At 39.5% G+C, this 72,089-nt stretch overlaps 1 protein-coding gene and 1 pseudogene across 1 annotated transcript; one reads left to right on the top strand and one right to left on the bottom strand.

Annotated features, from left to right (window-relative positions):
* Positions 1–9,939: 9,939 nt before the first annotated feature.
* Positions 9,940–41,965, bottom strand: LOC149157559 (zinc finger CCCH domain protein). The gene is made up of 2 exons (XM_089437640.1): positions 41,703–41,965; positions 9,940–10,363 (listed from the first exon to the last, which is right to left on the bottom strand). Exons 1-2 carry the CDS (start codon positions 41,814–41,816, stop codon positions 10,223–10,225), a joined length of 255 nt encoding a protein of 84 aa, XP_089293766.1. The 5' UTR covers positions 41,817–41,965; the 3' UTR covers positions 9,940–10,222.
* Positions 11,963–12,925, top strand: LOC149157560 (CAAX prenyl protease 1 homolog pseudogene; annotated as a pseudogene).
* Positions 41,966–72,089: the final 30,124 nt, after the last annotated feature.

Genomic DNA, 72,089 nt, shown 5'->3' on the forward strand with positions numbered 1-72,089 from the left:
AATTAAGTGTTAATTGCTAAGAAATATTGATATCTCCAAGTTTTTGGTGATGCCTGATTGGTAATCAATTGGGTGATTGAAGAGTTCATATTCAAAACATAGAATTACTTGATGTTGTTGAATGCTAAAGAGATTGCTAGAGCTTTCCAAGATATCAAATTCTCACACATCTTCCAAGAACATAATCAAGTGGCAAATATTCTATCAAAGGAAGGTTTGGAGCTCATAGAGGACCAACTTGTGCTTTATGAATTCCATTAAGGTCATTGTGTTGTGAGCACACAGCGTAATCTTGAACACTTTGGGATAAGGCCATTGTGTTGTTAGCAAACAATGTAATCTTGAATACTTTGGGATAAGGCCATTGTGTTATTAGCAAACAGTGTAATGTTGAATACTTTTGGATATATATATATATATATATTGGTTAAGTCTATAATAAATTAGTTGGACCTATCAATGATAATCTTCTATATTTTTTTCAAGCAATTGTTCGCTTTATTTTTTGTAGCTTCTAATTCCCTGTTGTCAAGGCATTATGGTATTTTCTTGGAGCACCTTATGATTGTATTTACTCTTCTAATCGAATACAAAATACATTTGTTTTTTTAATAAAAATTATCTTACTATTAATTAAACTTTAAACTATAGACATAATATTAGTGTCTTTATCTTTCCTTCTACATAATGCATTTGAAATAATAAACAAAACATGAAAATATACTACAAATTGTATAGAATACTTTATTAATTTTCAAATCATTTATTTTTTTTTCCGAAGAAAGAGAATTCATAATTTCTATTAAAAGAAATTACATGTTGTTGATGCCATTGGCATATGCTGTAGTGTGGTTTTCACCACTGTTCAAAAAACAAAATTACATATAAGTACCCACAGAGATACGATGGTTCTGTATCCCGCAGAGAAGTGCATTGTCTCAAAACAATAAACAGATCTGTAAAGTATATCCGCTATACAGGTGCAATAAAAACATCTGAGCTGTAACTGTTATATACAATAAATATCATAGAAGAGCAAAAAATTAGATGGGGGCATCGCCACCCTGAGGGAGGCCATCAATATATGGACGATGGAAGAATCTGTGCATCCCATCTGGTTTGTGTTCCTCGATCAGCCAATCTCCTAGAGGACGATCCGCCGCTTCTTTCGAGAGCCGGTCAGCAGTTGAATTTCTTTCCCTGTAAATGTGAGAAACAGTGATCTGGTCAAAATGTGTTTTGAAAAAAACAATTTCTTCCAAGATATGTTTCAATGAATATGCATGACAGATGGATTTGTTGTTAACCCAATCAATCACAATCTTTGAGTCCCCAAAAATTTGTAGTTGTCGACAGTTTTTGGACAAAGCAAAGTAAAGGAGATGTCTCAGTGTAATTAGTTCAGCATGGTTGTTTGTACCCGGACCGAGTCCCAATCTCAGATGAAAGTAGTGTGAGTCTGATAGATGAAATAGTATGCCCCCCCACAGCCTTGTCTCGGAGCTACCCCATCAAAATATGCCCACGGCATATCCTTGTTTATGATTTCTGGAATAATGTTCTTGGGGGTATTCTGTTTGTTTTCAAAGGGAATCTCCATATATGTCTCACATATGGAAGGTGGGAGAAGGTTCCAATTTGCAATGCAATCCTCAAAGATGATTGCATTCCGCCTATTCCAGATATACCAGGACACCAAAAGTGGTAAGTTCCTGGACTTTTCTGATGCCACTGCGATCCACCACTGTTCCCAGGCCGAAGGTATATCTTCCCCCTGCCAAGCTGTATTTATATTAAGAGCCTGGGTGACCTGATTCCATAGATCCTTTGTGACCTCACAGGTAAGAAATAGATGTAGGGATGTTTCTTCCTCTTTTCTGCAAAGAACACACCATGTTGGTCCAGCAAAAGCCCTTTTCCTGAGGTTGGAACCAGTAGGTAATTTATCTGCAAGAATGTTCCACATGAGAAGTCTAGTTCTTGGTTGAGCTTGAAGGTGCCAGAGAGCTGACCACCAGCTTTTATGAGAGTCTGGATTCTTTGCCTCAATCAGCTTGTAGTATCCGATCTTCGGCGCATAATGACCAGATTTGGCAACAGCCCAGATTAGCTCATCCTCATCCTCTTTTAGTCTGATGTGCGATTCTGTTAATGCCTGTATGTAATCTTTCCAGTTAGAATTCCATTCATCTGTCAGTTGCCACTGTCGGTCTGTTATCCATGCTTGTGAGAAAATGGAGGAATGTTGCTGATCTCCTATCTGCGCAAGGTATTTAATGCCCCTGTTGTTAAGATATCGAACCAGCCCTTCCGGCAGTATGTGCGCATTCCCAGAGCCTGGCCATGGATCTAAGCCAATGCGGACTTGAGAGCCATTACCAATACGCCATAAAAGATTGTCTCTAATAAGAGGCATAGCATTTAGAGTGGCCTTCCAGATCGCAGATATGCCCTGTCGGTTCCAATGGGGCCTTCGGATCCAGTCGATGATGTTTGAGGGCCAAATATACTTCTGGTGTATAACTTCCGCCCAAAGACTGTTCTGTTTGAGTAGTGACCAGCCCTGCTTGGCTGTCAACGCTTGTGCAAATTCCGGAAGAGCTTTAAGGCCCCACCCTCCCCATCTCTTTGGTGTAGTGACCAAGGACCATCTCGTCCAGGCAAAAATCTTCCCTTTTTTGTTTCCATTCCAAAGGAATCTGTTGCATATTTGTTGAATTTTTTGGAGAATGCCCTTTGGGATCCATGTGAGGGACATCCAGTATACTGGAGTAGCCTCAAGAACAGATTTAATCAGCAGAAGTCTACCTGCTTTAGATAGGAGACGATGATGCCAGCAATTGATCCTTTTTTCTATTTTGTTGATGAGCCAAGACCAGTGCTCTATTTTGTAACCATCTGGCTTTAGTCTAAAGCCAAGATATTTGATGCCATCCAGCAAATTGATTTCCAAGAAGGGGAAATGCTGAGTCGCCAGCTGTGATTCCTGATATGTGCACCCCGCCGTGGACCTGGTTGATTTCTCTCTATTGATCACCATTCCCGTAGCCTTACAGAATAGTTGAAGTATATCATTTAGGGCAATGGAGTCCCGGACACTTCCATTCAAGAAGATTAGGATGTCATCAACAAACAGTAGATGAGTGAGGTAGTACTGCTCAGTGATTTTGAGTCCACTGAAGTCGCCATTCCTTTTTGCAGTTGCAATGAGCCTACTAAGCCCTTCCATAACAATAAGAAAGAGGAGTGGGGAAAGAGGGCAGCCTTGTCTGATTCCTCTGTTGATGTTGAAGCGAGCAGAGGCCGAGCCATTGATGAGGATAGCGAAGGAGACAGAAGATATGCAACCCATTATCCAGTTTATAAGAATGTGGGGGAAGCCCAAATGTGTGAGAATCATCTTCAAATAGAGCCAGTTAACCTTGTCAAATGCCTTTGCAAGGTCGATCTTAAGAGATATGCCTTTGAGGTTCTTATGCTTTATGGAATGTAAGGCTTCCTGGGCAGTGCCAATAGCCTCTTGGATGTGGCGATTTTGGAGGAAGGCAAACTGTTCAGCAGAAATATGTGAGGACAAAATAGGTTTTATGCGGTTTGCAATGATTTTAGAAATAATTTTGTAGAGGCAATTGCATAATGAAATAGGACGGAAGTCATTGAAGGATGTAGGGTCATCTGTTTTGGGTATCAGGGCAATGAAGGTGTAGTTCATAGGGGGATGGATGTGCCCTGTGGTCCGGCTCTCTTCAATGACCTCCAATAAGTCCTCGCCCAGAAGATCATAGAAAGCTAGATAGAACTCCACTGGCCATCCGTCCGGCCCCGGACTCTTATCTTTCTTGAACCATTTGAGGGTGCTTTCCAACTCCTGTTTGGTAACAGGTTGTATGAGGTCTTCAATATCCTCCTGACCCACAAAGCTAGGGAAATGGCCTGCAAGATTGATGATGTCAGGAAGATTGATGTCATTCGGAGCAGTGAATTGTCGCTTGAAATGTAAAACCCCCAATTTGGCAAGTTGCTGGTGCGTGGAAGCCCAACCATCTGGTTCACTTGGAAATTTCCAAATAGTGTTTGATGCCTTTCTGCCATTCGCAAGGTTATGGAAATATTTGGTATTACTGTCTCCAGCTTTGAGCCAAATGGCTCTGCTTTTAAGCCTCCACAGCTCCTCCTTTTCTTGTAGGATCTTTGATTTTTGCCCAATCAGCTGGTTCAGTAATGATTTCGATGCTTCAGTTAGGTAGCCAGTCCCTTTTTCGTCTGTCAATTGAGCTATCTGTGCTTCAGTATCAATAAGCAGCTGTTCATCGCTGAGACGCTTTCTCCTCGCCCAGGTCTCAGTCAATTTCTTTAGCTCATTTAGTCTATCGCAAAAATCCACCGCTTTCCGCTGCTCTCTCAGAGGAGGTTGCGATCCCCAGTATTCCGAGACCATATTAATGTAATCCGGATCTTTGAGGAATCCAGCAAAAAATTTGAATGGGGAACGGGGCTTGATTTTTGCATCGCTGACCTGAAGTAGTATCGGGTGATGATCAGAAAGACCACCTGTGCTGACCCATTGTCTATATAGGGGAAAAAAAGGAATCAGATCCTCATGCATCATAAATCTGTCCAAACGCCGCCCCAGAGCTGCCTCCCCGGTTCGCTGATTGTGCCAAGTTGGGAGCTTCTTATTCATAGGAATATCCACAAGTCTATGCGCATCAATTAGCATATTCATCTGATCCGCGATAGGATCAATCTGAGCATGATGTCCCCAGGATTCTCCAACCCCCAGGGAGAAATTGAAATCGCCCCCCAGCACTGTATTCTGTGTAATGTGATTGCCATTCAGAAAGTTTTGCCAGAAAGATAGCCTATTCAGGTTAGGTCCATAAATGTTAATAATCCTGATAGGGAAACCCAGTTCTCCCATGAAAATGTCCATGCCGAGGAAACCTCTGCCCCCCCATGTGGAGAGAGGCCTGCTTTTTCTTGGATTTATGCCAATGGCCAGACCACCTGATCGGCCACTTGCATCCATACCATGGAATATCCAGCCTGGGTGAAGAGCCTGTAGGGTTCGCACCGCCACCTCTGATGTGCATAAGGTTTCCTGAAGGAATATTATATCACATCTGGATTCATGCATAAGTCTTTTCAGAGCCAAACGTTTTTTGGGGTTGGCTAATCCCCTGCAATTGTAGGAGAGCCAGATCATGGGGAACCACAAGTCAGGGGCTCAATTGCTCTAAGTGCCCGTTCAATGGTGTATTGTCGCCCCTGGGCGACATCAGCAACAGCGTTTTGTATGGCCGAGTTGATTTTAGATGGTCGACCCCTCTTTGGCTTGCGGTATCGTCCAGGGGATGAACCCAGACCAAGCAATCTGGATCGGGCCCGGGGTCTGAGATGGTAGGGGTGTGATCCGGAGCCGACCGGGGAGGATGAGGGATCGGGGAGGCCCAGCTCCAATTTGTGAGAGGAGGGTGTGGTGGAGAAGGTGGGTGGAGGGGGAGCAATAGTGCAGGGGATGGAGGGAAAAGGTGCCTGATCATTTTGAGGGGACCGCATAGAGGAGTGCATAACAGAATGCAAAACTTCAGAAAAATTATGAGAACTGATGGGAATAGATACATTACCCGGATGAGATGAAACAGTCTCCGCGGTCTTGGATCGGGTGCGCGGCGGGGCAGGCGTAGATGTAGCCTTTCTTCTGGTGTTCTTCTTGGCGCCTTCAGTGGCCACCTTTGTTGGAGTCTCATTTTGAGTCGGCTCCCCTTCCATAGGAATATTTACTCCTATGTTTTGATCCACTGTAGGCTGCTGTCTGGGGCCTTTGGTATCCTCGGATGTCACCCCCGAAATCAGAGGGCAGTCCTTGTAGAGATGACCAATTTTATGGCATCTTCGACATCGAAATGGTACACCTTCGTAGTCCAGCAGCTGCTTGCGCGAGAAATGTCTGTGATGCAGTGTGATTTTCTCCTCCAGTCCCGGCCTGGTGTCAAGATGAACGAGGATGCGAGCCATTGTCATGATTCCAGTTTTCTCATAGGATTTGTCATGCTCCAGGTAAGTGCCCAGAGTGTCGCCAATTCTCTTGAAGACTTGCGGGGTCCAAAATTGCATGGGCAATCCAGGAAGACGAACCCAGATAGGTCCAGCCCCCAATTGTTCACGCTCCGGGTCGAAAAGAGGATCCCAGCGCTTTAGCAGGACTGGTGCCAGCTCAATATGCCAATATTGGGAGAGTATCCATTGGGTGTATTCAGGCCTGTGGAAGTGCAATGCGAACCAGCCCCTCGCGAGGACCCTGATCTCAGGGAGTTCTTTTAGAAGAGTGCCCCATATCTCCTCCGTCCATAGCTTGAGTCTTTCCACCGAGTAGGTACGACCCCTTACCCTACCGACCAGGACTTTACGGGCAGTTTCCAAAGCATCCGCCATCTGAGCGTCTTCGCCAAATGTGATGTTGATATCAGAATCTATAGCGCGAAGGCACTTGCCTTTTTTCAGTTTCTCTGAGCGCTTTCCAAATGGGAGATCCTTTAGAAGTTTGCGGCACGGATCAGATGAGCTGTGCTGTGCGGATCCCGCAGAACGAACTGGGAGCAACGGAGTGTTAAAACAGCCCGAGCGGATGGGGGAGCGAGGGCCAATACTGCTTGTGCCCGGGAGCAGTGAACGGGGGGGACGCAATGTATCCAGTGGGTTCTGCGGCATTAATGAGACGGAGGGAGGATGTGAGGACGGTGGAGGCGGAGGGGGAGTCGGTAAGGAGGGTTGAGAAGGGTTCTGTAGCGGTGAATCAAATGAAGGCGAGGTCTGCAAACAGGAACCCAATAGATGGAGCGTTGCTGGTGAAAGGGGCGGGCATTCGAGGGCCGGAAGGTCGGCCAGATTAAATTCCGAGGGTTTCTTCTTCCCTGAGTGCGACAGTTGTGGGTGTAAGGATGAGGCAGCTGTCTCAGAAGCAAGCTCAATACTCCGGGGCTTCATGGAAGGCCGTTTATTATATGCCCAGATGTCCTGGTGAGGCATGGGGTCCGCCTCGTAGTCCACGAGGTCCTCATCACCCATACTGCCTGTCAATACAGAGATGCCCCAAAAAACCGACCAGGGGACCGCCCGACGGAAAGTAAGGAAAACCTGTGCGCTGGGATGACGGATGGAAGGGGACCGCAAAGTAACCCAGGTGCCAAGAAACCCGTGAAATGGTTGTCGCGTAGCTGCCAGTCAATGGTCCGTGATTCCTGCACTCAGACCGATCATCGCCATGGAGAAAAACGAGCCAGTATCGATGCTAGGGTTAGGGTTCCGCCATTTTCGCCTGCTCCTCCTAGAAGAATTCCAAGTTGACGTCTTCCTTCAAATCATTTATTATTACACATGTAAATTTATTTTGTTTTAAAAATTGCTAGAAATATTACATTGAAACCATTTATGCTCACAAAACCAAATTTATTGATTAATAATATAATATTATCAATCCGCAACCGCTATAATCATTCCATATCAATGAAAAAACTAAAATTTCATAGAAAAAATTGTGATGTGATTTCTCACATCAACCAATGTATGAGATTGAGATAGTATCAACCATGTTATTGACCATGTCAATCATTTTCTAGCAATTATTCTAATAATAATAAATTTTCTTTCACATATTAAAATATCAAGTGATCCATATTTTATATGAAATTTTGATTATTACTCGCCTTATTACTAATCATTGTGTAATCTATTTGTCAAGATCATTTAAACCTAGAACGAGATTGGACATGGTGATGCATTGAAGGGTACATTCATTAAATGATAGATCGATCCACGTGATCTACACGGATCATGACCCTAAGTCAGGTTTGATTTTGCTAACATTTTTCACATGGATTGATAGCATGGATGAAATGGAAAATCTGTGGATTGACATCATGTCAATCATAAAACCAACACATATCCAACAACACGATTTTAATGTAAATGGCATAAGTCAAACGGTATCATTTTAATGTTAACCTTTCGTAATTTACATTTCATTGGTTTGGAGTTACATATCATGCATTTTATGTTGATTGACATTATATTGATCAACATATCTTTGACAATTTTGGAGGGGCAAATCACATCTGTGTTTTCTAATAAGAGTTTTAAGTTGGCTTGTCTGCAACCTACATCTTTTGGGTGCACAAAATTTTGCTTCCATTATCTTTTCTTCTTTAATGTTTTTTAGCAAATGCTTTATCAAATTTGCTCTAGTAAGATCCACTCCTGCATTGTTTTTCTTATAATAACAAATAACCAAGCTCATTAAGTCCATTGTATCTTAATTGTTATGAGTTGGTTGCATGAATAGAAAAATCTAGGTATGAATCTCATAATGTAGTACAGATTTTACTTGCATTTTAAATATTATTAATTTGGGAAATTATATGTCATGCAGAGCTATCATGCACAATAGTGTACAAGATGAGCAAAGAAGACACAAATAACCATTAGTGCCGCATATGAAGAATTATGTCGAGGATGAGGCAGAGTGCATAAAACATGAAGTAACTAAGAGCACACATGATATTATGGAGAACAAGTAGTAGGAGCTAATATAGACACGAAGCAAAAAAGCATAGAGTCAAGGAGCATAGGGCAAGTAACATAACATGCATCACAAACAAAGTAATGAATGGGAAGTTAAATAGATGGTTTTGAAGAATCGAAAAAGATGTTGTTACTCCATAATTGTAAATCAATTACAAAGCAAGTTATAAACAAGGTTGTATAGCTAGCATTCCTTGTAGCTTAGTTTAATAAAATATTTTAATGCCATGATGTTGTATATACACCAAACACTAATAAAATTGTAAAATGAGTTGTATGAATATTTGTTTAACATTTGTTATTAATTTTTTTAATATAACTAAATTTTTTTTGGTAAATAAAGGTTATATATATAACGTTGAAGAGAATGATAACAAGTTAATAATTATTTATTTAATATTGAATGATGGCAATTTTTTTATATAATGCTCATATTATAGTACACATGTCATGTCATTAGAGTATAGATTGATATAATGAGAGTTGTACAAATTGTACACATGTTATTTTTACATATTTTTTTCAAATTTATATTTTTTAAATTATTATTTTTTTTAATTAAAAAATAAAATCCATAAAAATTGTCTATTCAATACTTTATACCAATGAGAAAATGGAATTTTTGAATTTAATTACAAATCATTTGTGTTTATGGTACATAGTAATTAATATATAATGTTATTTTTCAAATTATTTATATTTATTGTACATAGTAATTAGTGATATAATACATAGTAATTAATAATAGAGTACACAAAAGTCAATTTTTGTCATCATTACACAATAAGAGGGGAGACATTTCAACCAATCATATTTGAGATAAATAGAAATAAATTTTATTTAAAAATAATACATTTAATTTCATAAGGTTAAACTTTGGATAGATTTTAAATTTTTTTAGTCAAAGGAAAACTAATAACAAGTCAATGAAAAACTAAATACATTATATCTTGCCAATGGCAAGTATAATAAAAGACCCTATAAGAAATTGAGTTGGTTGCTAAATGCTCATTAAGTGGGTGATCAAAGGCACAACCACGTGGAGGCCAGAAGCACTACAAAATTCCAATTGGACAAGAATGAGCCAAGCAAGAGTAAGAGATCTAAAAAGCAAAATAATACTTAAAAGCAAAAAAACCAAAGCACCAAGATGTTATGATTGTAAATATTGATGAATGATAATGAGAATGAGTAGCCCAATGCTAGAAGCTTCCCGATCCACTATATTGGTGTTTCATTCTTTCCTCCCAGCAATAGATGCACTCTGAAGTCGATAATCAGTTGCGACAAACTACAAAAATAAATATTTAACCCCATCACCTAATTTTTCTGAATCATTGTCAAAAATGGCAGCTAAAGTATAGTTAATAGATATTAAACCTTTTATATAACTAAAGAAAAATCCACTGTCAATAGGTTTTCACACCATCCAAAAGTTATCCTTTTAGATGTGGAATTCCTGATTAGCTTATAGTTTTACAACCACTATCGTATGATCTTGCATGGTATCTATTGGAGCACCGACCCATTATCAAAATAAAGCTACCATAATATTACCGTTTGGATCAATATTGAAAGCAGTAAAAAATGTTACGAGTCCGTTAATTGGGAAGAACGCCAATGCAAACAATAAAGACCTTACTCAAGAATCAAAACGGCTATCGTCAAATACCCATGGCTCACGTTCAAAAAGCTCACGACCGTTCAGTTGTACTCGGCCTGCTTCTATATCCTCTGCGCGTTTCCGAGCAGCTTCTGCTGCTTTGGTAGCTGCTAGTGCATCCTGCAAGCTGTCATTTTAGTCTAGTCCCTTACATTTGACTGAACATTTGAATGTTTAGCACAATCTCAAACTATAAGCATAGAAAATTCATGAAACAAAATGCTGTTTTCTTCATATTTGGTTCCATCAATTGATTAATAGAAACATATGTTAGCTAAATATGGATGTGCAGGGCGTTTTTGACCACACTCTGTAAATGATTAACATTACTGCACTTAGATATGGTCTTGCCTTGGACAAAGCAATTACATCATGCAGCCACTCTGTTATCACCGAAGAAAAATGTTTTAAATCCTGAACATTCATTTTTAAAAAAATTTCTCAAAGGGTTCTTGTGGATGGAAGTCCCGTGTTTCTTCTCTATCAGAGCTGGATTGAGATTAAAAACACAGTGCATACTTCTGTCATAGGAGACCGAACGCACTCTCAAACAAAGGATATCTATGCAATATTAGAGAAGTTGTCTAGGGATGCAGGATATGTGCCTATAAAGGACACTCTGTTGTATGATGTGGAGGACTATAATGGATTCTTGTGGATGTGCTCAACAGCCAACTTTTGGAGAGGTCATTGATGCTATTCAAGTTGATGGAACAACTCCTTCATTGACAATCCCATAGTAATCGTTGCATTCAGGTTACCTCCAAGAGATCCTAAAGGTCCTTTCAGGATGCCATTAATAGATAGATTCAAGGATATGGGAATTGTGGTTATGGGAAAAACAGAGTCAGGCACTGTAAGGCAAGGAGACAGCTTAACTATAACGCCAAATAAGGTTCACGAGAAAGTTGTAGCTGTTTATCGTGAAAGTGATGAAATAAAGTATGCAAGGCCTGGAGAAAATGTTAGGGTGAAATTATCTGGTGTTGAAGAAGATGACATCTCTACAGGCTTTGTTTTGTCTTCCATTTCAAATCCAATTCAAGCAGTGCTGGAGTTTGAGGCTCAGTTACAGATATTAGAACTACTGGAACATAAAGCAATATTTACTGCTGGTTATAAAGCTGTACTGCATATTCATTCTGTTGTTGAGGAATGTGAGATAATGGAGCTGTTAGAGCAGATGGATCCAAGGATGAAAAAGCCAATGAAAAAGAAATGTCTTTTTGTTAAGACTGGAGCAGTTGTGTTGTGTCGCATTCAGGTAAATGACACTATCTGTGTTGAGAAGTTCTCTGATTTTCCTCGACTTGGAAGGTTCACACTTCGGGATGAAGGTAAAACAGTCGCAATTGGAGAAGTTGTGAAGCTCCTGAATAACATGAATAACTGACGGAAATTCACTGAGACTATCCCTCGGCAATTATTCCATATGCACTAATAGAATGAGTGGGGCCTCGAGGGATTCTTTAATTCATCTTTCTGCACAGATTATGTGAGGCAACCCGTGAAATCGTTTCGATTTTTAGATGCAAGGTGAACATGATGTCAGTAATCTTTATGACCAGAACTGTCTTCAAATGAAGAATAATGCAAGGAAGAAATTGCCCTTTTTATGAACTAATGGAGGAATTGCATCATGCCTTTATATTGACCCCCGTATTACCTTAGTATCGCGGCTTCCCCGGCACTCAACTCAACTGGAGATCAGGTCTACTGCATCCCATTCTTTTACTAGTTGGCCCTTTATTCGCTACAGGCGAGGCGAGGCTTGTCTTGGATTGGTCTAAAAAATGGCGTTTCCCTATTTGGAAGCTGTTGTTGGTTTCATGATCTTCATGTACTTCATTGAGACATACCTTGACTTGAGGCAACATACGTCACTTAAGCTTCCTTATCTGCCTAAGCCTTTAAAAGGAGTGGTGAGTCAGGATAAGTTTGAAAAATCTCGAGCTTACAGCATTGATAAAAGCCGCTTCCACTTTGTTCACGCAGCAGTGACCATCATAGGAGATTCAGCAATTTTACTTCTTCGAGCATTACCATTCCTTTGGCAGAAATCAGAAGTTGTAGTTGCAAACTTGGGCTTAGATCCTCATAATGAAATCATTCATACACTCATATGTTTAGCAGCTGTTACTTTTTGGTCTCAGTTGATAGATCTGCCTTTTTCACTGTATTCAACTTTTGTCATTGAGGCTCGGCATGGATTCAATAAACAAACGATTTGGCTTTTTCTCAGAGATATGGTTGTGGGTCTGGGCTTTTCAGTTTTACTTGGGCCACCAATTGTTTCAGCAATAATCATAATTGTGCGGAAAGGAGGTCAATATTTAGCAATATACCCTTTGGGCCTTCATGCTTATACTGTCACTAGTGATGATGTCTTTATATTCTATTCTTATAGCTCCTCTCTTCAACAAGTTCACTCCTCTTCCGGAAGGGGAACTTAGGTTGAATATTGAAAGGCTAGCATCATCTCTAAAGTTTCCGTTGAAGAAGCTATTTGTGATTGATGGTTCAACAAGATCGACACACAGCAACGCATACATGTATGGATTTTACAAGAACAAGCGTATAGTGATATATGACACCTGGATTCAGCAGTGCAAAAATGAGGAGGAAATGTTCTCCAGATTGCCCGCCGGCTCCTTATTTTCCACCTGATCAACCCAGACAATTTCAAAGTTTTGGGTTGAAACTGTGTTTTTGGAATCACACAGCAGTTTCGTAGCGCGCTACGAAACTGCTGAAGATGATTAATGTACAGCAGTTTCGTAGCACGCTGCGAAACTGCTGAAGCTACACAATCTAATCTCAGTCAACCGGTTTTGAAATACAAGCGGGAATTTTGAAAAGGGGTATGTCTACAAGGAATCATCTGAAGCCATCAGCTTTCAACAAGATCAAGACAGCTTGCAAGAACTTTTGCCTACACATATGAAAACGGTGGACAGCGTATTAAGGACGTGGCATTTTGTCATATCATAAAAGAATTGAAGCATGCATCAGATAGCTTGAATGCGTTTTCTCTTTGGTTTTTAAAATAGTGGATGACACATCATCAATACAGCCTACAGCACATCAGAAACATGGCAGCGTTCCATACCTTGGATTATTAAAGACTAAGAAACATGCTGTTATATATTTGAGCAAATTAATGAAAACAAAAGCCGAGAAGCAGGGGACATCTCCTAATACTACGGGGCAGTAAAGGATTCAGCGTTCAAGGTCAATATGGCGTATTTAACATCCAGCTCAGCCAAATCTAAAGAAGACCAGGTGTCAAAGAACAAGAACCATTGTAATCAAGGCTATTATTAGCATAACACGGTGTTAGAGTCCTACTAGATTTAGATCTCTTTAGAACTCCAGGTAGCACTTATTGTATTTAATAGTTAGTTGTAAAGCAGATAGGTGTCATCATAGGCAGAATTCGAGTTCCCCTCATGTGGGAGGAGGAAGCTCGAAGTAGTTAGAATAAGGATTTTCTATATATAGCTGGAACATCTATGTAATGAGGGTTGGATATTTTACAAACAGAGGACTGTTTTGGCTTATGTAAAAAACAGAGTTCAGTAATATAAATGACTGTTTTACTTCTCAGGATTCATAAGGGATTTACTTGTTCAGAATGTGTGATGGTATATTTTCTTTAGTGTTCTTTTACAGTTGTACAAATGCATAATCACTCAGAATTCATTGATCATGCTCTGACTTCCTGTATGCCTTTGTAAACTGTGGTTTTATATAAGTGGTTTTCTGAACATCCAAATGCTAAGTGCCCTGATTTCTATGTAAGGCATCATCATTGTTTGCTGTAGTATGTTTGACTCCATAGGCCCAATGGAAACTTATGTAATATTTGTCCAGCCTTCATTATTTGTCAATGTTATTCACAAGAGTTAGCCATCTTACTGATAGTCAAAATCAATAATCCTTTGAGAGAGCCCTCTCCGGCTAAGGAGGCTAAGCCTTAGTCAAAAGATTGGTGTGAAATAGTTACTTGAAGTCTTCCTGGGTTGCAGCCTTCCAGAGCTTGATTTTGAGATAACACACTCTACGAAGTATAAGCCCAGTAGTAGTCAAGTTTACCGCTTATGACAAGGAAAACGGAAAATACATAGAAGTACAGTTTCATCTCTATCACAAATGAGTTCGCTTGACCAAGTACTATCTATAAGCATTTAAGAAAACAAAAACATGGAAGCACTCTTTTCTCTTCACTGGAATTTTAATGGTCCTCTAGAGGCTGGGACATAGCATAAGGCTAATATGGAAGCTGGGGTCTGTAAACATTGCTTGGATACCTGACAGCTTGACCCAACCCCTTCCACAAATAGAGCCTTGTTTTTTGTGAGCTTCATGCAGTGGACAAAGAAGCTTTTAAAGCACTCTCCAAAATCATACCTGAAACCATTTATTGTAAAATGAGCTTAGATGTAGGATCCTTCTGGAAGAATTTGAAGTGGTAGTATGGGAATCCTTTTATTGACTATATAACCAAAGAGCCTTACGAAAAGACTCGTCGATTTTTTCTAACAAATTAACTCAATAGAAGATGGGCAGTTCAGGATCATGGAGCCAAATGGGTTAGGAGATTTCAAGGAATCTGGAAAGAACATACTTTATGCAAAGCTAGAGTATTCATATGGGAAGCCCTTTGTTGACTATAGAACCAAAGAGCTTTATGAAAGGACGACCCAATTTTTTCCTGACAAATTAACTCAATAGAAGAAGGGCAGTTCAGGATCATGGAACCAGATGGGTTAGGAGAATTCAGGGCATCTGTAAAGCACACATTTTATTCCAAGTTAGAGTTCTCAGATCACTGATCCTCGAGAATAGCCTAGCAGTTGAGGATGGGCTCCAGAATAAAGGCTTTGCAGATGGAAGTTGTGTCATTTACGAGAAAAGTAGTCAAGCATTTATTGTGGGACTGCAATAGCCAAAACTTTCTGAGATTGGGTTGTGGCAGAATAACACTCTATTCATAGCCCGTTTTTTATGGAAGGGGCATCATCTTGAGGGTAAGTCTATGCTTATAATAAATATAGTTAGGAAGAACTATAAGTTGAGATTATGTGGTTAAGCCTCACTTGCTGCCATCTGCCGACTGATTGTATTGATCTATTGATGGCTTTATTGTGCCTACACATAGGTAACTAACCCGTTACTTTATTTGGCTATTTTGGCTAAGACTGCCCCAGTCAACCTCTTGGGGCTAGCACCCCAAACCCTAAAGAATGTGTATAAATATGAATGCACTCCTTTCATTTGGATTTATTCACTCAATTTGATTATTGGATAAAGGCCTAAGGGTATCTTTTCTATATGGTACCTCTATTCGAGTTTGTGTTTTGGTTATGGTGTGTTCCCTTCTAATACTGTTATAAATCTGCTGTGTTTTCTTATTCTAGATTAAGGCTTGCTGAAGTGCTCATTGCAGCTCCTATCTCTCCTAGCGACCTTGATTCTTGACATGGATATCAGAGCTCATGTGAATTCTTCCTTCTCTATCCAGCAATGTTCTAAAACTGTTTCAGGGCTGTCGGCTACGTTTGCAGCACAGCAATGTTATTTTAGTGTCCTTTGACACTCTGGGCATGAGCCGCAGGGTGCGGGGAGCTCACTTGAGATATTTTGATGCAACTCAACACACCAGGGGAGAGACTTCTCAATGGTGGCATTGCATCAAGGCACGAGCTGACAAGTACAAGTTTGGGGAGTGCATGGTTTGCTGCGGAGGTAGCGTATCTTCCACCCTTGAGTTCACACTAAAGGGTATGCACGACACATTTTGGGTGAGGCACTCCGAGGTGTCACAGGAGCATATACAGTGGGTGGTTCACCTTTTTTACGAGCAAATGTTTAGTCTCCGGGCAGTATCGGGGTCCGCTTCCAAGAGACAAGATAGCAGATCCCATGGTGTGGTATGGTGGGTGTTACCCACCACCTGTCAGTAGTATCCATAGGAGAAAATGTTCTCCTAGATGGTCCTTAGTTGGCAGCCAACAGCCCCTTGCAGCCACCAAATAGCTTGATGTGCCACTATCTCTGCCACCTAAGCCAGCCATGTGGTTCCTCGCCCATCTGTTATGATTGTATGTTTGAAGGTGGGCCTCCCGACCCCGAAGGTATCGCTTTTCATTATGCAATTGGGTAATTTTGCTTACTTATCATGGACACTTTTGGGCATGGATTGGTGGGGAATTCGGCGAAAAGAGTAAGCTAGGTCTATACTCTTGTCTCCTCTGCCCAATTGGATGGTTAACCTGGTATCCTAGTCCCGTAGGAGCTCCTTTATTGGCTACTAAGCTTTAGGGATGGCACTAAATGGGAAACCCTGATTTTGGTTGCATGGTCCCGCTTCCTAATACCATATACATTACTCCCCTTCTACTCATTACAACCCCATTCACCAGTTTTCCCATCTGGGTCCACAAGGGTTTAGCTTCCCCTTCCTCTTGTCCACACCTTGGGTCAAGCCTGAAATGATGCCCCGGAGGTTGATGCAGCTAAAAAGAAAAAAAAAAGCATAATTTGGCCACTCTCAACAAGAAATGTACCACAAAATGCAAACGATGGTCGAGACTTACAAATTTAGCACATGGGAAACATGAGCTCTACCCCTTATCTTTGGCTATCACCCTGGTTCCTATGGGCCCTAGATGAGTCCCCTCCATCATTAAGGAACCCATGATTATCCTAACCCCTGGTGGGCAATGAACTACCCCACCTTAAGGGGGTATCTACTGCTATATCTTACACATCATGCTCTCATCCCTGGATCCCCAAGCAATTATTAAAAAAAATCAATAAAAGACAAAAGGCCATATGAAGAAGGGTGGAAAAACAAAGATCGGGGCCCGGGGTAACTCATGTACCACAATTGCTCCCTCCCACATCCATATACCCAAGTGTGGGCTTCCCTTATTTTAGCTACCCTTGTACCATGGCATATGGCCCGAAGCTTCCCCTTCATGCCCCACTCCATTCCATCACTATATCACATGCCATCTACCATTTGATGGATGTACCATGGACATGTCACCCCCTTTAGAGGCTGAAGCCACCTAATAGGGTCCTTGGTTAACCTCCTTATTGAGCTTGGAGACACTTGTACATGCTAAAGCCCACTATGGAAGGGCATGCCACTATGAAGTGTCCACTTGTTTTCCATGGTTTGTAAGCTCTTTTACTCGATTACTCTAATGATTTGTTGTACTGGAAGGTGAGGGGACGCATTGGATCTTATACAGGATTGCAGGTGGGTCTCCATTTGGGGTTTGGTCTCCCTATACGAGGTCCAAGCCCTCCAGAGGGTCACATTGGCACTTGTAGGGTGAGCGTTGAGAGCCATGGGCCTCCACCATAACAAAGAGCACTTCATGGATCCCCCAACACCATTCATTGATTGCTCATGTTCCACCTTTTTGGATGAGGATGATGCACCTGGATCACCATGCCTAGTTGGCTTCACACTTGTACCATACACTTGGCAGATGTTCCAGGGCCCAGATGAGGATGTGTCTCGCCATGGGAGACAAAGGGAGGGCTTATGTCATCATTCTAGCCCTTACAAATGGTTCACATGCATTTTCGATCTACTTGGAGACCCATGAGGATGTCATTGTGTCCAGGCACCCACTTGAGGATATCACATGTGACTTTCATGGATATCAAGGGGCCAACCCCTTGATCACTGTGTTTGGAGCCCATTCTCTCAACGTGGCACACTTTGGACTCCACTAAGCCTTCTCAATGGCCCAACAATTCATCATGTTTACTATTTTGCCCTCTTGAGACACATATTTTTGTATTATGGAGCTATCTTGGTCGGCTTGTCAACAAGGGATGTTATTATTGCACATTATTTTATTATTTGGGGCTTAATTACACCTAATTAGGCAAATCGAACTCTTTAGGAAGGATATAAATAGATGAGAGGCTCATTCATTCCTCTCATCATCACTTGGATTGGATTAGTATCTCTTGAGATTTTTGCACTTGCTTTCTTGGACAAAATTTGTGAAGTTTCTTGATGCACTATGATGTTTGGATTTTCGATATTGTCTTTGGAGCTTCGTGCTATGCAAAGTTGGTGAATGGATATACTTTTTCTCTCTCTTGTAAGTGAAATTTGATGCTATTCTTGTTATCTTACTTGTAAAATGCATGATATTGTTACCCTTGTTCTTGTATGGGCCCAAAAAATGTGAAATTCTTCTTTAAGCCTTGAATAAAAGATATATTGCATGCGTTGCTCATTGAGAAGGAGGGTGAACATTCCTAGAGGCTCCCTAGTGGGTTAACAAGCCTTGAAACTTCATCTTTTCTGCAATTTGAAGTATAAATCCCTAATGACCTAGTTGTTGCACTTGGAAAGGCTAGCAAAGATCATTTAAGGCTCCTTAGCATAAGAAAATTCTTGATATAGGTGTATCTTGACTCCATTAAGCCCAAGAAGCAAGGCACTGATCCTCGCATCCCATTAGTGGTTAGAATAACCTTTCTTTTCTTCTTCTCTTCCAATTCTAGGCCTAACCCTAGAAGGCCTCCTAGGACATCACAAGAAATCATTTGTAGCCATCAAAAACCCTTGAAATTCGATCTAGAACTACGTTGGGTCCTTCTCAAGGGGTCCTCCAATTTCGAGCTCAATCCAATGATGGAATCTCAAGATATTGCAAGCCCTAGCTCGAAGACCATTCTTCTCCCTAGGTTCCCTTGGGTTAGTGTCTTCATTTGGATCATTGCATTTAAACTCCAAAAGAAAATTATTCCTTTGATCCTATTCTCCTCCCAAACCTAGTCAAGCCCATCTATTGATGATCAACCCCACACCCTTGACCTAGTTTGGGTCCACTTGGGTTCTTTGTGGTCCCACAACTTTGTAACTCAAATTTTACAAGGATTACATAAAAGCCACTTCTCCTTAAGGATTCTTAGGTCTAGGATACTTCTTCTCAAGGAATATTCCCCAAACCTAAGCCTAGGTATCCCATCAGCCCTTCCTAGAGAACCATTCACCTTGCTTCAAAAGAAAGTAAGCCATTTATTTAGCATCTTTGGTCATTTTATAATTTTAACATTAGTTCTCTTGAGCTATTTAGCCAAGACAACCATGTTGTTCAGCACAAGGAATTTCTGAGCAGGAATTTCACCTCTATCTTCAGTGAACTTCGAGTGTCACTCTAGGGGAGTAAAAAGGAGTCTACCTAAGGGCTTCTCTAGGAGCTACATTGTAGACTATTTCCAACTAGAATGTGCTTCTCTTAGGGCACAGAAGGAAATTCGAAGGGGCTAAGAGAAGGTAGCAAACAATGGAGTTTTGGCCAAAAAATTTGCAGAGATTTATCCATAGGGGGGACGAGTTTTTCCTTGGTGATTTGCAAGGCTAGGAGTGTTGCATTTTGGAGAGTCAAATTTATCTATTTCAAGGGTTGCGCGGGGATTTCTGGATAGCGACTGCGCAAACATTTTGACAGGGAGATTTGGGGAGTTTGGGCTAAGGAGAAATAAGAGGTTTGGAGGAGTGAATTGCAGAGGTTGGAAGAGATTTTCCCAGGAATTGATTTGGCTTCCTACAACAGGATTCTTCTTACAAGGCGCTTTTCCAGCCAATTGGAGCCACATGCACTTCTTGGGGCTCATGTTGGATTCAGCCCAAACACTTGGGTTTGGTGAGAGGGGCTCGGGTTAATTTAGCAAAAAAATTGCGTAGTAGTTTTGGCCGAAATCAGTGTTCCAATCAGCGGCCAGTAGCAGAAATCACTGGAGGGGGGTGCAGTTCGCTTCGAGACCATTTCCACCACTTGGGTTCGTGAGATATTTTTGGGTTTGGTTGGAGCTGGTGTGGGCAGCCTACATTTAATTTTGCATAATTTTTGGAGTAGATTTGAGGGCCGAAATCTCAATGCAACTACAACAGCAGTGACAGTGATTTTTTGGGTCAGCGCAAAGGTTTTTGGTGGAGTCATTCTAGCACTTGGGTCTCACAATTCCAACCTGGGGTTTGCCTAGCTTGTTGTAGCAAGCTCAGGTTCCTCTTTCCATACTAAATTGTACTCCATTTTGCTCAGAAATAAACAAAATGGCTCAAAGTTTTGGTGCATTTCCTCTTGTGTTTGATTTCCTGTGTATGTGTTGAATTTCCTAGTTGTTATAGTACATGTTTCTGTTATTCACTTAATATTTTCGTTAGGAATATCACAATGCATTTGGAGGAGGTGCTTTGTATTCTTGAGGAGCAATAGTTATACGCCAAGGTGTCCAAATGTGAGTTTGCACTGACAGAGATGTTATACCTTGGCCACTTCATCAGAGAGGATGGGGTACGTGTGAACCAGGAGAAGATCAAGGCCATATTGGATTGGCCTACACCCAGGAGTGTGACTGAGCTACGAGGATTTTTGGGCATTTGCACCTATTACAGGAAGTTCGTGAAGGTGTTTTCACAGTTGGCAGCACCCCTCACCGATCTGACAAAGAAAGGTGCGTTTGAGTGGACAGATGTGGTGCAGGGGGCTTTTGAGTGCCTCAAACAAGTGATGACAGTTGTTCGATGTTAGCGCTACCAAAGTTTTCACAGTCGTTTGTAATGGAGTGTGATGTGTCTAGTGAGGGCATTGGGGATGTTTTGATGCAGGGTGGGCACCCCATAGCATTTGAGAGTCGGAAACTCCTTATTCATGAGCAGCTCTATTCTATATATGACAAGGAGATGTTGGCCATCATGCATGCATTGACCAAATTCTGACAATATCTAGTGGGAAACAAGTTCAGGGTGAAGACTGACCACAATAGTCTTCGGTTCTTTTGGAGCAGAGAGCTCAACAAGAGGCAGCAAAAGTGGTCAACAAGATCCAGGCCTACAATTTTGACATAGAGTATATCAAGGGCAAGCAGAATGTAGTAATTGATGCTTTATCAAGGAGGCCCGCAACATTATCCCTCATGAGTATCTGCCAAGATTGGAGGGTGCAGTTACTGGTGGAGTACTCTAAGGATAGGCAGGCTTGTGAGATCCTAGATAGCACCCATGCAGCTGACCGGTTTTGTGTGATGGATGAGCGATCTACTACAAGAACCGGATCTATTTTGTACTTAGTTCGCAGTTGAGGGAGAGGATTATGCAGGTTGCGCATGACTCTCAACTAGCAGGGCATCAGGGGTTCCTCAAGACATACAGAGCTATCTGGGAGTGCACATGCAGGAGCGCGATACTTGTCAGAGGAACAAGGGAGAGCAGACACACCCTGCGGGATTACTACAGCCTCTTCCCATTCCTAAGAGGAAACAGGAGAGTATATCCATGGATTTCATTATAGGGCTAGCAGCAGCACCGGGGCAGGACTGCACATATGTAGTGGTTGATAGGCTGACCAAGTACGCCCTTTTCTTTGCCATACCCTCCTAGTCATCAACTTCACAGGTGGCCAAGTTGTTTTTCAGGGAGGTTCAAATTGCATGGCCTCCCCAGGACCATAGTGAGTGACAGGGATAGTCGATTTATGGGGGGATTCTGGCAGGAGTTGTTTCGGTTAGTGGGGACTGAGCTCACACCCAGTACCAGTTATCACCCACAAACCGATGGCCAGACGGAGATTGTGAACAAGCAGGTGGAGGGGTACTTGCGCAACTATGTTACCATCGACCGAGAAGCAACGTGCATGGGTGAAGTGGATTCACCTTGGAGAGTACTGCTACAACACCACATTCCACATGTTGATAGTTATGTCTGCATTTCATGCTCTGTATGGTTATGATGCTCTGACATTTGTTGATTTGGTGTTTGGAGACAGTTGAGCCCCAAGGGCCAAAGATTGGATACATGAGATCTAGGACATCCTTATGGCTCTCAAGGATAATTTACAAACAGCCCAAAATCAGCAAAAGATTTATGCAAACAAGCACAAGGTTGAGAGGCATTTTGAGGTTGGGGACTTGGTCTTTTTGAGACTCCAACCATATAAATAGTCCACTATGAAACAGAAGGCAGCTGAAAATATAAAACCACGTTTCTATGGGCCTTACAAGGTGACCAGGAAAGTTGGAGAGGTGGCCTACGCGCTGGAGCTCCCACTTGGGAACAAGGTGCACAATGTATTCCATGTCTCATGCCTGAAAAAGGCTCTGGCACAGCAGGTGACAACGACTACTAATTTTCCCCCTTTGGATGATGAGGGGCATTTGGTATTGGTACTAGAGGCTATTTTGGAGGTGAGAGAGAGGAGGCTCAAAAACAGAACGATTCTGGTGAAGTGGAAGGACTTGCCAGAGGAGGATGCCACTTGGGAAGGGGAATAGGTACTCCAACACCCATCACTACAGTTGCTTGAGGACAAGCAACATTTGGGTGGGAGGACTGTGATATTCCTACTTAGCAATTTTGCTAAGTAAATTACCATTTTTGCCAATTTTGAAGTTTTTCCATCTTAGACTTAGGAAAAGTGGGTTAGGAGGACCCCACTTGGCATTTTTGGCTTAAGGAGGCTCCAACATAGGAAAAGGAGGCAAATCAAATTCCTAGTGGAAGGTGGGGGCCACCCCAAGAGGAATACGCACCCCTTGGAGGAAAACGCACTTGTGGAGAGAGAGGGAGAAGAAGGGGTCGATGTATGGGGCCCACATGGAGAGAGAGAGAGAGAGCGCAAGGATAAATAGGAGGAGAAGGCATCATTTGGGGGCTTTTGATCATTTGAAAAACAAACTCTCTTGTACACTTGAGTTGTTGAGCCAAGTCTACTAGTGTTGTTCAGCACATGAGATTTCTGAGGGGAGATCTCAACTCCTTCTTCGGTGGACTTCGAGTGCCACCCTAGGGGAGCCTTTGCTACATTTGTAGATTTGTTCCGAAGGAATTCCACAAGGAGGTTCGAGCTACTTTGGAGCATTCTGGGGCCAAAAAGGGACAACGCACTCTTACGGGGAGAGAGCTTCAGGGTAGAGCTGGTTCCGGGAATTTAGGGGAATATTTCCTTGGTATTTAGCAGTTTTTTTGCAATGGTTTGGCGGGCAGATTGGGTGGTCATTCTTCAGGAGGAAATTCTTCTTCCTGGGCATGCGCAGAGGTGGCTTGATTGGGCCTATGCAACCACTAGAGGAGTGTGTTGGTTGTGGAGGCTTGACCAGAGTTTGGGACTTTGTTTTACTAGGGGACATAAGGAGGATTGTTGGAGGATTTTCTCAACTATTTTGGAGGGTGTTGGCAACAGATTCTCAGGTAGTGCGAATTACCCAGCTAAAGGAGGAGCTCGCACTAATTAGGGGTAATTTCGGAAGGTTGGAACTAGGCCCAACTCTCTCTGGGTCTTTGTGGGTCTAGTGAGGAGAGCCCACAGTTAGTTTTAAAAAACTTTCTGAGCACTCTAGGAGGGTCAAATAACAATCTCTTTCCAGCCAGCAATATCAGCTTTCCAGGGCCAGCCCAGAGCTTGAAGAGGAAGTACTTTCCAGCATCTGAGTAGCACATTTTCTCAACTGGTGTTTGTCTAGCTTGCTTTAGCAAGCCCAAATGCACATATTCCATACATATATTGTACACTCCTCTTTGATAATAAAATGGCTCAGCTTGGCGCAATTTTTGGCTAAAGTTACGGGTGTCTAATTGCATGTTGAATTTTTGTGTTGCATGTGGTGATTTGTCTGATTATTACTTTTAATTCCTAGTAGGAATATTACAATGATATATTAGAGTGTTAGACTTTAGTGTTGTGAATTTGAACATTTCAGTGTTCCTAGTTTAGTGTCTAGTTGGTGGTGGCCAAGTAGCCTATTTTGTAAACATTATTATTTGGTCATGACTCGTGTTGACAGTTGCTCACTTGCTAGATAAGTTATTTGAATGTTTTATGTTTTTATCTTCTAAATGTCTACTTTCTATTATATGCTTAAAGTTTTGATACTTTTTACCTTCTATTATTTATGATATGCTTAAAATTTTAATGTTTGTTTGCAATTTCTAGAATCTAGATGGTTGATGCTCGAATAATTAATCATTGATGTACAAATATGCACATTTTCATATCTTCTACAACTAATTTGGTATTTTGGATGTTTTTTCTTTCATATAAATGCAAAAAAATATACATGCATACATACATACATACACATATATATAAATAGACGCTTCGCTTCTAAAGGTTCTTGGAAAATCAAGCTTTCAACGCTTTGCTTCCAAAAACGTCCCCGCTTCATGCAACATTAGCCTTGCCTTTTCTTCCTTTTGGTAGTTGAAGCGCTCAATAGGGCTATCTTTGATGTTAAAAGAAATAATCTCTTCCGTGGAATCAAAGTGGCACACAATTGTTTCCTCACCCACCTACTTTTCGTAGATGACATCATTATCTTTTCAAATGGAGATCTGGAGGAATTTCAAACTCTTAAAGAGATCTTGGATCTTTTCTCCATGGCTACAGGGATGGTGGTGAATCTCTCAAAGTCCCTATCTCTTTGAAAATGGTCTCTCAGAGGAGGAAAAACTCAAAATCCTCAGAGACTTTCCAATTCATATAGAAAAGATGGGTGCCTCCTTTAAATACCTCGAATATCACTTAAAGCCAAACAATTACTCAAAAGCTTACGAGAATTGGCTCCTGGTCCAGATTGAGAAAAAAATATGATCATGATGTAATAAATGGCTCTCTAGAGTTGGAAGGCTTATACTATGTAAGGAAGTGATCGAAGCCATTCTAGTTTACATGGCTTTGTTATCCTAAAGCCCTCTTGGTATTCTTCATAGAATCAAACAAATTACAATGCATTTTCTCTAGGCAAGGAACTTTAAAAAAGGCCTTTTGCACTTACAACATGGTCTTCCATTGCACCTTTGAAAGCGCTAGGAGGATGGGGTTTGAACTATCTACTCTGGTTCTCAAAGGCCTTCGCTGCTAAATGTTGAAAATGTAACTGGTTTCGGTCTTCATAATTGTTGTACTCATTTCAATATGTATCCCCTATGTAACAAACAAAAGAAGAAAAGAAAAATTTATTATTATTAAAGCATGAGTTTCATGCTTCTTATTGATGGTCTTCTAGGTAAAAGCATGTTCTTCATGCTTCTAGGGTTTGTTAGGTTTTAGGATTTATTGTCATGAGTCAAAGGAGTCAACATCATGTTTATAAGACGCTTCCGGGCAAAACATAATAGGAAAAAGAATTATTTTTTAGTCTAGAAAGTCCTGAAAACTCCAAAAGTACAAGTCGGCCTAAAGTAGGGAATTCAACCCCTTTTAAAAGCTAAATAAAGCAGTTGTTTGACCTCATTTAGCACTCACTCACCAAGAAGTTCGATTTCTCAAGGAAGAATTCAATCTATAGCTAGAAAACAAGAAGACAAGAAGGACGAAGGACTAGAAGAGGAAAGAAGGACGAAAAACTTGTTTTTGGGCTATCTCTCTCCCACACATGCGAAAGTCTAGGGTTTTTGCAACTACAGAAGAGGACGAAATCACATATCCAAGTTGCAGTAGGACAAAGTGCAGTCTGCTGTTGCAATAAGGAAGAATTACCCTAAAGTTACCTTATTAACCTTGGCTGGAGTTGTCTTGCTCAAGGAAGGTCTCCAGAGGAGGTTGGGTTAGCGTTTTTGAAGCAGTCTCAAGGGCCAAAGTTGCAGGTCGAAGAAACAATATTGAAGTTGGGAGGTCAAAGTTGTAGTATTGAAGCTGGTTGGTGTTGGATCACAGAAAGACTTGTCGGAAGGGCTTACTTGGTACTTGGAGAAGGACTGGGTATAGGATTGGGTCTTTGTGTCTCATTTGAAGCAGATTTTAAAAGAAGAGAAGAGTGTTGCATCCAGCTCACAAAATAGAAGAAGAGATAGATCAACGACTTCAAAATTAACCTCTTAGAGGGGGCAACCTCCTTTACATTACACAAATGAAAAATTCTTGGATAATTCGAATGACAAAACCTCCTTTCTATATATAGGAGTCTAAGGGGTCACAATATAATCAAAGCTAACATAACAATAATAATGTAAGGGCACAACAATAACAATAGTGGGCTTCTATGGGGCACAATAATAACAATATGGGGACTACATGGGCACAACAATAATAATAAGGCGGTTACACTGAAAATAACAAAGAGGGAATACACTAGGATTATAGGGACCTAACATGCCCCTCTCCTTCAAAAAAGTGTTGTCCTCAACGCTTGAGTAGTTATGGATGCTTCTATATAAAATTCTCATCCTCCTATGTGGAATCTTCAGCGGGTAAGTTCTTCCACTTGATGAGATACTCTGAAATTGATCGATTTTGTACCTGTCGAGTTCTTATTTTCGTGACTGCTTCAGGTTCTAATATGATTTTTCCTTCTTCGTCAAGTTCTAGCAATATTGTTTGAACTGAGAGCTTGTCATCTATAACCTTCTTTAAGCATGAAACGTGGAAAACTAGGTGCACTCGAGAAGATGCAAGAAGCTCCAATTGTATGCATGGTACCAATCTTTTGCAACACCTTGTAAGGACCATAATACTTTGGTGATAATTTATTATCCTTCTTAGCTTGCTTGAGGTACATTTGTTTGTATGGTTGTAGCCATAAAAATACTCAGTCGCCTACATCAAAACTTCTTTCGTTGCAATGTTGATCTACCTGTTGTTTCATTCCATTCTGCACCAAAGTGAGGTTATCCTTCAAGACTTGGAAAACTTGTTGATTTTCAATGTGATCTTCCATGGCTTGAACCTTAGAATTCATCAAACCTTGAAATGTAGAAGGTGCATTGGTAAGGCCAAAATAAAAATTCATAATGACCCTGATGAGTTCTAAATGTTGTTTTCAAAATGTCTTCAGTCTTCATTCTAATTTGATGATATCCTGAACCAAGATCCAACTTGGTGAAGTAAATTGCTCCATGTAATTCATCAATAACAGGAATGAGAAATTTATCTTTAATAGTGAGCTTGTTGAGCTCCCTATAATCCGAACACATGTGCCATGATCCATCCTTCTTGTGCACCAATACTACTAGAGCATAGAAAGAACTTTGACTAGGTTGAATTATACCAGCCTCTAGCATTTCTGCAACCATGCGTTCAATTTCACTCTTTTGGGCATGCGGATATATGTAAGCCCTAATGTTTGGGGGAACACTTCCTAGAATCAAATGAATAACATCATCATGATCACGAATAGGTGGAAGACCTTTGGGAGTCTCAAATACCTTGGAATGAATGTCCAAGGCTTTTTGGAGATTTGGAGAAATAGATGATTATGATGTTTGAACATCTAGTTAGCATAATTGTGCAATTAAGCCTCGTTTTTCTTTGTTTAGAAGCTTTGTCATGCCATTAGAGCTAATTATCTTTGCTAGTTTCTTTGCGAGACCCCTTAATTCAACTTCCTTTCCTTCCCAAAAAAAATTCAAGAAAAGCTCTTGAAAATTAAAAGCTATCGTCGTCAAAGATTGTAACCATTGGACTCCTAGTACAACATCAGCACCACCCATCGGAATGGAAAGCATTGGACTATTCAATAAATATTCCCCCATGGATAGCTTGATATTATGACACTTTCCAGAGCAATTTATAGTTCCTCCATTTGCAACCATTACCTGACACTCTGGTGCTGGATATAGGAAGCAATTCAATTCCTTTGCTATCTTACAATGAATACTACCCGAATCAATCAATACTATTGCCCTTTTCTTCTTGATATGTCCTTCTATCTAGAGAGTTTGAGGAGTGGTAATTCCTGCCAATGCATGACAAGATATGGTCGTATTCATTTCTTCATTCTCTGGGGTTGGTTCCTGGTGTATATCCTCTTCTTTTGACGTTTCTTGATCCTTTTCTTCCTCCTCTTCACTATCTATGTAAAATAATTTCTTCTCAGCACACTTACGACCTTTAATGTATTTGTTATCACAACTGTAACAAAGCCCTTTTGCTCTTTTTTGCTCCAACTGTTGTGGTGTCAACCTTGTAGGTTGTGGAAGGCTAGGAGCAACAACACTTCTGTCTTTATAGTTGTGAGTGGTAGACTTCCCTGTTGACATAATTTTGCTTTCCACTTTTCTAGCCACCCTGAATGCCTTCTCCAATGAATCAGGTTCCCAAAGGTGAACCTCATGTTGGATGTTATCCTTTAAAGTCCTTATGAAAGCATCAATCCTATGCTCCTCTGGAATATCATTTACCCTGATATTCAATTTTTGGAAATCCCCAATGTGCTCTGCCATTGAACCCTTTTGTTTGAGATTTATGAATTGGCTAAAGAAGGTGTTGTTCTTTGTATCCTCATAATGAGCTATCATTTCCTCCATAAAAATTTACCATGTGACAAGTGGATTATGAGAATGAAGCAATCGCTACCATACAAACTGATTCGATTCTAAATATAAAGATGCAACATGTACCTTTTGTGTGAGTTGCGCATTATGGATATCAAAATATTGCTCCATCTGTAGTATCCATGTTACCGGATCCTTGCCATCAAACTTCTTCATATCGATCTTTGGAATATGGTGGTTCTTAAACCCCGCATTTGAGTCTCTAAAATCGTACTTGATATCTTAAACGCCGCATTTGAGTCTCTAAAATCGTAATTGATATTCCTTTTGTCTTCATCATGATTTTGATGGATTGCCTTGTCACCGCTGGGGCACCTTTCTTCTAGCAACTTTGCCAAACCTTCCTTCAACCCCTCTATCTTGACATTCATCATTGCTTCCATGTCTGCTTTTAAACCATCATTCAAAACTCCCACACCCCTTTTTATACCTTCCATGCCATTCTTCAAACCATCCATATTAGCTTTTGTTACTTTTTGTGAGAGCGAAATTTGTTACACTTGGTCTCGTAATTTTGATATATCACGTTGCATTTCTTCCTTTTCTTCATGCGTCATAGTAGAGCTTTTAGGTGTTTCCATTTTCTTTCTTTGGGTCATGAATTAATGATATTTATTCTTCATTATTCCCTTTGAATCACTTCCAACTAATTTTTCAAACAAAACTTATGCAAATTTTAAAAAATACACACCTTTTTCTTGCTTTGTAGGAGTTCGATATTGAATCTATTGTATCTCTGTAATTTTGAATCTCCAAGTTCTGAAATTTTGTCCTATGGCAGCCCTCTGAGTCGTATTTCCAACCCCACAACTCTGATCGAGATTGGATTCTCCAAGGAAGAGTTATGTCAAATCCCCCACGATGACTTGATTATGGATTGGTTCAGTAGAGCGAAGTTGTACATGATGCCATGTGTCACTGTTTCAACCTTCGAACCTGAAATTGCTACACGACAAACTATAGTCCGTGCACCTTCAGCCACTTTTTACAGAATTCAAATCTGATGCTTGAAACGAAAGTTATGACGATTTTCCCTATGTCACCTTTTTGAGAAAGAATTATGGAGCCTACAAAAACCCTAACTTCCTCGGATCATATCCCTGAAAATATAGCAAGACAAAATCTTAAATTCAAACACGAAGTTCACCAAGATTTCAGCTCCATGTGGTTTTAATTTCAGTTTTTGAAGCTTCGTAGAAAAACTGTTATAGCGAAAATGCCACGATGATCTATTTGAAGCAGTGAAACCCTAGAATATAAAGCTTTGAAACCAAATGTTATGCAACCAGCTCACAAAATAGAAAAAGAGATAGATCAACGACTTCAAAATTAGCCTCTTCGAGGGGGCAACCTCCTTTACATTACACAAATGAACAATTCTTGGATGATTCAAATGAAAAAACCTCCTTTCTATATATAGGAGTCTAAGGGGTCACAATATAATCAGAGTCGACATAACAATAATAATGTAAGGGCACAACAATAACAATAGTGGGCTTCTATGGGGCACAATAATAACAATATGAGGACTACATGGGCACAACAATAACAATAAGGGGGCTACACTGACAAAAACAATGAGGGAATACACTAGTAATATAGGGACCTAACAAAGAGTTTTCCGAGTTCTCCCCTTGGAGGGGTTTTGCTTGGCTAAGAGCCTAATTGTTGTGTCCTCTATTGTTACTTTTTCGTTCTAGATATTTGTTTGATGAAAAGATCTAACTAAAAAGCAAAAGAAGGTTAATTAAGTTCACAAGCAAATATTAAGGTTAAGGAAAATCGGATTTAATAAGTTGCCACCTTCAATTTTCCAACATGATATCAGAGCTAAGGTGAACAAGAAGGCAACTAGAAGGATCATCTTGTGGACACAAAGAAGGGTTTGCTTGTCAAGGGGAATCATCTGTGGAAGAAAGAAGTAGAAGACATGTTGAACTAGAAAAAGGATTTCTACATTGAAGAAGATCAAGGTTATATCAAGCTCTCATCAAAGGAAGGCTTGAGAAGGTTGTCTCTTGAAAGAAGGAGATCTATATAAAGGCTCATTGAAAGGCATATTTGAAGGAAGCATCAAAAGGAATCTTGGTATTATCTTTGAAGAAAGTTGTGGTTGAAAGAATCCCAGGAAGCATCGTTCAAGGACATTGTTGAAAGTTCTTCAAAGATCTTGAAGGCATCAAGAAAGGTTGAAGAGATAATCAAGGAAGAGGAAAATCTTGGTTATCAAGTATCATATTATTACTCTATGTTTGAATCTACAAGTCATATGGGTTCTTTCTGCAAGGAGAGCAATAAGCTCGTTGGAGCATCAAATTACCTTGCATAGAAGAAAAGGATTGACCTGACACTGATAGAGCATGAGGTAATGGAATATGTAATTGGGGAAATCACTGAACCTAGCAAAGACAAGACTCAAGAACTAGCAAAGTACAAGAAAGGGGAAGTAAGGGCTCAAAGGATTAGAGTTGAATCCATCAAGGATCCTCTTGTTCCATTTGTTGCAAATTTGAAAACTTCCAAGGTTATGTACTTTGTAAGTACATCTGGACAAAAGATGTCTTTGCAATAAACTATACAAGATGAAGAAATCAAAGGATGAGGCTTGGAGAGACAATTTTTTATTCGGAAATGACCATCGTGTATTAAATGCATTGCCACCTGAATGGAACAGCGTTGCAACAAGCATCTACTCTAAGAAAGATTCAACTCCCTTTGATGAGTTGTGGGCACAATGCATTTTGGAAGAATCAAGGATCAAGCTAAAAGATGACCTTGGATCAGATGAGCAGTCTCAAGCCTTTCTATTAAATGCATTGCCACCTGAATGGAGCAGCGTTGCAACAAGCATCTACTCTAAGAAAGATTCAACTCCCTTTGATGAGTTGTGGGCACAATGCATTTTGGAAGAATCAAGGATCAAGGTAAAAGATGACATTGGATCAGATGAGCAGTCTCAAGCCTTTCTAGCTCGAGTCAAGAAGCTGAAGAAAGGAAAGTTTGGGAAGTCCAAGAAGAAAGATATGTCCAAGGTTCAATGCTTTAAGTGCAATGAATATGGACACTATAAAAGGGACTGTCCAAGCCAACAAAACAACAAGAGAAAGGAAAGAAGTGAGGCTCACATAGTTGAGGAAGTAGGAGAACTTGAGAAGAAGCCAAAGAAAGAAGAAGTGAAAGATCTTTACTATTGAAGAAGGCATCTTGTTTGTCAGGTTCTTGGTAAAATTGGTCTTTCCTTTAAAATAGTATGCATTGTTGTTTACTTTAGAAGAGTCTTGATTTTGCATAACATCATAAAGAGAAGCATGTGATAGTAGCATATGTAGAGTCTACTTGGTTAAGTTGCTTTGTAGAAGTCATCTAGTCTTTAAGAATAGATAGATAGACCATTTTGCATATTGATCATCCAGGCATTATCTAACATTATGTTAGAGGCAATCATCTTGCTTAGATGGATCATTATGATCCTGGAAGAACCATCATTATGGAAGGTTCTTGGGAGAAGCATTATGACAAAGTTAGTATACATTCCATGTAATATGGAAATAATATTGGTAAAAGGATGAAGGAATGCAATGGGTCAAGTTGCAGGCTCTTTATGAGAGATACATATATATATAATTAGATGATGGAGAAAGAAGCATAAGGATTCACATTGGAAGTGACTCTTGGTTAAGATTCATATCTGTAGAATCTTGTAACATGCTTGGTATGATTGTTTAAAAGGAAGAATTTGACTTACTTAAGGATGTATAAAAGATTAAGACTTTCTCTAGAATATGTAAAATAATGATTAACATCCAGTATAATCTCCAGAAGTTGTAACTTGGTAATCAAGTTTGATCCTTGGGCACTCTGATGCATGAAGGAAGATTCATAGGGAGATGGGTCATGAGGATGTTGATTGGACGAGAAGGTCATCATGATGAGGTAAGTCTAATTTTTAATTATTGTTGGTTATCTGGTTAACATATTATTTTTCTACCTGGAAGAATGTTGCAAGAATACATGATGACAATTGAGGCAAGTTCAACTGTGTGAATGGAAATGTATGAAGAATGTTGAGGGAAGCTCAATATCTGGTACCTGGCAACTATGAAGTCAAGATGTATCCATCTTGGGATTGAAAGGTAGCAGTGCAAGAAGATAACCTGAAGGTCAAAGGAGATCACTTTCATGAGGAAGCTATGATCAGCTTGAAGTTTGGAAAGGCTCAATGCAATGCCTTCATCTATGATGTCAAAGATGAAAGTGATGAGCAAGAAAAATGACCTGGATCCTGTCACAAGATTGAAGAGTGAAGATGGCTCCATGATACCTCGAAAGGAAGCAAGCTCGATACAATGAGATGCGAAGAAAAGAGGGAGCCAAGCAGCTATGGAGAACTGGTAGCTGATACTCTTATGAAGACAAGCTATAAGGCTTGTGGTGTTGACTTCCCAAATAGAAAGGAAGTCTGGAATCTCCTCTAGATTTGAGAGGGAGCAAAGGAGTCTCCTTAAATAGGAGCAAGGATCTATTCCCTGGATAAGAGGGAATAAGGTTATCCTCTCTGGTTGAGAGGGAGTGATGTTGGACATCACATATGCATTCTCGTCTTTAGGTAATGAAGAGAAAATGGTGGGCGATTGGATAGGCATATGTGGTTTCCTTGAGGATATAGAATCCAAGAGAGGAAAGGTATCGACACTCTTTGAGCATAGGACAAGTATCCAAGAGAAGAGAGATCGAAGAGGATCGATATTCTTTGAGGGCTCAGGATTGGAGATCCAAGATAAGAATAGTCCTAAAAGGACATACCTTGTAGACATCCAGATGGGGTATGTGCCTTGTAGAGGTAGTGCGGTATCACACATAAAGCCTCCTAGCATAATGCTCTCGAATGAAGTTGAGCTTGTCAAGTTAGGCCTCAGTGACAATGCTAGTAATAATGATGATGCTTACAGTTTGGCTTAATAATCTGACTCTTGTTATGAGAACTCTTTAGTTTGAGAATGATGTTGTACTAATGTACAATTATGAATACCTCCCTAGTTAAGAGGAAGTGTTGAAAATGTAACTAGTTTCGGTCTTCATAATTGTACTCATTTCAATATGTATCCTATGTAACAAACAAAAGAAGAAAAGAAAAAGTTATTATTATTAAAGCATGGGTTTCATGCTTCTTATTGATGGTCTTCTAGGTAAAAGCATGTTCTTCATGCTTCTAGGGTTTGTTAGGTCTTAGGATTTATTGTCATGAGTCAAAGGAGTCAACATCATGTTTATAAGACCCTTCCAAGAAAAATGTAATTGGAAAAAGAATTATTTTTTAGTCTAGAAAGTCCTGGAAACTCCAAAAGTACAAGTCATCCCTAGCAGCTTCAAGTCAACCTAAAGGAGGGAATTCGACCCCTTGGAAAGGCTATATAAAGGAGCAGTTCGACCTCATTTAGCACTCACTCACCAAGAAGTTCAATCTCTCAAGGTAGAATTTGATCTATAGCTGGAAGACAAGAAAACAAGAAAAAAAAGGACTATAAGAGGATACAAGGACGAGAAACTTGTTTTGGGGCTATCTCTCTCCCACACATGAAATTCTAGGGTTTTTGCAGCGACAGAAGAGGCCGAAATTGCAAATCCAAGTTGTATTAGGGCAAAGTGCAGTCTTTTGTTGCAGGAAGGAAGAATTACCCTAAATTTACCTCATTGACCTTGGTTGGAGTTGTCTTGCTCAACGAAGGTCTCCAAAGGAGGTTGGGTTAGGGTTTCTGCGGCAATCTCAAGGGCCGAAGTTACAAGTCGAAGAAGCAGTATTGAAGATGGGAAGTCGAAGTTGCAGTATTGAAGCTGGTTAGTGTGGGATCAAAGAAAGACTTGTCAGGAGGGCTGACTTGGTACTTGGAGAAGGACCTGGTATAGGATTAGGTCTTTGTGTCTCACTTGAAGCAGATTCTAAAAGAAGAGAAGAGTTTTCTTGGTTTTCCCCTTGGAGGGGTTCTTCCCTAGCTGAGAGCCTTATTTCTGTGTCCTCTATGTTACTGTTTCATTCTTGATATTTTTTTGATGAAAAGATCTAACTAAAGAACAAAAGAAGATTAACTAAGTTCACAAGCAAATATTAAGGTTAAGGATTGGATTTAATAAGCTACCACCTTAAATTTTCCAACAATAAAGGAGTATGGAGAATACTTCAAGGTTCAAGTTTATGGCCAACAATTATGAGCAACAAATACATTGCCCCTCCTCAACTCTGGAATGGATAAGGAATCATCAAATCTTATAAGAATGGTTCTATCATATGGAAAGTAATTGTTCAAGCATTTTCAATTATTGGTGAGAAGTTAAGATGGAACATAGGGATGGGCCAAAAAGTCCTTATAAGGAAAGATCCTTGGATCGGTTCACAAAATGATCCCCTTCTCTCTGAACAACTGATCCAATAATTGAATGAGAATAGTCTCTTCACTTTAAATCAAGTAGCAACAAGAGAACGCCCCCGCCAATATCAAGAATGGCTATCCCCTGCAGCATTAAATCTAGAAGGAGCTCTAGCAGAGGAGTGGAAGGGATAGCTGAATACTCCAGCGAAATCACTAATAAGGCACTCTCAGGATGAAGATCTTCTTATTTAGTCGCCTTTTCCCTTTGGGGATTACCCCCCAAAATTTGGATATCTGCATATAGCCCAACATCTGAGCCCCAGGATCGCCCGGGTGGGGGAAAAAACTCTAGAAATTGCATTGCCCTCCCCCTAAATTTAGATTATATATGTGGCTGTAATTAAGGAATAAAGCCCCAACCTGAGACATCTTATAGAGGAGATCTTTCTATGGACCTAGTAGGTGTTCCCTCTGCCTAAATGACTCTGAATCCATCCCTCATTTGTTTATTACCTGTCCTTTCACTCAAGGTGTTTGGAAAGAAATTCGTAACAGAAAAGGGCCTGAATATGTTTGGAATGGTAACAGCATTGATGAATGTTTAAAAACTTGGCTCGGAGCAAAACACAAAACAAATCTCAAAGCACTCCCTCTGACAGTGGCATGGGAAATCTAGGTGGAATGCAATCATGCTATTTTTTACAACCAAGGTCATTCATTTCTAAGAGTAGGCATCCAATGTCTAGTCTACAAAACTCATGCCTACTTCTATTAAGAAGTTCCCTTTACAGACAATTTTTGAAATACAAGTTGGGTTTTCTTTGATGTTGCTGCACAACTCTCCCCGGCAAAAGGAGGTGTGGGTGGATTAATTTATATTAATAATTCACGTTACTTCTCCTTCAGTGGAAACATTGGTACAGCTAAAAACAATTATGCCGAGCTTTTTGCACTAAAGATAACTCTCCAAACTGCAAGGGAACAAAACATCTCGTCTATTCATAATACACATATATATGGCGACTCCAGTTATTGACTGGATGATTGGATCATCCAGAATGGCTGCTCCCTGTTTATCAATGTGTTTTACAAAATGTTATGATTTTTCTGTCTCATAAGCTTTCAACATATTTACAGGGACAGGAACCAAAAGACAGATGATCTCTTGTAAGTTGGACTCGCAATGGACGAAGTCTGTGCAAAAATCTTCAAACGCAAGGATGGCCATAGCATAGAGCATTTTTTTAACATTTGGCATCGAATAAAATGCTTTTGAATGTTCAGTTTTTAAATGATGGATCATCAGAGGGATCACAGCTGGTAATTTTCCAGTCTCTTTTAATCCTTTTTTCTGTGCCTCCATATATCAGCGAATTTTGGAGGACTCAGCAGTCTGAAAATATTATTTTTGTATGTGTATAATGACTCAGCTCAGGAGAGTCTTCCGATCTGTTTACAACAGCGCGATATCAGCCATATAGGCAGTCTTATCAGCAAATACAGGAATACTATACAAGGAACAAAACCTTGAAGACTTTCCAGATTTTTTTATGAAATTTTGTGTGAAAATACGGGAAGTGGGCAAAGGAAAAAACTTTGACATCTTTGTCTTCCCGCCATCCCCTTCAATCGAATCCTGCCCGCACAGATATCTACAATTTTCCTCCTTTCGCTTGTGCTCCCATACCTGAGCCATCGGAGGAAAAAGCAGTTCCCTCTCCTCCCGCTATGAACTTAATGGACTTTGTAGTTGGCTCTCACCCCATTCCGATATCCTCCTCCTCCCCGACTCCTGACAAAATCCCCGCTCCTGTTCCAAAAGGCAAGGAACCTGTTCACACTCCCACTCCTTTCAACTCTCCTGAAGCCTCCCCGGTTAATCAATATGACAGCGATATCGATTTCTTGCTAAGCAAAAAATCTCTCGAGTTGGAGCCTCTAACAATTCATAAACCTAATAGTCCAGCCTCTCTATTTATTAGCCCTAATTCTGCAAAGAACATAACAGTCAGAAAGAAACACAAAGGGGGAAGCCGTCACTTTAGGGGGAGAATGATTGTTTCTGAGCATGGAGTGCGGAACCTATCTCTCATTGATGTGCCTATTCTGGAACCGTCTGATATTCAGCCTCTTAGAGCACCTGTGGCTGGCGAGCCTTCCAAATGACATTTATTGTTTCAATGAATATCAGGGGTTTAGGCGCAAACCCCAAATTTCTTGCGCTTAAAGAAATCTTCTATTCTGCCTGTCCAAAAATCATCCTTATACAGGAAACCATGCACTCCAGCCAGGCGTCTATAGCTTACTTTAGGAGAATGTTTCCCTCTTGGTTTATGGTGGCATCAGAGGCTTGTGGGCAATCAGGAGGACTCGCAGTCCTGTGGGATCCCGTCTGGATCAAGGCAAGGGCCTTCAAATGTTCGCAGGAATTCTAATTTCGGTCTTTGTTAGAGGTCAAGGCCTAAATATCAATATTCTCAATGCCTATGTGCCCTACAAGAATAGGCACCCTTTCTGGGAGAGGCTGTTTGCATCGGAAATTCTTGAAATTGGAGCTCTGATGATTGCAGGTGATTTAAATATGACTTTAAGCTCTGATGAATGTTGGGGAAATTGCAGGACTAAGGACCCGCTTGCTGATAGACTCAAGAAGGAATTTTTAAATAGGAACCTTGTTGACATCGTGCCTATCAAACTGAAGCCTACATGGGATAACAGCAGGTCCGATGAGGCATATATAGCAAAGAGGATTGATTGTTTCATTCTTCACTCCAGCATCATCGAAAAAATGGGCATGCCTGTATCTTCTATTGGAAATGATTTCACATCCGATCATAGGCCTATTTTCCTTGGATGGCAAAGGAATGGTTTCAGGCTCGGCTACTCTTTTAAATTTAACAAAATCGACTTAGAGGACCCAAAATTTAATGAAATCATTACAAACAAGTGGAAGGAGTTATTGGAGTCTGACTTGTCCCCTTTCATGACCTTCCGGGAAAAGCTGGCGTCTCTAAGGAAGGTGGCAAATGATTGGCAATATCAAAAAAGGAAGCTGGAAAAACAAGAGCTTGCAGAAATTCAAAAGGAGCTGGACAACTTATTAAATGATGCAGATCCAAATAATCTGTCTCTCGACATCAAAGGTCAAATCAGGAATTTGGAAAAAAGAAAATATATCATCCTGGAAAAGGAGGAGGCCGCATGGAGGCTCAAAAGCAGAGCTTTTTGGCTTAAGGAAGGAGATAGAAATACGAGATTTTTTCATAATTATGCAAACGCCAGACGTGAGAAAATTTCCATTTGGAGGATCAGCAATGGTGAAGGTGGTTTTTTCTATTCACAGCAGGATATCTCGAATGAAGCTACGAGATTTTTTCAGAACCAATACAAAAGAAAAGAAGCAAATAATTTTCAAGATACCCTCTGGGGTATTGATCTGGTTCCGTTAATGTTTGATGAGGCAGCAAATGAAAGTTTCTTTCAGCCGATTTCCCAGGAGGAACTTCTAAATGTCATAAAAGCTTTTAAAAGAGATAAAAGCCCTGGGCCGGATGGATGGCCCATAGAGTTTTTCTCTCACTTTTATGACCTCTTCAAAAATGACCTGCTGCGGATGGTGGAGGCATCCCGAATGTCCGGTAGTATTCACAGCAATATTTCCTCTACTCTGATTGCCCTTATCCCCAAAAAGGCTAAGTCGGACTCCTTTCAAGATTTCAGACCAATATCGCTGTGCAATATCTTGTTCAAAACTATCTCTAAAATTATTGCAGAAAGGCTGAAGCCTACTCTGGCCTCCTTCATCTCAAAGAACCAGCATGCATTCTTAAAGGGCCGAAACATTTTGGATGCTGTTGCTATGACCCAGGAAAGCTTGTTTTCTATGATCTCTAACAAGATGGATGCGGCTATTCTCAAAATTGATCTGCAAAAGGCCTACGATTGCTTAGATTGGGGTTTTCTAAGAGTCATGCTGGCAAAAATTGGTTTAAAATCTCAATCCATCGACTGGATAATGTCTTGTGTAGAGAATGTCCGATATTCGGTCATCATTAATGGATTGCCCTCCTCTTTCTTTTCAGCGGAAAGGGGACTTCGACAAGGTTGTCCCCTCTCCCCTCTGTTATTTATCTTGGTGATGAATTCCCTCAACCTACAGATTAATAAGGCAGTAGAAGAAAAGAGATGTAGGCCTGTCAAAATATGCAAGGACATTTCTTTTTCACACAATCTGTTCGTCGATGATATTCTCATTCTTGCAATGCTCTGTAGGGCTTCCTGGATCTGCATCAAAGAAATTCTTGACAGATTCCAGAAAGCCTCTGGTTTAGTCATAAACAAGGCAAAATCTACTATGTTTCATAATGATTCAAACACGGAAATGATCTTATGGATTGCTGAGTTGCTGGGCATTGCTCCGAGTTCGATCAGGGATGGGATGAAATATTTGGGATTCCAACTAAAGGCTAAGGGCTACTTGAAAGCTGACTGGCAATGGTTATTGGACAGATTCTATAAAAAGATCTCAGGCTGGGAGTTAAAGTCTTTATCTTTGGCAAGCAGGCTTATTCTGGTTCAGGCAGTCTTATCTCAATTGGCAGTCTACTGGGCTCATATCTTCTATCTTCCTTCAAGCATCATTAACAAAATGAACAGTCTTATGGCCAATTTCCTGTGGGGTGGGAAATCTTTTCAGAACAAGTTTCATTTAGTAAAGCTGGCATATATTTCTAGGCCTAAGAAGCTAGGCGGATGGGGCCTTCTAGATATGCGCTCCTTTGGAAGGGCTTTGGAGTACAGCGATAAGAAAGAAATATTTGCAAGGAAGGAACTTGTAATTTTGGTACAGAAGAAGGTCGATCGGCGTTAGCAGAGGCTCAGCCATATGGCTCAGCTTCAGGAAAATCCAGCATTTCTTTTTGGAGAATTTAAGATGGAACTTGTTCTCTGGATCAAAAATTCTAATTGGTATAGATCCCATTTTAAATGGACGTGAAAATCTTTTTCCTCAACCTTTGTTATGCTTCCTTCACAGAGTTGGTTGCTTTTCTTGGGACAAGTTGATTGATTCTTGGAGAGGTCCCATTCCATTATGGAAAGAGGGTTGTGATCTGAACATGCCGGCCACTCTGATCCCGCTATGGAATTCAGTTAAAGAAGACCTCTGCGGCCTAGGATTGTTCCGTTCGGGGTCCTGTGACCATATGATATGGACAGTCCCTAAGGCAAAGTTTCCTGTTCGTGTTAAGGACATTTATTCGATCATGATTTCTCCTCCTTCCCCAAGCTCCAGCCCTCTTTTTCCTCCATGCCTGTGGAAGTCGGGATGCCCTCTCAAGATGATCCTTTTTTCATGGCTGCTCTTTTATAACAGGAATCTATCATGGGAAAACCTTCGAAGGAAAAACTGGTATGGACCGAGCAGATGTGTTGTGTGTCAATCGGATGAGGAATCAAATCTTCATATGTTCTTCCATTGTGCCTCGTCTCTCCAGATCTGGTATGATCTTTCTCTGTTTTATGGTTTTCCTCACGTTATTTTTCCTTCGGTACAGGTGGCCTTTAAATGGTGGAGCGAGCAGAACCCTTCTTGGAGATCCTTGTTCATCATATCCTGTTGGTTCCTCTGGAAATGGAGAAATGCTCAAATCTTCAAAGACTCAAAGGAACCTCTCAAGTCATCCCTGCATCGCATTCTGGTTTGCCATGACACGCTCCATCAGGAAAATGTTGAGACAAACAAAGTCTGTAAAAATTTGTCGGATGATTTTCCTTTCCAGGTGCCTGGTGCCTTCTTTGATGGAGCTGAACAAAACAATATCTGTGGTTGCGGTGTTCATATCGTCATGGAGGACAGCTTACAATATTTTCTATCTTGGTATGGAGGGCAGGGCTCAAACAGTATGGCCGAGGCTAGGGCCCTATCAGGGCTTCTTGCTTTTTGTGACTTTCTTGACATCCAGAATATTTCAGTATACAGCGACTCAAAATCTTTGATAGATCATGTTAATGGGGATGGCCTCATTAGCAGTCCTCACCTTCTCGGCTGGCTAAGCAGAATTATGCACTTTCGGAACTCTTTCAAGCAGTTTTCAATCCAACATATCCCCCGTTCCAGGAATGTCCAGGCGGACCTCCTCTCCAAGGAAGGCCTTGCGATGGAGCCGGGATCTTGGTCTTTGAGAGTCTTTCATGATGGATCTTCCTTTTTTATTCAGGATCATAGAATCAAGGGAATGTGATTTCTTTCAATTTTTGGCTTATGTAGCTCTTCCTGCATCACAGGATTGTGTCTTTCTTCATTCTGTTTCATATGACTTGCATTTTAGTATTGGGTTATATCTGTCCATGATGTACAGCCGCTCAACTTTTCAATACTTGAGCATATTTTTGAGATTTTGGGTCTGATCTCTTGGGGATCTTTCAATTCTGTTTCTATATGCCTTTATAGCCTGGCAGTTTCCTACTGTCATATGAAAATGTACTGCGATCTTTATATTATCTTAATATAAATCTATGATGATTTTTCTGTCTGGAAAAAAAATAGCAGCCACAGCAATGCTAATGGCATATGCGGATGTAATCTTTATTTACAATAAATAAAATTACTCTAAAACGTATCCGTTATTACTTAAAATGACGATTGGCAGCCAATTCACAGGAAACACAGTCTTGCACATGTATGGTTTCATCCATGGACTGAATTAATAGAATACAAAAATAACAAACGAGTCACTATAATAATAAAATGTTTTTTAGATGCAATAAACTGTTTGAATCAGATTACCTTCCGTTGCTTCCAAAGGAGAAATTCTGCGTAGGAGATAGGGGTGAGACTTTGGTCGTGAGTTCCATTCCCTTCCGCGCCTTTTACTTCCTCCTCCTGCTGGGGTGAGCCCATGTTTTTGTTTTTTGTTAGATCGGCCTCTTTCTCTGAATCTTTAGTTAAAAACAGAACACTCTCAATATTTATACACTTCGCTTTTGGTTTTGGGGTCGATCTCGTCCTCCGGCCAATGTTAAGAGCGGAAAGAAAATTTTCCAGTATTTATACAGCTTGGCTTCTATTATTTATTCGGAAGGAGAATGTGTTTATTAATGTCTTTTGGTCTTTAAATTAATTAATGCTAAAGGACTGCTTGGAATATATTTTTGTGTTTATTAATGTCTTGGGGTCTTTAAATTAATTAATGCTAAAGGGCGGCATGGAATAATTTTTTAAGGTGGTTTTCAATGTTGTTTTAAAATTGTGTGGATTTATGGAAAAATTGGTACATGAATATTTGTTTTTTTACAAAAATATTATTTGAGTGGGTTTAATGGTTAAGAGCATATTTTTTCTTACTAAGAGGTCACAAGTTTAAAACCAGAGGGGTAGAGTATGTATGCCTTTGTAGACTTATCAATCAAATCATTCAGCGGAGATGGGTCCCTTGTCCCATAAACAAGGGGGCCTCATACACCAATGTGGTGTTTGTCTTGGTTGTAACCTTAAAATTAGATAATAATAATAATAATAACATCTTTAAGGAGAATTGTCATGGAATTGTTAATTTACACTTAGGGTCCCTTGTCCCATAAACAAGGGGGTCTCATACGAGACCTTAAAATTAAAATTAGATAATAATAATAACATCTTTAAGGAGAATTGTCATGAAATTGTCAATTTACACTTTTGTATTTTTTTATACTTGTTACAATAAGATTTGCTTGTAATTTTGTTTTAGCATTTTTTCATAAAGAAAATATTATTTTTATCTATTACAAAAAATGAATACATTACCAAATTAGAAAGAGCATTTACATTGTTGTATATCGTTGTTGCATACAGTCTAGGAACGCAAAATAAAAACAAGCATAATATGTTTTACAATAAAGAGAGTCCAATGAAAACATCATCATCCACTATAATCACAAAAAAAAAAGATATCGAAGGAACAAAAAATAAGTGGCAGCAATCTTCAGAAGTTAGTTCTTCATGCAAAATATATTTAAGAAAAGAGTTTTGTAAAGATGACAAATTAACCAGTAATCCCATTATGCCTGGAGATTGGTGCGGGATTGATGCAGAGGGCCCGTTGGAATGTGCAAGATGTAGGTTGTTCTACTCAAATGGCAGTTGTTAACCTGTGGAGATGAGGATTCCCGCACAACTCATTAGATGGTTGCCCTATCTTCCTTCAAAAAAAATGAACCTTCTTCCACATTGAGGGCCTTTCTTTGAAAGTATATTCGCCTGGTTGTTTCCATTATCTATGAATGTGCTAAGAGGAGAGGAAAATATTTTTTTCCTTCAATATAGTTAGTATATCCTTCTGAGCAAGTTTAATACCTAAATATTGTTTTTCCATGTCAACCAGTCACTAATACATTTAGAGTCACCACAAACTAGAGGGGGTAGACTATGTATGTCTTTGTAGACTAAGTAGTCAAATCACTTAGCAGAGGTGGGTCTCTTGTCCCATAAACAAGGGGGTCTCCGACACCACTGTGGTGTTTGGCTTGATCATGACCTTAAAATTAGATAATAATAATAATAACATCTTTAAGGAGAATTGTCATGGAATTGTCAATTTACACTTAGGGTCCCTTGTCTCATAAACAAGGGGGTCTCATACACCAATATGGTGTCTGGCTTGGCCGTGACCTTAAAATTAGATAATAATAATAATAACGTCTTTACGGAGAATTGTCATGGAATTGTCAAATTACACTTTAGTATTTTTTATACTTGTTACAATAAGATTTGCTTGTACTTTTGTTTTAGCATTTTTTCATAAAGGAAATATTGTTTTTATCTATTACAAAAAGGGAGTACTTTGCAAAATTAGAAAGAGTGTTTACATTGTTTTATATCTCTGTTGCATACAGTCTAGGAATGCAGAATAAAAACACAGCATAATATGTTTTACAATAAAGAGATTATTATGAAAACATCATCATCCACTATAATCACATAAAAAGATATAGAAGGAACAGAAAAAAAGTGGCAGCAGTCTTCAGAAGTTAGCTCTTCATTCAAAATATATTAAGAAAATAGTTTTGTAAAGATGACAAATTAACCAGTAATCCCATTATGCCTGGAGATTGGTGCGGGATTGATGGCGAAGGCCCATTGGAATGTGCAAGATGTAGGTTGTTCTACTCAAATGGCAGTTGTTGACCTGTGGAGATGAGGATTCCCCCACAACTCATTAGATGGTTGCCCTATATTCCTTCAAAAAAAATGAAACCTTCTTCCACATTGAGGACCTTTCTTTGAAAGTATATTTGCCTAGTTGTTTCCATTATCTATGAATGTGCTAAGAGGAGAGGAAAATAGTTTTTTCCTTCAATATAGTTATTATATCCTTCCAGTGGAGCAAGTTTAATACTTGAATATTGTTTTTCCATGTTAACCAGTTATTGATACATTTAGAGTCACCATAAACCTACAAAGAGTCAATTTTGATGAGAGAGGCAAAGTACAGGAGCGCCCAACAAGCAGTAATTTCAGCCTTGGTATTGGAACCAGTTCCCATATTCAGCCAAATGTGATAGGAAACGACTTCCTGAAGAAAGTGTACTCCCCCACCACATAGGCCATCTTGTGAGGAGCCATAAAAAAACCCACATGGCATGAAAGTGGGCTAGGTGGATAACAGAAAGGATGAACAAGCTTACGCTTTTGGGGCCTCAAGAAGTCCTTAAAAGCCCAATGATCTAAGGAAGGATGAAAGGATTTTTGATAGAATGGTCCTTAGAAATGTATTTTCTCTGCACCTTCCAAATGCCCCAGGCTAAAAAATCAAGTAAATATTTGAAGTTACCCATCTTGTGGTCGCACCAATGGAGTAGGATTCAAAGGATGCGATAGGACCATTATCTGGAATATGGAGAGACTTTAAAACTTCATTCCATAATTCTTTGGAATAGGCACACTGGAAGAAGAGGTGATCCACAAATCCTGGCCCATCCAAGAATAGGCATTAGATATTCAAACTAGTGAAACCCCAACGCAACATATTATCCCGAGTAAGGATGTGGTTTTCCAATATGAGTCAAACAAAACATCTAACTTTTAATGGAAGAGATTGTTTCCAAATCTTACCATGCCACCATATGTCCCTGGGATTAAGAGAGGAAGCAATGATAGAGTCATAGGCTTGCTTGGTTGTGACCTAACTAGAAGATGTGTTCCGGCTCCAAACAATGGAATCCTCCTCATTTTTTTAAAAAGGCTTGTTTGATAAGAGACTTTTAACAAAAGAATCCCATTCAACAACCAGGGACCCCTATAAACCCAAATTAATAGAGCCTTTCCAACAATAGTAGGGAATAGGCAAAGAACTAAACGATGAAGCATGGCATAACCTAAATACTCAAAACACGTTTAGAGAAGAGATAAGCTCTAGAGATAGTTAATAGAAAGAATTACCCCTAATAAAAGGATCCTTTCCAAGGATAACCTGGTGTCCATTGCCCACCTTCCAAGCTAGACATTTAACAGTCCAAGTTAAATCCTCCACCAGTCCCCTCCAGGTAATCGGCCTAGAAGTATATTTTTGTGAATTATAAGACCTCAGCCACTATAAAATAGGCTTACATGTAAGTATTTATTAAAGATGGTATGGCTCCAGATACCCGAACCAATGATAGCCCTCCAAAAACTCTTCATAGCAAGGGCTAGACCAAACCAGTGAATATTTTTAAAACTCCATCCCCCAACGCACTTGCATTGAGATAACAACTCTCATTTGCCCAAATGGAAGCCTAATCTTGTCTTCTTACTAAACTAGAGAAAATTAAACATGCATTGGCATATTCTTAATGGTAGATTTAGATATCTTAAATAGTGTTAACTACTATACCAATATACTCTCCATAACTAATTTAACCAGAGTCATTATGCCACCCAAGGAAAACCACCTGTTAAAATTGGCAACTAGGGCCAAAATCCACCTTGGGACAACTCATTTGATGGACATGATGATTGTATTAAATTCCTCTTTTCGAGAGGACCAAAAAATGATATAAATATCATCCAATTTGGACAAGTAGAAGTGTGATTTTGAATTTATGCCCACACATGTGCAAATTATTCAGGGCGGCCACATCATCATGTAGGCTCATGAAGCCCAATCGACATGACTTTTCACCCACAATGACTTATATAAATACAAGTGACCTCTCACTTCATTTGGCATCATCATCACTCACACATTCTCTCTCCTTCTCTCATTGGTTCGTACAACATTGGGCATTCTCGCTCTCTCCCACTTGTGGCACAAGGAGGTCAAATTACAGGACATAATTGCAGGGCCGAAAATCTCAAAAAGTTATGTAATTTGACCATCATTGACTTTGACTTTTTAGGCATCCTTTGACTTCAATTTTCAGGGTGGATTTATATCTCAACAAGATGCATTTATGGGCACAAGAACCGAGGCAAAAGGAGGACTTTGACCTACATTGACCACATGCTTGTTTGACCGCGGGTTGACCAAATTTTGACACCATATTTATGACTATTTTGGGCTGACTTTAACTGTTGTTGGAGGCCGAGTTTGACTACCTTTGACTAAGCTTCAAAGGAGAAGTTTGAATGTTGCGTTGACCATCTTTGACTTTTGATTAGGGCTGAAGTTTGACTGTAGTTGACTGCAGAATTGATAGGATAGTTTTGACTTTGAATTTGGTAAGTCAATTTGACTTTTGTACTCTCTCTCTCTGTTGAACATTTGATATAATAATAAGAAGATTTGGTCAAAGGGTTTTCCCTACATTGGGGTTTTTCCCTGGCATCAGCCAAATCTGGTGTCCTCTTGTCTTGGTTTGTTTTTTGCATTTTTGTTTCATGTTCTATCTACTTTTACTGTCAATGTGATTAATGGTTAATGTGATTGTTATTGAAAATCTATATTGGGAATTGCCATTGGGATGCTAAAGGAACATTGAAGTAATTGTGCAAAGCATAGAACATATCATTGTTATCAAAATTTAGCATTGTATCAAAGGACAGGTGAAGACAAATCCCAAGCAAGAGAGGGAAAATCAATCACTAAGAAAGATCTGCTGGACAAGACTATTGGAAGAATGGCTACTACATCTTACCTCAAATCTAAGAATAGGCTCAAGGACAAATCTGACTATCATGCATGGAACATGACTTTGGACTTAACTTTGGAAGAGCACTATGCCATGGACTATGTGAAGGGAAGAGTGGTGGAGCCTCCTTTAAATGTACCTATTGCTGTAAAGAAAAAACACAAGAAAGGTGAGGTCAAAGCTAAAATAATTATCATAGATTCCATTCAAAAGCATTTGTTTGCCTATACTTTTTATTTGGGAACATCTAAGGAGATGTATGGTAAGCTGGTTGGGATGTTCAAAGTGAACAATGCAAATCAAATCCTCTTTCTCAAAAACAAGTTGAAGGACATCAATATGGATAAAGGGGAGTCTATCCAATCCTACTTCATGAGCATCACACAAATCAAGAATGACCTTATATCTATTAGATAATTTATTGCTAACAAGGAGTTCACTCTCATTGCACTTGGAGGTATTCCAAGATCATGGGATGTGTTTAACACAACCATTCTCAACAATGACAGGATTCGTAGTTTCGATGAATTATTGGCTAGATGCACTCAAGAAGAGACAAGGATAATGGAGAGAGACAAGCCTTCAAATGGAAATGAACACACTACCTTCTCCACTCATGATAGGAGGAAGAATAATGTTGGTCTAAGAAAATAGGGTCAAGGATTCAAGCAAGAATTCAAAGAAGGAAGAAAAGGAAGGTGCTACAATTACAACAGGTTTGGCCATTATGCTAGAGAGTGTCCTCACACGAAGGATACTCCAAGGGATGATGACAACAAAAACTACAACAACTACAAAGGCAACGACAATCAAAGGAACAACAGGTTTACAATAGAGGAAAGAGGAATGCTCTTGCTACTCGAGATGGAAATGGTCGACCTTCCAAAAGGACGAGAAATTCCAAGTATGAGGAAAGTAATGTTGTAGGAAAACAAAAAGAATTTTATCTTGTTTCCATTCTATCTACTGCCTCTCCTCCAAATACTTTGGATCATTGGTTGATTGATAGTGGAGCCTCAAGGAACTTCACTGGGTACAAGGAGGCCCTCTCAAATTTGGTTGAGAAGAAGACTAATTTGGAAATCATACTTGGAGATAATGGCACCAATCCCGTGAAAGGAATAGGAAATGTCACTCTTCACTTGAATCAAAGTCAAACCATTCATCTAAAAGAGTGTTGTACGTGCCCGATTTGAAGAAGAACCTAGTGTCTATGTCTATGATGGAAGATAAGGACTTCAAGGTAGCATTTGTTGATGGAAAGGTGCATAATTTACAAAGAAACCCTAAAGATGCTTTTACACTTGGATTTAGGGTTGAAGGTCTCTAACAAGTTGGAGGAATTCCTTTGGGAGCCTTGACTTGTGATACTTCTCTTCAATATGAATTATGGCACCGAAGATTTTCTCACCTTCATTACAAAGCAATACTTGGGGTAAGGAAGATGGTCACAAGTATTCTCGAGTTCAACATGAATCATGAAGGAGTTTGTTAGTGTTATGCATCTTACAAGGGGACCGTTCCCTTCAAGTGAAAGTCAAACTTCTAATATTCTTCAATCAGTCCATTTTGATCTATCTGGTATGTTTCCCATAACATCATTGGGATGATACTTATATTATGAAATTTTTGTGGATGACTTCTCTCACAAAACATGGATCTACTTCTTGAAGAAGAAGGAAGAAGTGTTCAAATGATTCCATTCTTTCAAATTCTTTGTGGAAAATCAAACAAGGAAGAAGATCAAGATATTGAGAACCAACAATGGAGCTAAATATGAATCAAATGAATTCAATGACTTTTGCAGAGAGGTTGGCATTAAGAGGGAGACAATCATTCCATACACTTGAGCAAAATGGTGTTGCTGAAAGGAAGAATCGAACCATCATGGAAGCCACCCGTGCCATGCTCCATGATCAAGGTCTACCGCAATTCTTATGGGGAGAAGTTGCCAACACTGTCGTGTATGTTCAAAATAAGATCCTGCATCAAGCACTAGATTTCAAGACACCCAAAGAATTCTTCACTTGTAAGAAACCTGATGTTTCTCATTTTAGAATATTTGGTTGTCCTGTGTATTTTCATGTGCCTAAATAGAAAAGAAACATGTTAGAAGCATCTAGGAAGTAAGGTATATTTGTGGACTACAATGAAAATTCAAAGGCTTATAGAATCTATGTGTCTAGTCAACGAGATGTGGAAGCAAACCATGATGTCACCTTTGATGAAGACACTACCCTTAGGAAAGCCAGAGATCTCCCCATTCCAAGAAAGGAGAATGATGATGTTGTAGAAACACAAGTTGAACCTCCTACAGATGAACCTATGCCCAATGTTGAATGCCTGATGGATCCCATTGATCCAACACCTATTGATCCTTCTACCTCAAGGAAAAGACCTTTGTGGCTTAAAGATACTCTCAAAGATGCTAAAAGACATATCACTCCAATAGGGACATTCTGTGAAAGTAAGAAGGCAAACAGATGCCAAGGGTACTTAGTTGCTATGAGTACTATTGTTCAATCTAAGCCATGTACGTTCGAAGAAGTTGTAAAGCACTAAGTATGGAAGGATGTGATGAATGAGGAATATGAATCTATCATGAAGAATGATGTTTGGGACTTGGTTCCTAGACCTAAGGATAAGTCTATGGTTACTTCTAAATGGATTTATAAAATCAACAATGGAGCTTATGGGAGTGTTGGAAAATATAAATCGAGGTTTGTTGCTCGAGGCTTCTCTCAAAAGGAAGGAGTGGATTATGACGAGATATTTGCATCGGTTGCTTGATATACCACTATCTGATCCATTATTGTTCTCGTTGCCTCTCAAGGATAGAGCCTACACCAAATGGATGTTAAGATTGATTTCTTGCATGGCTCGCTTAAGGAGGAAGTCTACTTGGAACAACCTTAGGGGTTCGAAGTACAAGATCGAAGGACACACATATGCAGGTTGAAGAAATCCCTCTATGGGTTGAATCAAGCCCCTAGGGCTTGGTATGAGAGGATTGATAGCTATATTATGAAGCTGGGATTTACAAGGAGTGATGATGATCTGAACCTATACTTCAAGGTTGAAAAGGACACACCTCTCATTTTGGTCCTTTATATGGATGATCTCTTTCTGACAAATGCAGAACCTCTCATGTATCAATGCAAGAGGGATTTGGCTTATGAGTTTGAAATGAGGGACCTAGGTCTGATGCACTACTTCCTAGGCTTGGAGGTCTGACAAAATCCAAGTGAGATTTTCCTTTCTCAAGGAAAATACATTGTGAAGTTGCTCAAGAGATGTGGGATCATGGATTTCAAGTCTGTGTCTACTCCGATGGAACTCAACTTCAAGAAGCTATGTGGAAGTGTGGTTGGGCCCGAATTGGAAAACACTTTTGAGTATCGACAACTTGTGGGGTCCCTGATGTTCTTGGTAAACTCTCTTTCAAACATATACTTCACTTTGAATACATTGAGTCAATTTATGGTCGAGCCTCATCACATACATTAGATTGCTGCTAAGAATATCTTGAGATATCTTCGTGGCACAATCAACTATGGACTGAGATACATTGCTAGGAATTTGAGGCTACATGGATACACTAATGCTGACTGGGATGGAAGAGTGGTGGATCGTAAGAGAGCGTCTGTATTTTTCTTATCCTTGGGGTCTGCTTCAATTTCTTGGATGAGCAAGAAGCAGAAATTGATTGCTCTAAGCACCGCAGAGGCTAAATACATTGCAGCTAGTATGGCCCGTTGTGAAGTTGTTTGGTTGAGGAAGCTATTCAGTGAGCTATTTGAGCACATGTTGGATACGACCATGATCTTCTGCGACAACCTGAGTAAGATTCGCCTTTCATAGAATCTTGTGTTCCATGACCGCTACAAGCACATTGATATCAGGTACCACTTTATCCAAGATATGGTACAACGAGGAGCAATAAGGCTCCAACAAATCAGGACTGATGAGCGGGTCATAAACATCCTCATGGATCCCTTAGGAAAGGTCAATTCTTAGTCTTTCGAGAGAGACTTGGAGTTGTGGAAAGACCCTCATAGAGAAAGACCCTCCTATGAGGGTCTTGCTTGAGTTGAACATTGAGCTATGGGAGCTCCTGGGGGCTTGGGGTACTTCTTGGAGCTATGAGTGACCATAGGGTGAGTGGTTCACCTTCCCTTATTGGTGCATTGTGTGTAGGGTGAGTGGTTCACATTCCCTTGTGATTGACATATGCATAGGATGAGTGATTCACCTTCTCCTATGACAGATGAGCAGGATGAGTAGTTCACCTTCTCCCATTGGTTCCCCAGCATACATCCTACCCATGTAGTCCGGGACTCATGGAAAGTACCTCTCATTTTCCCAATGAGTTGGGAAATGAGGATAGGGACCATAGCACTACCGATGGACACATCGTGTACTGTCATAGTCCCTATGTCTAGAATGCACAGTGTTCAACAACTTGATCTGGGATCAAGACTGATTTTTGTAAGTGGAGAGTGGTAAGGTCTTATGACCCACTCTCGATCAATTCTTCTTAATTATTCATATAAGTGTTCAACATAGCAGAGATGAGATAAGATACAGAGATGGTACATGACAACAAGATGGCATGATGATTGATTATGGATGGATTGGCAGGTGGAATTCTCCCTAGTTGAGAGGGAGTGTTAAAATTAGAAACTAGGGCCAAATTCCACCTTGGGATATCTCATTTGATGGAGATGATGATTGCATTAAATTCCTCTTTTCGAGAGGACCAAAATTGATATAAAGATCATATAATTTGGACAAGCATAAGTGTGATTTTGAATTTATGCCCACACATGTGCAAATTATTCAGGTCAACCACATCATCATGTAGGCTCATGAAGCCCAGTGGACATGACTCTTCACCCTCAACGACTTGTATAAATATAAGTGATCTCTCACCTCATTTGGCATCATCATCACTCACACATTCTCTCTACTTCTCTCATTGGTTCATACAATGTTGGGCATTCTCTCTCTCTCCCACGTGTGGCACATGGAGGTCGAAATACAAGACATAATTGTAGGGCTGAAAATCTCATAAATTTCTACAGTTTGACCAGTGTTGACTTTGACTTTTCTGAGCATCCTTTGACTTCGATTTTTAGGGTGGATTTCTATCTCAGCAGGTTGCATTTCTAAGCACAGGAACTAAGGCAAAAGGAGGGATTTGACCTATGTTGACTGCAGGCCTGTTTGACTATAGGTTGACCAAGTTTTGACATGACTTTTTGGGTTGAATTTGACCGCTGCTGGAGGTAGAGTTTGACGACCTTTGACCGAGCTTCAAATTCAATCTATCATATGCTTTGAACAAATCCATTTTGAGGATCAGAGCACTGAATTTTTTAGTCTTACTGGAATGCAAATCCTTTTGTGCCACTCTAATAATATCATGAGTCAAGCGACCGAGAAGAAAACCATTGTATAGGAGATAGCGAGGAAGAGAGTCTACTTTTTAATCTTTTGGAGAGGACTTTTGTAATGACCTTATAAATCAAATTACATAGTGAAATCACCCTGAAATCATTGAAGGTGAGGGGTTTGGAACATTTAGGAATTAGAGCAATGAAAGTAGAATTTGTTGCCCCAGTCACTAATCCCATATTCCTAGCCTCCTCCACAACCTGTAGAATGCCATCCCCATCATGTTAAAGAACGCAAAAAAAAAAAAATTCAACAGTCCACCCATATGGACCTAGACTCTTGTCCTTAGAAAAGGTTTTGAGGACCAATTTAATTTGATCCAAGGAGATAGGTCCACCCAAACAGGTTGACTTTTTCTCCAGGAAGAGTTGAGGAAAAAGCTGGATAACATAAAGTTGAGCCTGAATTGGTGATGGGCCCATCAATATGTATATTTTGAGGCCCATTATGCTCTCCTCCAGCTCTTAAAACTCTCATTTTCTCACATTAATTTGCATTTTTTTTGTCATAATATGCTTAGCAGGAAGACTAAAGAGTGGTTGTTGTATTTCATGGCCTAATGTGATTAATTTGCAGACAAAAGAATCATTTTGGAGATATTTACTATGTAGGGGACTTGTTGGAGATATCTATAGGAAATCTAGGGGACTTGTCCACTACATTAACTCTCCAACTCGGCTTGAGATCAAATATTACTCACCAACAGATCGAATTCACTAGCAGCCGAGGAACTCAAGTGCATGTGAAGATCCAAGGGAGCCAAATCCACAATTTCGAGATTTTGGAGGGAAGTAATCCTCCTTTCAAGGGAGTTGCCCCTCAACTACTTTTTATATAAATAAACAAGCCTAAAGGCTCATTAGGATTCGAACTTTTGTTGGAGATAGGAGTAGCTACTGAGAACTTAGTGCTTTGTACTATTATTTTCATCTTTCATGTAATGTATGTGACTCTTATTTTCTGTCAATGAAAAGCTTATTGTTGGCCTACATCTGAGTTAACTTTGGAGGGCTGAAACCCTTGGGTTTGGGCCCAACCCAGAGGCTTTAGTCCCTCTCATGTATTCTTTCCTTGTTCTTGATCAAGTCATTATATTTCTTTTCTTGTTTAAGTATGAATTATATTATAAAAATTGTAGTTGCAGGTTTGACCACCACCTCTCTTGTGGGAAGTGTGGCTAAGGAAAAAACATGTGTTTATGATTTCTTGGAAATTGTTAAGTTTTGGATTGTAACTCTCTGCATGCTTGGTTTCTGCAACCTAGGAATTAGCAACATTTGTTTGGAAATTAGAGTAGGGTAGAGTATATCTTAAAGAAATAAAATTCAACTCATTCTTTCCACTTTGATACATTTTGTTGCAATATTGATCATGTAATGCATGTACGTGAGTCTACAGGGATTGTTGTTGACTTGCAGGGGTTGGCACACTCATCTACATCCACTTAGGTCATTCCATCTTCCTCTTGGACACCTCACACTATTCTCAAACTTTTCCACCGAGATCATTCTTTCAGGGCCAATATGGGACACTGTTGGCACGTACTTTTGTGCAAGATAGGCCTTTGAGGGGTAATAGGCTTGAAAAATGGTTCCCACATCCCTCATTCACCTTCAAGACACCATCGTTTCCCTTAGAAATCTCTCGGACCCACTCCTGTAGCAAAACAAGGTCTCCTATAGCACTTCCTGCAGCAGTCATGTAACACTACTTAAATCCAACCAGATTTGCTCTAAACCATTATTCTTGTAGAAATTCCTTGTAGATTCAAACTGCTTATGTAATTTTCCAAAAAAAAAGACTTGAATCTACTCTACTCATCAATGGAAAGAATCAAACGATCAAGAAATCACAACATAAACATGAGACAAGATTCAATTAGTTATGCTTATATATTTATCTAAGGGGAAAGAAACTGCTCAAAACCCCTTCCTATCTGTATTCCATTAATCATAAAATAGAGAATAAATACAATGCTTGCTCAAGCCTGAGAAACCTTTGCACTAGTATAATCTATCTCACTACTTCACAGACTAGCCCTAACCAATACTTAGCCAATTTTTTGCATGCCCAAGCTCCTATTTCATTGCGATGTTCAATAAGGAATTAGCCCCCTATTAATTAGGGAAATTTCTCATTGAGAATTGTGCAATTCCTTTAGGCCTTTCTCTTACTACATGCAGCACCTGTACAACCCAGAAAATTATACAACTGATAGTACACTGCCCTTGAACTCCAATCTCAAATGGGTAACTCGAGTTATTTGCATGCATCAATTATTCTAGGCTGATTGATGAGTTAACTGAAAGATCAACTGAAGTTACACCCCACTACTAGACCCTCCACTAGTTCTTAATCAATTAGAACTAGTTAAACTCATAATAACTCAAATTAACTAAACTTGATTGCTAGAAATTAACAATCAATCATAACTAAACATAACTTGAGTGTCTCCAAATCGAATTAACTGAGTTAACTGAGTGACAAGGCCATCTCACCTCAGTTAACTAGCTCCAAGTATTTTTATGAAATTAGAATTCAAATTTCTCCTAATTAGTTTTGGGAAAAATTAAATTAGGAATTTCTTGCTGCATTTTCAACACTCCCTCTCAACCATAAAGGGATTATCTGATACCCCAATCCTGCGTCTATGAAACTCGAATTTCCCACTTGACAATGCCTTTATCAAGGTGTCTATATCTTGTTCCTCTGTATGAATGTACTCCAGTAACATGATCTGCCTCTGCACACAATCTCATAGATGGTGATACCGGATGTCGATATGCTTAGATTGATCATGAAATACTGGATTCTCAGAGATTTTGATACAACTCTGATTGTCACAGTAAATCACAGTAGGATCCATCTTCTGACCAAATAACCCAACACGAATTTTTCTCATCTAGACACCCTCACATGTTTCTTGACTTGCAGCCATGTACTTTGCTTCTGTTGAGATAATTACAACATATCTCTGCTTCCTGCTATACCAAGAAACTGTTGCTGACCCAACACTGAAAATGCCTCCGGATATGCTCTTCCTATCTTATGGACTCCCCGCCCAATCTACATCGGTGAAGCCTTGCAGCTTCATTCCCTATGTCCTTCTGTACCAAAGACCAAACTGAATGGTACCTTTGAGGTATATCAACACATGCTTTGGTGCCTTCCAATATAGTTTGGTTGGCTTAACCATTGCTTGACTAAGTTGGTGAACTGCATAATGCATGTTTGATTGTGTGTTCACCAAATACATAAGTGAACCCACAAGCTTCCTATATATGGTAGTCTCTATTACTTCACCTGAAGTAGCATTTTTCTTCCTCCATTTCCCTGCTAGAAGAGTCTCCATGGGTTTTCTCTTCTCCATGTGGGATTTCTTCAGTATCTCGTTGGCATATTTTCCCTGAGAGACAAACAATTCCTCATCTCCTTGCCATACTTCCAAAACGAGGAAATAATGCATGAGCCCCAGTATCTTCATCTTGAATTCTCTTGTAAGATCCTCTTTACAAGAAATGGTCAACTTCTCATCTCCAATCAAAATTAAACCATCAACTTATAATACTATAATCAATAATTTAACTTCAACAATAATATGGTAAATGTTTTCATCTGATTCATTTTTAGTGAAGCCCAACCAGATGAGATAATTGTCGATCCTGGTGTATCAAGCACGGTGTGCTTTTTTCAATCCATACAACACTCACTTGAGTTTTCACACATGTGACTCTCTATCGAAGGTCTAAAATCGTTCTGGTTGCTCAATGTACACCTCTTCCTCAATCACTTAATTGAGGAATGCTGCCTTAACATTCATCTGGTACATATTCCACCCCATCTACACCGACAGTGCTAGAATTGACTGAATGGACAAGTACCTTGCTACTTGAGCAAAGGTCTCCTCATAGTCAATTCCCTCCACTTGAGAGAACCCCCTAGCCACAAATCGGGCCTTGTGTTTCTCAATGCTACCATTCGCTGCATGCTTTACCTTGTAAATCCATATGGAACTCACCACTAACTTGTCTGTTGGTCTTGGGATCACTTCCCAAACATTGTTTCTGGTGATGGAATCATATTACTTTACCATAGCATCAACCCATAATAGTTTCTACATTTCTTCCTCGAATGAGGATGGTTCAGTATCTACAATTTCACTCATGAGAGCCATTGTACCGATCTGGTGACCCCCTCTTCCTGTGCTGAGATATGGGTGCTCCCACATTCTCTCTTGCATCATGCAACAATCTGTCAGGTTCCCTAGTTCACTTCCTTCCTTCTCTAGATGTCTTTGCTTGAGTGGTTGTCTCCACTCGCTGCTTCTCTACTTGTGGTTTCTCCATAACTTCCTGAGGTTCCTCCTTTGGAGCTAAAAGCTCTTGATCAGGTTGCAACTGAATCTCCCTCTCAAGAGAACACCTTATTGCCTTCTCCTCATTAAATTTTACATCTCTTTTTACCATTGTCATCCTGAGAGATGGAAAGTACATAAGATAGTTGTGAGGTGTATCAATGTACCCCACACATATGCCCAAATCAACTGTAGGCTCTAGATTTTTCCTTACATCCTTGGAAACATGATAGTAAACTGATGACCTAAAGATCCTTAAGTGTGGCACATCTTGTTTCTTCCCTAAAAAAGCTTCCTCTGGTGTACTCATGCGAAGAATCTTGTGAGGACTCATGTTCTGCAAATAAATAGTTGTGTTGCATGCTTCGGCCCACAAGAGTAGTGGTATGATCTGGTCATGCAAAATTGTCCGTGCAACTCCCACAATACTTTTGTTCTTCCTCTCAGCCACCCCATTTTGTTGTGGGTTATGAGGTGTTGTCAACTCCCATCGAATGCCTTCTTTTGCACAGAAGTTCTTAAACTCATTCGATACATATTTTCCATTGTTATTGCTCCTGAGAGCCTTCACATTCCTGCCAATCTCTTTCTCAACAAGTGCTTTAAACTCAACAAATTTGGAGAATGTTTGGTCTTTCTTCTGCATGAAGAAGATCCAACACTTCCATGAGAAATCATCTACAAATATCACATAATACATGTGCTTGGCCATGGAGGCTGTCGAGAAAGGTCCACACACATCTGAGTGAATCCTTTCAAGGACTGCTTGCACCTTACTGTCCTGATCATTGAAGGTGGCTTTCATGTACTTCCCCAATGTACACCCTTTGCATGTATCTCACTGCTCTAGTGCACCTTTGGGAAGGCCTGTAAAAATCTGTTGCATGATCTTCAAAGCACCATGGTGCAAATGGCCAAATCTTCTATGCCATAATTCACCGATTTCTCGCCTCTGCACCCTCTCTTCTTTTGTGCTCAATGTTGCACAATCTCCAACATCTAATTTGTAGAGTTTCTTCACTCGAACCCCAATCTTCTTCACTTTTCCCATGGTGATGTGTAGCAGGAAAGCCTTCCATTTGTTTAATATCACATCATAGCCACAGTCTTCCAATATCGCTACAGAAACCATATTTTTCTTCAGACCCAGTACATATATCATGTTCTTGAGACTAAGAGGGGAGTCAGACTCCCTCTGAAATGTAATTATATCAATGTCGGTCGCATTAGACCTTCCATTGTCTCCCATCTTGATGTACGTCTGGAGATCCTTCTCCTCCAAGTCACTGAAAAATTATTTGTTTCCGGTCATATGGAATGAAGCTCCACTATCTAAATACCACACATTACCCATCACTGTGCTTTCCATGCATGAAATGAAGGTGAAGTTCAATTTGAATTGGGAAGCCAAAGCTTCAACTACCGCTCCTCCTGAGGGATTCTTTCCAGCGTTCTTGTGTGGACACTTCGTGGCATAGTGTCCCAGCTCATGATAGTGAAAGCACTTGATCTTAGACAAGTATTTCTTCTTGTTGCCCTGACTGGAATCCCATTTGGATTGGGATTTCTTCCATTTCCCTTTCTTTGCCTTTCCAACCAAGGAACAGTTCTCCTCATCATCATGCTTAGATGAGGTTCTAGCTCTATTGCTATGCCAAATCTCTTCTTGTACCAAATCCAATCACAATTGTTCCCAATTTGGTAGCTTCTCCCTCCCATTTACCGAATCCTAGTAGTTGTGTCAGCTCTTAGGAAGTCCTAGAAGTGTTTTGATTACCAAATCATCTTCTACAACTATAATACCAACACTCCCAAGTTCAACCCGACATTGGGTGAACTGGCTTAGGTATTGTGGTATTGTCCTTCAGTGCCCTTTTCCATCTTGATCTTCCGAAGCTTGTCCTTCAGTGCCATCTTCCTGTGGTCATTGTTGTTCTTAACAAGTATGTCAAGGCTTGCCACATTGCATATGGAGTTTGTTTCTTGTGGAGATTTGAGAGAATATGATATTGAACTCCCTCCAATATGATCCTCCTCACCTTTGCTACACACTTCTTCCATTCTGCTAGATATTGAGCATCATATGTTGGATGCTTCAGAATATCATTATCTATGAATTCCTTCAGCCCATTATCTTCCAACACTGCCTCCATCCTGTCCTTCCAAGCAATATAATTTGAACTACCCTCAAAAGGCATACTTGAGTCTCAGTCCATAGAAAGACATCTCGCTAGCTCTAAGGAATGATCCTACAAATTCGATTCACCTGCAAAGACAACCTTGAATTCTTCTCTCCTATTGCGATTCCTACTCTGATGCCATGTAGAAATTCCTTGTAGATTCAAATTTCTTATGTAATTTGCTAAAGCAAAAGACTTGAATCTACTCTACTCATCAACATAAACAATTAAACGATTGAGAAATCACAACATAAACAAGAGATAAGATTCAATCACATATGCTCAAAGAATTATCTAAGGGGAAAACAACTGCTCAAAACCCCTTCATATATGTATTGCATTAATCAGAAAATAGAGAAGAAATGCGATGCTTGCTCAAGCCTGAGCAACCTCTGCACTAGTATAATCTATTTCACTGCTTCATAGACTAACCCTGACCAATACTTAGCCAATTTTCTACCTACCCAAGCTCCTATTTCCTTTCCTTCTCAATAAGGAATTAGCCCCCTATTAATTAGGGAAATATTTCATTGAGAATTGCGCAATTCCTTTAGGCCTTTCTCTTACTGCATGCACCACCTATACAACCTGAAAAATTATACAATTGATAATACACTACGCTTGAAATCCAATCTCAACTAGGTAACTTGAGTTATCTGCATGCATCAATTATTCTAGGTTGATTGATGAGTTAACTAAAAGATCAGCTAAAGTTAAACCCCACTAGACCCTCCACTAGTTATTAATCAGTTAGAACTTGTTAAACTCATAATAACTCAAATTAATTGAACCTGATTGCTAGAAATTAGCAATCAATCATAACTAAACATAACTCAAGTGTCTCCAACTTGAATTAACTAAGTTAACTGAGTGACAAGCCAATGTCACCTCAGTTAACTACCTCCAAATATTTTTATGAAATTAGAATTCGAATTTCTCCTAATTAATTTTGGGAAAAATTAAATTAGGAATTTCTTGCTACATTTTCAATAATTCTTGCATTTTGAAGTTGAATAATGGTCCCTATGCTTTGATTTTATGATTAAGGAGACTCCAAGACCACTCCAACCCTCTCTTTTCCTCATTGCAAGCACAAAACAACAAGTAGAATTAGACTTAGTATTTTTGAATTCCATAGTTGTGTTGAAGATTGAATTCCTCCTTTTCAAACAAGTTTCAATTAGATAAATGATTCATGTAAGTAGACTATTGATTTAATTAGTGTGCAAGTAGAGTAGCATGGTTTACTTCTACAACTAGATGAGTATATTCCTTTCATGTAATTGTCTGGTCTATTTAGAGTGTCCTAAATTGCTATATTAATTGTCAATCCGGGAGTCGTAAACTGCTGAAGTGAGGTGCACTATATATGCAAGATAACTGATTTCTTACTTTTTGTCATTTTTGATTTTTAGTTTGTTTTTTGGTTTATCTTCGTTGATTCCCTAATGTGAGATGGCAATTCTAAAAGTCAAGTATGGATATAAGTGTTCAAGGCAATGGTGTCCTTTAAAATGATTTCCAAACTTCAAAATTTTCAAAAAGGTTTTAAAACTTGTAATGATGAAATCAATTCCTAAAAGAGAATGAAAATGTACCACTATTTTAATTAAACAAACAGTGAGCTAGTGACCATGAAACCCAGTATCCTTGCTGCTGTGTAAATATAAAACAAACTGAACCCAAAGAAATCCAAAAGTTGCAAACAAAGCAAAGCTAAGATCAAACTACATCAACTCATATTCTTACCCCTCACCATTTGTCTCGCTCTGGTTTTAGGAGGTAATCATAAACAAATTGAGCAATCCGATATCTAATTTGCATAAAATGCAACTAATATTAAACTACACACTCATACTCCAATCCCTCACCATTTGTCTCGCTCTGGCTTTAGGAGGTAACTGAAAATGACATGAGCAATTCAATAACTAACTTGCAGAAAAATAAACTAATATCAAACTACGCATTCATACTTCAATCCCTCGCCATTTGACTCGCTCTAGCTTTAGGAGGTAACTGAAAATGACATGAGCAATTCAATAATTAATTTGCAGAAAAATAAACTAATATCAAACTACGCATTCATACTTCAATCCCTCACCATTTGACTCGCTCTGGCTTTAGGATGTAACTGAGAATGACATGAGTAATCTAATATCTATCTTGCAGAAAAGTAAATGCACAAAACTGAAAGAAATAAAACAGTGCTGGAACTAGAACTAAGAAAATAAATCAGCAGAATGACAAGAATAATTGCATGTCATTAGTTATTACAAAGCTATGTGCAAATGCCCGAGCTGCCTATTAGAATCTGAAACAAAGACACTGATCAGTTAACAGCATTAGAAAGTATAAAAACTATGGACAGCAATCAACATGAATACCATAAGTAGTGCAATATATACAAGTAAACAATTATGGCATCAGGAACGTAAAGAAATAAAGCATGAAACTATACAGTAGTTAACAAAACCTTGGTGTGTACAGGGGCCCTCTGCACAACCTCGGCCAATCAACAATCAACCACGAATTGAGCTTATAAACAGTGTCTTCTCATGTATTAAAATGCAGTCATAACATAAAGATAAAGTCACGACACAGTGGGCTCGTAAATAGTCAAAATTACATTCAAAAAACTAGCTAATATACATATGAGAACGCTTTATTTATAACAGAGGATGACATAACCACTTTCCTAAAATTTGCGCTGATAAAAAGACACATGAATAACCACGTCCAGAAATCTAGCATTATGGTAGCCGTGAAGATTAAATCCAAGGAGGGTGGTTGTTAGATTCGGTTCATGGAGCAGTCCATAGGTGTTAAAACGTCTCCTGAGATTTAGGAACGGCCACATAAGTCTTCACGTGGTGAAAAACAGAGTTCTGCCACCGTAAGACTCTTCGGTTGACCACCGCTTGACTATCTTTGACCACAGCCTTCTGTGAGGGATTCAACTGAACCAAGAGGACACGGTCCATGTCCACATCATTTGCAACTTGCCCATGTGGCCGGATTCGCCTGAAGACACCTGTAACATAGACTTCAACAAAAAGGCTGCGGAAAGTTGAACTGGCTGCGGAAAGTGACAAGATTCCGCAGCTGAATGAGCAAAAATCTAGATCAAACAGCAGACATAAGACATAGTTAGGAAACCATTTTATATGCTCTTTTTAAACTAATATGCAATGATTTGACAGCTTAAGAGGTCCAGGTAAATTGAAAAAGGCTAGAAAGGTGTATAGGGAAGATGCAAGTTTGGGACTCAACATACCCCCACTGTGAAGGTGTTGCATGTCCTCATGCAAACAAAATTTTGATCATCCCCCCTTTAGTCCATGTGTTCTGAAGCTTCTGCCAGTACATCCAGTCCTCTTCTCTTCTTCCTTGGTGCTACTACCATCCCGGGCTTCCTTATCAAACATCTGAATTTGAGATTGATTAATTCCCTACTCAACTTCCTGCACTTTTTCTTTAATTTCTTGTTCTTTTTCTACCACAGTCCCAGATGTAACATAGTGTTGTCATGAATGATTTTGTCCACTTTGCTTTGCTCCTTTAATGCTTCATTTTCTTGTTTAATGTGCCTGTTTACAACCTCCAATTCAAACACTTCTTGTTCCAATGATTGGACTTGTGCTTCTTGTGCTATGTGAGGCAGTGTGGATGACGTGCTCGGGCCTGCAGCTGTCTTCTCTAAGGATTCTAGATAATTATACACATCTTGCTGATTTGGATCTATTTCGGGTGTTTTCCTTGGGCTGACCTCAAATTATTGTTGAGGAGGAGGACTGATTTCTAACTCTGGCCGAGAAGGACTTATATCAACATCTGGAGGACTGGTTTCAATATTTGGCTGAGGATGAGGTGGGCTACGGCCAGCTGGAGGTTTCTCGGGTGTTTCCCCACCCAAGTCAATGAAGTGGGATCCTTTTACTTGTGTTTTCCTCCACTTTCCTCTAAGCCTGCTACTTCTTCTTAAATACTGTGGGCTAGTACTCTCTTCTTCCATACTCTGTTTTCCTTTTTCTTTCTTCTTGGCTGTAGCAACTTGTTTTCGAAGATGCACTAGTCTTTCAGACAACACTTGATAGTCTTCCTCTACATATGGTTCTGGTGATTGGTAGACATCCTCTATGCTTCTTTTTCCTTTCAATTTTCTCTGTTTTCTATCCTTGGTTCTTTCCTCCTTCTCTTTTTGACCAATTTCTTTAGTTTTGCTAATAGGAGAGTCTTGAATTATTGCACTTTTCTCTTTTCTCCTACTCCTTGGTGTTTTTGGTGTACTGCTTTCAGGTGCCTCAGATGGCTCTTGAAAGTAGTTTCTTACTAAAAACCGTTCCCAGATATCCTTGTTTTTCTTCAATTGGTCTTCAATTAGAATCCTCACAAGCCCATGATGATATAAATGAGATTCTATGTCTTCTATGTTCTTTTGGACTGTTGTGCACATCTTTTTCAAGCTCAGCAATAAGAAGTAGGGCAGATTAAGGGTTTGGTTCTCTAAAAAGTTCATCAATAACCGAGTATGATACATGTACATTTCTCCAAAACGGCCTTCACAAGTAATGAACTTTTGAATGATTAACAGTAAGCTGGCCCACTCTTCTTTTAATGCATGAACAGGAATTCCTTTTGTGAATACAGTTACGTCCATACCTGGGTTACGTAATATGACTCTCCAAGCCTGCTCGTCCAAACTCTTGTTTTTAAACCAGTGTTCACCTTCCTGGGGCAGGTCTGTAGCAGCTGCTATGGATGCTTCGATGACTGTGAACTTAAGGTCTCCAATTTCCACCACCTGGCCGTTAAAAGACCTTGCAAAAGCTTTTGTTATCTCCTTATTGTGGCCCTTAAATTTTTGAATGAAACGTAGCCATTTTGCCTTCTTCAGCAAGTCTTTTACTTGAGGGTATCCTTCTAAGAACTTGGGCCCTTCCGGTTCTGCCCTTAATAACCGACCCATCCTTCCTTCTGTTTGAAATTCGACTGCGTGTGAGGGGTTTAGCAGAGGTAAGACGACTAGGTTACGGGGTTTATGGAGAAGAAAATAATGGCTGCAAATGGAAACTGGAGAACAGGCAGCGGGAGTGTTCAGGGACTGTAAGTGGACACAGAGGATAGGCAGCCGAGATGAGTTTACGAAATGGAGTGGAGACGTATGTGAACGAGGTGGTAATGTAGCCATGGCTAAAATGACAGGGGAATGAAGTGAACTCGGAATTTTTAAACTGAACGGCTGCGTAGGAGATGTTAACACGTTTATGAAATGGCTGCGGAAATTATGCGATGGAGAGGAGCCGTAATTAAATAGGTCACATCTCATGATTACAAGTGGGGTGTGAAAGTGCAGTCAACTACGAGTTAAACCCTAGAATTAATCATGAGACCGTTTAGGGAATATATGCATGGTTCATGGAGGAATGTCGTGGAATGGTAATGGAGCTATCGTGGTAATCATTGCATATAGTGGAGCTTATGGTTAAATAACTATGCAAAATTGTGCCTTTGATTGCTATTTGAAAGAAATTTTTACTCATACCTTGGAATCTTTGCCATTTGTTGTCCATTAGCCCTTAATCAACTACTCCTTATTGATGCCTTTAGATGCTCCATGTCTTCACAATATATGCTCAGTCATACCTGCAATTTCATGATTATTGAACTAACATCTTCACTGTCAATTTGAAAAACAGAGTGGTGGCTGCGGAAACTGCTTCTGGCTGCGGAAACTGCTTCCAGCTGTGGAAATTGACACAGCAACCACTTAGCTGAATAAAGATAGTTAGATAATAACTAACTGAATGAAAATGGTCATGAAAGAGACTTTTATTGATGGAATGGAATGAAATGGATGAAATGGAGTGGAGTGGAATGAAAATGAAATGGAGTGAGATGAAAATGAAGTGAAGTGAAAATGCGAAAGAAAGAGAGATTTTTTTTGTTTGGAAAATATAGGGTGTCAGGTGTTCCTGATTTTCACTCTATATTTTCTATATAAGACTACCAATCAGTGATTGGTTTTTAGGCTTATACAGGATTATTATTATTATTATTATTATTATTTTTAAACAGAAAGGAACAAAGGTTAGGCTGGTAGAGAAGAAGGATTCTTCTTCACCAGCCTTATTGCAGAATTCTCTTGAAACATTTTGACAAATTCCTCTTTTGAGAGTGGTTTATGATAAATCTTTAATCTGTGGCCATTCACAATAAGAGGAGTTTGAAATTCATCAATGGTCTTGATTCTTACCGCTCCATTGTTAAAGACTTTGTCAATCTCATATGGCCCAAGCCAATGAGTCTGAGATTTTCCTTTGAAGTATTTAAACTTGGAATCAAATAGTAATGCCCAATCTCCTTCTTGAAACTTTTTCTCTTTGATGTATTTGTCATGCCACCTAGCTCTTTGATGTTGAACTAGATCAGTTCTTAGGATGCTTCTTGTCTGATCTCATCCAGCTCATTCAACTGCTCCATTCTGTGCTTTTGGGCTTCTGATAGATTCATCCCCAACTGAACTGCGATCTTGAAAGTTTTGACTTGAAACTCAATGGGGAGCAGGACTTCTTTCCCATAAACAATTTCATAGGGAGAATGTCCTGTTGTATTCCTCCATGTAGTTCTGTAGGCCCATAAGGCTTCAGGAAGCCTTTCTGCCCAATCTCTTTTGTGTAGATGAACAATTTTGGTGATGATGCTTTCAATAACTTTGTTTGTAGACTCCACTTGGCCATTTGCTTGCGGATGGTAAGGAGTATATTTTCTGTGCTTGATTTTGTATTCTTCCATCAGCTTCTCCATCATGTTGGATGTAAATTGACTTCCCTGATCTGTCACAATTTCTCTTGGGACACCAAAGCGAGTAAAAATATCCTCATAAAGAAAACTAACAACTGAATTTTCAGTAGCAGAAAGTAATGTTTTGGCTTCTACCCATTTAGTGACATAATCACTACATACCAATATATACTTCTTTTGTTTAGATGGTGGATTAATGGGTCCAATGAAATCTAAATCCCATTTTTCAAAGGGTTCGATGAGTACCTGTGGTTGTAATGGCATTTCATTTGAAAGAGTCGGTTTCCCTACTCTTTGGCAGCTATCACATCTTTTGACATACTCTTTTGTATCTTTGAAGAGGGAAGGCCAATGATATCCTAAAGAAAGGATTTTATATGCCGTCCTTTTGTCAGCAAAGTGTCCACCGCATGGTTCATCATGACATGCTTTGAGGATGTTAGGCATTTCATCTTCCCTAACACATCTTTTGATCACAAAATCTGGCCCTGTTTTAAACAATTCGTTAGAAATCCATGAATATTTTGAACTCTCCTGAATAATCTTTCTTCTTTCACTAGGAAATAGATGTGGAGGTAGTTTCCCTGTAACCAAATAGTTAGCAATATTTGCATACCAAGGAGTCTTAGTAGTTACTGCAAATAAATATTCATCTGGAAACTTATCCTCTACAGGAGAATCTTCTTTAGTATTTTGGATCCTAGACAAGAAATCAGCTACTGTATTTTGTTTCCCTGGTCTATCCAACACAGTAATATTGAATTCCTGTAAAAGTAAGAGCCATCTTGTAACTCTACCATTAGTAATAGGTTTGTTCATTAGATATCTAATCGCAGAATGATCAGCATGGACAAAAGTTTCATAGCTTGTTATATAATGTCTAAACTTATTGATTGCATGAACAACAGCTAAGAACTCTTTTTTAGTCACAATATAGTTCAACTCAGTGGGAGTCAAATTTTTACTGGTATAGTAAATGGCATAAGGAACTAAATCCTTTTGACCCAACACAGCTCCTAGAGCTGTATCTGAAGCATCTGTAGAAATATGGAAAGGAAGTTTCCAATTCGGCCCTCTCAAGATGGGTGCTTCAGATATTCTTGTTTTCAAAGTTTCAAATGCTGATTGACAATCAGGATCCCATTTGAATTCACAGCTTTTGTAAGCAATTTGAAGAGTGGAGATGCTATTTTGGTGAAGTTTTCTATAAATTTTCTATAGTACCCAGTAAATCCCAGAAAACTTCTAACATCTTTTTGACAATTTGGAATAGGCAACTTGGAGATGACTTCAACTTTCGATCTATCAACTTTAATCCCATCCCCTGAAATGTGATGTCCCAAAACAATACCTTCAGTAAACATCATAAAGCATTTTTCATGACTCAATGAAAGGTTTGTTTCTTTGCATCTTATAAGGACTTTTTCCAAATTCTCTAATGCCTCTTCAAATGAATTACCATAAACTGTAAAATCATCCATATAAACCTCTACACAATCATGGATTAGATCAGAAAAAATTCCTAGTACTGCTCTTTGAAATGTTGCGGGTGCATTACATAATCCAAAAAGAAGCACTCGGTAAGCAAAAGTTCCCCATGGACAGGTAAATGTGGTCTTATCTTGATCTTCAGGTGCTACCTGAATTTGATTATAGCCACTAAAACCATCCAAAAATGAAAAGTCCTTTTTGCCTGCTAGAGTATCTAATACCTAATCGATAAAGAGCAAAGGAAAGTGATCCTTCAGAGTTGCTTTATTCAATTCCCTGTAATCAATGCATACCCTCCATTTACCATTCTTTTTAGGTACTATAACCAAAGGAGAAACCCATCGGCTATCTGAAATTGGATAAATGAAGTTTACATTGAGTAGTTTTTGGAGCTCTTCTTTCACTATCTCCCTAAGGTTTGGATTCATCCTTCTCTGAGGTTGTCTGATTGGTCTACTGTTTTCCTCGATGTAGATGTGACGAATGCAAGTCTTAGGGTCAATACCTTTCATATCAGTATACTCCCATGCAAATGCACTAGAATGTTTTTGCAAGATTTTGGTTAGCTCTCCCTGTTGTGATTTTTCCAAGTTTTTGTTGATATTCAATGTTTTACCCAGAAAAATCTCAATGGCGGAACTTCCAAACTCTTCCATAGAGTAAAGAGACATTTGTCTGGATGATAGATATTCGATGTCAGAATCTAACTGAGATTGTGTGTGGTCATATTCCGAAGATGTTTCAAAATTTTCTAATGTGTTCAGAATTTGACTATCTTCACTGATTTCAGAAATGGTAAAGACAGCTTGTATAGTGTCCTCATCATCGACCCATTCATTATCTCCTACTTCTGTAATTTCTTTTGCTGGAGGATACAAATTGAATTTCTTTTACGAATTACCATAAAAAATATACATATCCCCAGATCTACAACTGATGAAAGCATCAGCTGTGGCTAGCCAAGGTCTTCCTAAGATGAGTGGGTGTCCTCCTAAATTACTCTTGGGAGTTAAAATCATGAAATCTACTGGATATTCCCAAGAATCTAAGGAGACCAAAATGTCTTCTAATACACCATCTGGTTTGATAATTGATCGATCTGCAAGTTGCAGTAGAGTAGGTGTAAAAAGAAGATTAGGAAGTTTTAGCTGTTCCATAGTCTGTCTACTCATAATGTTGATAGCAGCCCCTAAATCAATCAAAGTATTTGGAATTTCTACCCCATTGATATGTGTTTTGATAATTGGACTACCGGGATCTACATACTTCTGCATAGTAATTTTTCCCATCATGATATCAGCAATTTTTTCTACCAGGTGGATTCTTTTTGTATCTCTTGGTTTTCTTCCTCGTCTTTTAAGACTCAACTCCTTTATTGTTTTTGCTAGAATAGGAATCTCTCTAATGGCTTGTAGCAAGGGAATCTTGATACAGACATTCTTTAATTCATCTAGAAAATCATAGTCAGGCAGCAAGATTTGTTTTTCCACTCCTTTGTCAATTTGTAATCTTTCAGGAAAAGGAGGTGTGGATGAAGATGTAGGTTGCTCAACTATAGGAGTTGTGGGGGTTGAATCTTTTTCTTTTTCTTTTTGAGTGCTTGGGTTTTGAAGAGATGCTTCAAAACCTTTATTGGCTTCAAGAGAATCTTCCTCAGAAATGCTTTGCTTTTGAGCATCTATAGAAGGCTTTTCTAAGACTCTACCAGATCTGAGTTGTACATCATTGGGAGGAACAATCATATAGGTAGGAAATTGTTGTACTTCTACCATGTAAGCATTTTGAGGGTTTTTATTATTGGGATTTGGCAATGGCTTGGAAGGTAGTTGATTTGTCTTTTGTTGGAATGGAAGCAAGAGTTGGGAATTTGGATTTTGTTGAGAAGGTTGTTGTTGTTGTGGAAATGGCAATGAAAGTTGTGGATTTTGATTTGGAAGTTGTGGAGCTTGTTGATTTTGAAAAGATGGAGGATATTGATAAAATTGAGCAAATCTTCCATAAGGATTTTGCATACCTTGTACCCATGATTGAAATGGACTTTGAGGTTGGGATCAAGGTTGTTGCCAAGGATTCCAATTTGGTGGGGATTGAAAGTTCGTGGGGTTGTCAAACCCTTGATTTTGTTGCCCCTGCCAAGGTCTCGTTGAAACAAAGCAGAGAGACTCAATTGAATTTGGATCTTCTTTAAAGACAGCTTTGGGCCCAGGAATTGAAGGACAATCCTTGGTCTCATGGCTTTCTGAACAAATCATACATGTTTCTACAACTTTTGCATCCAAGGGGCATTCCCTTAGAGCATGTTTCTTCCTACATTTTGGACAAAAGATGGCCAAAGCTTCAGCTTCTGCTTTCTACTTGTTTTGTATTTTAAGGGTGTCTAGTTGCTCACTAAGGCTCCCTAAAATATCAGTTTTGAACTCATCAAGCATGTTGCCAATCTCAGCCCTACTTACTGATCCTGTTGCAGATTTGTTTGCTCTAATGAGAGAGGGATCTCTAGGCCCTTTTCTAGTTTTAGATTTTCCCCTTGAGAGATGGACACATAGTTCTGCTATATCATGAAGTGGAAGTTGAGAAATATCTCCTTTTCCCATCATGTTTAAAATATCTATCCATTCATCTCTAATGGCTTTTAATAGAAGGGCTTTCAAGGTCTCCTCATCTAGGTTATTCATTTTTGCTCTTTTCAGGTTGTATTGAAATCTTTCAACTAAATCCTCCAAGTTTTCATCTTCTTTTTGCACCATTTTGAATACCTCATCCTTATGATTGGTGGGCATACAATAGTCCAGGTATCTATCCAAAAATGTTTGTTTCATATCATTCCAAGTCCTAATAGATTGAGTGAATAATCCCATGAACCATTTTAGAGCAGCTCCCTTCAATGTTGAAGGAAACAATTTGAGTTTTTGAGAGTCTTCCATATAATCATAAGTTCGGCACACGACTTCAAACTCAAATAGAAATGTTTCAGGATCCTCACTTCACAACCCATAAAAGTTTGGGAGGACAGATGGTGAGATGTTTTTCATTATTGTATGAGATTCCTCATCAACTATAGGAAATCCAAATGAGTTATCTCCATCCCTATTTCCCCCGTTGTTACCTCTACCTCCTCCATTGTTTCCTCCTCCTCTACCTCTACCTCTACCTCCTCCATTGTTTCCTCCTCCTCTACCTCTACCTCTACCTCCTCCTCCAAATCCGTTTACTACTTCCTCTGTCATGATAGTTTCCTCAGAGATTTGAGAGTCCTCTGGTTCTTCTACTAGTGGAGAACGAGGAGGAATTTCTCCCTCTTCTTCTTCAGGTAATTCTACTTCCTCGATTACAATTTGTTTTCCTGTAGAAGTAAAGAAAGGGTCTTTTCCTAACTCAGATTTGGTGGATAGTGTGAGAGGGTCTCCTAATTCAGCTGCTACCCCTTGAATTCCAGGAATCCTAAGGCTAGGAGTGTGAGTTGGAGATGATGGAGGTGTATCTTGTCTATGCCTTGAAGTAGATGGAGTTGTAAAAATTGAACTTTTGGCCCTAGCTATAAACCTTCCCCTAGAATCTCTTGCTCTATGCATGTCATTTTTATTTTTCTTCAAGTCGGGCTAATAATTCTCTTTCTGATCTTCCAAATCACTCTAGGTGCAAGAAGAGAGCATACTCAAGAAATTATTGAACCAATAACTCTCTTTTCTGATCCTCCAGATCACACTAGGTGCAAGAGGAGAGCATACTTTGAGAAGTTATCAATTTTTACCTTCTTTGAATTTTTTTTTTTTTTTTTTTTTTAAGAAATTGGCTACCTAGTTTCACTTCCCCGGCAACGATGCCATAAAAATGTCTAGTCAATTTAGAGTGTCCTAAATTGCTATATTAATTGTCAATCCGGGAGTCGTAAACTGCTAAAGTGAGGTGCACTATATATGCAAGATAACCGATTTCTTACTTTTTGTCGTTTTTGATTTTTAGTTTGTTTTTGGGTTTATCTTCGTTGATTCCCTAATGTGAGATGGAAATTCTAAAAGTCAAGTATGGATATAAGTGTTCAAGGCAATGGTGTCCTTTAAAATGATTTCCAAACTTCAAAATTTTCAAAAAGGTTTTAAAACTTGCAATGATGAAATCAATTCCTAAAAGAGAATGAAAATGTACCACTATTCTAATTAAACAAACAGTGAGCTAGTGACCATGAAACCCAGTATCCTTGCTGTTGTGTAAATATAAAAGAAACTGAACTCAAAGAAATCCAAAAGTTGCAAACAAATCAAAGCTAAGATCAAACTACATCAACTCATATTATGACCCCTCACCATTTGTCTCGCTCTGGTTTTAGGAGGTAATCATAAACAAATTGAGCAATCTGATATCTAATTTGCATAAAATGAAACTAATATTAAACTACACACTCACACTCCAATCCCTCACCATTTGCCTCGCTCTGGCTTTAGGAGGTAACTGAAAATGACATGAGCAATTCAATAACTAACTTGCAGAAAAATAAACTAATATCAAACTACGCATTCATACTTCAATCCCTCACCATTTGACTCGCTCTAGCTTTAGGAGATAACTGAATATGACATGAGCAATTCAATAACTAATTTGCAGAAAAATAAACTAATATCAAACTACACATTCATACTTCAATCCCTCACCATTTGACTCGCTCTGGCTTTAGGAGGTAACTGAAAATGACATGAGTAATCTAATATCTATCTTGCAGAAAAGTAAATGCACAAAACTGAAAGAAATAAAACAGTGTTGGAATTAAAACTAAGAAAATAAATCAGCAAAAGGACAAGAATAATTC

Source organism: Pinus tabuliformis, chromosome 5_2, assembly GCF_031772625.1.
Source record: "Pinus tabuliformis cultivar Carrire ecotype Pingquan chromosome 5_2, CPIR1, whole genome shotgun sequence".
In the NCBI taxonomy this organism is placed as follows: domain Eukaryota; kingdom Viridiplantae; phylum Streptophyta; class Pinopsida; order Pinales; family Pinaceae; genus Pinus; species Pinus tabuliformis.

Excerpts from the sequence above, each read along its gene's own strand:
- LOC149157559 (XM_089437640.1), bottom strand. The coding sequence starts at position 41,816 with ATGGGCTCACCCCAGCAGGAGGAGGAAGTAAAAGGCGCGGAAGGGAAT. Across the intron at positions 10,364-41,702 it reads TCCTTTGGAAGCAACGGAAG|GATGCACTAGCAGCTACCAA; the intron begins GTAATCTGATTC and ends GACAGCTTGCAG.